This window comes from Heteronotia binoei, chromosome 14 (assembly GCF_032191835.1).
Source record: "Heteronotia binoei isolate CCM8104 ecotype False Entrance Well chromosome 14, APGP_CSIRO_Hbin_v1, whole genome shotgun sequence".
Classification (NCBI taxonomy): Eukaryota; Metazoa; Chordata; class Lepidosauria; order Squamata; family Gekkonidae; genus Heteronotia; species Heteronotia binoei.
The window spans coordinates 67,524,775-67,591,324 of record NC_083236.1 but is presented as its reverse complement, the minus strand read 5'-3'; the positions used below and the strand labels follow the sequence as shown (position 1 = coordinate 67,591,324).

General features: G+C 50.1%; 1 protein-coding gene and 1 non-coding gene across 2 annotated transcripts; both read left to right on the top strand.

Annotated features, from left to right (window-relative positions):
- Positions 1 to 22,354: 22,354 nt before the first annotated feature.
- KLHDC4 (kelch domain containing 4) lies at positions 22,355 to 66,176 on the top strand. The gene is given in 13 exon segments (XM_060254332.1): positions 22,355 to 22,488; positions 24,311 to 24,402; positions 24,643 to 24,721; positions 36,359 to 36,457; positions 37,551 to 37,687; positions 39,737 to 39,829; positions 43,234 to 43,319; positions 43,322 to 43,392; positions 46,295 to 46,364; positions 48,781 to 48,989; positions 50,898 to 51,312; positions 52,603 to 52,725; positions 65,208 to 66,176. Coding segments are annotated over 13 exon segments (1,749 nt in total). The 5' UTR covers positions 22,355 to 22,389; the 3' UTR covers positions 65,384 to 66,176.
- Positions 37,983 to 38,059, top strand: TRNAA-UGC (transfer RNA alanine (anticodon UGC)). Its single transcript has one exon. It is a non-coding gene; the product is annotated as a tRNA-Ala (tRNA).
- Positions 66,177 to 66,550: the final 374 nt, after the last annotated feature.

Below are 66,550 nucleotides of genomic sequence, written 5' to 3'. Positions count from 1 at the left end.
GAATCAGTGCTTGCTACGGTACTACCTACCTGCCTGTACAGGAAAACAGAAGAAGAAGAAGATCCTCTATTTAATGTATTATGTTTATGAGATTTTAAATCTGTTGTGTTTAATTGGATATGTTTTATCTATTGTTATTGCAGTGTTTTAATGTTGTAAGCCGCTCTGAGGCCGCCTAGCGGGATAGGGCAGGGAATAAGTCGCAAATTAAATTAAATGAAGTAGTAGTAGTAGTAGTAGTGATGTAGTAGTAGTGGTGGTAGTAGTAGTGGTGGAGGTGGTAGTGGTAGTAGTAGTAGTGGTGGTGGTAGTAGTAGTTGTGGTGTTGGTGGTAGTAGTGGTAGTAGTGGTAGTAGTGGTGGTGGTGGTAGTGGTGGTAGTAGTGGTAGTAGTAGTAGTAGTAGTAGTATAAGAGATTGGATTTATACCCTGCCCTTTGCTAACCAAAGGAGTCTCAGAGCGGCTCACAATCTCCTTTCCCTTCTCCTCCCCACAACAGGCACCCCGTGGGGCAGGTGGGGCTGAGAGAGCTCTGACAGAAACTGCTCTGAGCAGAACAGCCTTGAGAGAACAGGTGTCTGACCCAAGGTCATATCAGTAGGTGTATGTGGAGGAGTGGGGAATCCAACCCGGTTCTCCCAGTCTATGCACTTAACCACTACGCCAAACTGTACGATGTGATCTCATCCTGCGTCCCAGCAGAGTCTACTCTGGTTAGCTGTGGCTCTCTGGTTTTCTAGCAGAAAAGGCTCTTGCTTCACACTTGCAAACTGGAGAAACCACAGCAGGATCGGTAGACGGGCCCTTGCCGGGGGTCATTTGGTGCGGATGCCTTGGGACCAAAGACTCGGCCTTGGAAGAGTTCCATCCATGGGCTAGCAAAGAAAAGAAAAGCAGGTCTCTTGCAATGCCGGAACGACTAGCTAGATTTTATTCCAACATCCGCTCTTGTGAACTGCAGCCCACAACATTCGATGTATGCAATGGAATGCTCACTAGGCAAAATATATATCTGCATAAGAACATATGTGGAGACATGAAGCTGGCTTCTACTGAATGAGACCACCTAACATAAGAACATAAGAGAAGCCATGTTGGATCAGGCCAATGGCCCATCCAGTTCAATACCCTGTGTCACACAGTGGCCAATATATATGTGTGTGTGTATGTATATATATATACACACACACACACACACACACACACACACATATATATATATATGTGTGTGTGTATGTGTGTATGTGTTTGTATACATATATACTGTGGCTAAATAAGAACGTAAGAGAAGCCATGTTTGATCAGGCCAACGGCCCATCCAGTAAAAGTCAGTGCTCTCTGCTCAGATTGGCAGCCACTTTCCAGGGGTTCAGGGAGAGAAAGGCCTTTCACATCACCTGATCCAGAAAAGATGCGTCCCACACCCCACCCCACCCTATCTACACCCTCAACCAGACGCAAGTTCTCTCCTTTTGATGCAATGCAAGCTCTTTCAAGCCACGCTTCTTGCAAAACCAGCCCCCCAGTATGATGCAACCCTTCAGCATTCCTTGCACCATCCCAGCCGCAGAGGGAAGTGTGTGTCAGGTGTGTGTGTGTGTGTGTGTAGGAGTGCAGGGAGCTTCGATGCAGCGAAAGAGGTTTGGTCCTTCACTGAAGTGCTGACACCTGGCGTGAATCAACAGTTACTGCAAGAAACATCTCACTTCATCCGGGCCAAAGTTGCATCAACCACAAAGGCAGAGATGGCGCACATCTCCCCCACCCCGCACCCCCGGGGAATGGGGAGGCTTTGAGAAGTGCATAAGGCCAAGCCTGGGTCAAGCCAGAACAGTGGTGTAAGCCTTAGATCGGGGTCCCTAACCCCCGGTCCGCGGACTGGTACCGGTTCATGGCCTATTAGCAACCAGGCTGTGAGTTGCATAATTATTTCATTATATTTTACAATGTAGTAGTAATAATAAGAAGAAAAAGACATTGGATTTATATCCTGCCCTCCTCTCCGAATCTCAGAGTGAGTCACAATCTCCTTCTTCCTCCACAACAGACACCCTGTGAGGTAGGTAGGGCTGAGAGAGCACCCCCAGAAGCTGCCCTTTCAAGGACAGCTCTGTGAGAGCTATGGCTGACCCAAGGTCATTCCAGCAGCTGCAAGTGGAGGAGTCGGGAATCAAGCCCAGTTCTCCCAGATAAGAGTCCATGCACTTAACCACCACACCAAAATAAAGTGCACAATTGTATCATCCTGAAACCCACCCTCCTCCCCCTGGGTCTGTGGAAAAATTGCCTTCCACAAAACCGATCCCTGGTGCCAAAAAGGTTGGGGACCACTGCCTTAGATACAAGAGCTAGCAGGAACACACAAATTGTCATTCATGCCTCTTCCTTAAGAAAAGGAAAGGTCCCCTGTGCAAGCACCAGTCGTTTCCGACTCTGGGGTGATGTTGCTCTCACAACATTTTCACGGCAGACTTTTCACAGGGTGGTTTGCCATTGCCTTCCCCAGTCCTCTACACTTCCCCCCCCAGCAAGCTGGGTACTCATTTTATCGACTTCAGAAAGATGGAAGGCTGAGTCAACCTTGAGACGGCTACCTGAAAACCCAGCTTCCGCCGGGGATCGAACTCAGGTCGTGAGCAGAGCTTAGGACTGCAGTACTGCAGCTTTAACACTCTGCGCCACGGGGCAACCCTCTTCCTTAGACCGCTCCCTTAAAGATGAGGTCATTAATAAATCGGGACACAAGTTCCTTGGGTTACTTCCATGGGCTAACTTACCTGTTGTAAGTGGTACTTATTTAGATGTAACCAGCAGCTCCTTTATCTATCTATCAACCTTATGGGCCAGCACAACGGATTACTTTGCAATCTTGCCAGTATTATTGAACTTGGTGGGCAGGTTTGAGATCGTGGATAGCTCTTGAAGCGATCACTGTCCACGAAGTTTAATAATTAGTTTGAATAACAATATTTTCCCTGAAATCAATACCAGAATTTGCGGAAGATATATCTCCGCGTTACAGGAGACTCAAGTAGAAGATATTGGCGATATTAGATTTATATCCCGTCCTATACTTTGAATCTCAGAGTCTCAGAGCGGTCACAATCTCCTTTCCCTTCCTCCCCCTCAACAGACACTCTGTGAGGTAGAAGAAGATATTGGATTTATATCCTGCCCTCCACTTCGAAGAGTCTCAGAGCGGTCACAATCTCCTTTCCCTTCCTCCCCCACAACAGACACCCTGTGAGGTAGATGAAGATATTGGATTTATATCCTGCCCTCCACTCCGAAGAGTCTCAGAGCGGCTCACGATCACCTTTCCCTTCCTCCCCCACAACAGACACCCTGTGAGGTAGAAGAAGATATTGGATTTATATCCCGCCCTCCACTCCGAAGAGTCTCAGAGCGGCTCACAATCTCCTTTCCCTTCCTCCCCCACAACAGACACCCTGTGAGGTAGAAGAAGATATTGGATTTATATCCTGCCCTCCACTTCGAAGAGTCTCAGAGCGGTCACAATCTCCTTTACCTTTCCTCCTCCTACAACAGACACCCTGTGAGGTAGGTGGAACCGAGAGACCTCTTACAGCAGCTGCCTTTTCAAGACAGCTATGATTGACCCGAGGCCATTCCAGCAGCTGCAAGTGGAGGAGTGGGGAATTATCGGTTCTCCCAGATAAGAGTCGGCGCACTTAACCACCACACCAAACTGGCTCTGTAAGTCAGCGGTCCACAACCTTTTTGGCACCAGGGACCGGTTTTGTGGAAGACAATTTTTCCACGGAGGGGGAGGGGACAGTTTTGGGATGATACAATTGTGCACTTTATTTTTATTAGTTCGGTGTGGTGGTTAAGTGTGCGGACTCTTATCTGGGAGAACTGGGTTTGATTCCCCACTCCTCTACTTGCAGCTGCTGGAATGGCCTTGGGTCAGCCATAGCTCTGGCAGAGGTTGTCCTTGAAAGGGCAGCTTCTGAGGAGAGCTCTCTCAGCCCTATCCACCTCACAGGGTGTCTGTTGTGGGAGAAGAAGATAAAGGAGATTGTGAGCCTCTCTGAGACTCTGAAATTCAAAGTGGAGGGCAGGATATAAATCCAATGTCGTCTTCTTTTTATTACATTGTAATATATAATGAAATAATTATACAACTCACGCCCAATTGCTCACAGGCCATGGCCCGGGGGTTGGGGAACTCTGCTGTAAGTAGTGTAAGCAGCTGAAGATATTTCACCAAAAGCTTGGCCAGTGCCCTGCCAAACTATCCTGGTTCCATCTTGGGTTGCCAGGTCTGTGTTGGAAAATACTTCGAGATTCTGGGGGTGGGTCTGGGAGAGGGCGGGGTTTGAGGAGGGGAGGGGCCTCAGCATGGTCCCTCCCCTCTATGGACCTCACCATAGAGTCCACCCTTCCAAGCAGCCATTTTCTACAGGGGAGCTGATCTCTGCCAACTGGAGATCAATTGTAAAAGTGGGAGATCTCCAGGCCCCACCTGGAGGCTGGAAACACTATGAACTGGTAGCCCTATAGCCTCATTATCAATGTCTCTGGGGCCCAGATCTGAGCCAACTGGCCCTCAAAACACAGCGCCCCACGGGCCACCAGCAGCTCCCCAAGGCAAGCCCCCATCTAAAGTTGCCAGGTGGCGTGTAATAGTCCAAAGCAAAAGCTACCGTGAAGTCGGGCCTTCTTGGTAACGACGCCTTACTGGTGGAACCAGCTGCCGGAAGAGGTGAGGGCCCTGCGGGACCTTGGGCAGTTCCGCAGGGCCTGTAAGACAGCCCTCTTCCGGCTGGCTTACAACTAACCGACACTGGGAATTTTGGATGGTGGTAGGGTGCATTTTGATAGACCGCTGGTTTTATGTTTCATGTTTTATTAACTTACTGTTTAAACAGTTGCTAATTGATGTTTTAAATTGATGTTAGATTTTATATGCTGTAAGCCACCCTGAGCCACTTTGGTGGGAAGGGCGGGGTATAAATCGAAATACAAATAAATAAATAAGTAAATAAGCCTCTATACAAATAATACAAAATTAGTCCAAAATATAGAAACAATTTATCTATTGAAGAAGAAGAAGATATTGGATTTATATCCCGCCCTCCACTCCGAAGAGTCTCAGAGCGGCTCACAATCTCCTTTCCCTTCCTCCCCCACAACAGACACCCTGTGAGGTGGGTGGGGCTGGAGAGGGCTCTCACAGCAGCTGCCCTTTCAAGGACAACTTCTGCCAGCTATGGCTGACCCAAGGCCATTCCAGCAGCTGCAAGTGGAGGAGTGGGGAATCAAACCCGGTTCTCCCAGATAAGAGTCCGCACACTTAACCTGTACGCCAAACTGGCTCTTTCAACCACCCTTTCAAGGACAACTCTGCCAGAGCTATGGCTGACCCAAGGCCATCCCAGCAGCTGCAACTGGAGAAGTGGGGAATCAAACCCGGTTCTCCCAGATGAGAGTCCGCGCACTTAACCACTACACCAGACTGGCTCTTTCAACCACCCTTTCAAGGACAACCTCTGCCAGAGCTATGGCTGACCCCAGGCCATTCCAGCAGGTGCAAGTGGAGGAGTGGGGAATCAAACCCGGTTCTCCCAGATAAGAGTCCGCGCACTTAACCACTACACCAGACTGGCTCTTTCAACCACCCTTTCAAGGACAACCTCTGCCAGAGCTATGGCTGACCCCAGGCCATTCCAGCAGGTGCAAGTGGAGGAGTGGGGAATCAAACCCGGTTCTCCCAGATAAGAGTCCGCGCACTTAACCACTACACCAGACTGGCTCTTTCAACCACCCTTTCAAGGACAACCTCTGCCAGAGCTATGGCTGACCCCAGGCCATTCCAGCAGGTGCAAGTGGAGGAGTGGGGAATCAAACCCAGTTCTCCCAGATAAGACTCCGCACAATTAACCTCTACGCCAAACTGGCTCTCTACACCAAACTGGCTCTCTACACCAAACTGGCTCTCTACACCATTTATTGATTTTAGACAAGTATAAAACTTTTCATGCAAAATGTCACCCCAGAACACCAGCCCCTCCTCTTCTCACAACATGAAGTCGTAGCTCCCTTGGGAACGTTCCGGGGAAATTAATCAGTCTTCAGCCCATTTGGTCTTTTCACAAATCTGCAGCCTGTAATGAACAGCCTAGTGAATTACAGGGCTGCACATTTTTGAAAAGACCCAACGGGCTGAACACTGATTAAGTTCCCCAGAACGTTCCCAAGGGAGCTACGACTTCATGTTGTGAGAAGAGGAGGGACTGGTGTTCCGATGTGACCGTTCTTTATTCTGCACGAAACGTTTTATACTTGTCTAAAAGCAATATATGAATTATTTCTATATTTTGGAAGAATTTTGTATTATTTGTATAGAGGCTTGTCTTCACGGTAGCTTTTGCTTTGGACTATTGCACCTCAACTTGCTGTAACACAATCCCCAGATGGGGGCAGGGGATCCCCTGATTTGGAAGTCCGCCCCCTGCTTCAGGGTCATCAGAAAGCGGGGGGGGGGGGGGGGGAATGACTGCTGGGCACTTCATTATTCCCTATGGAGACCCATTCCCATAGGGAATAATGGAGAATTGATCCGTGGGTTTCTGGGGCTCTGGCAGGCTTTTTTTGAAGCAGAAGCACCACATCTTCAGCATCGCATCCAGTGCCTCTCCTCAAAACACCCTCCAAGTTTTAAAAAGATTGGACATGGGGGTTCAATTCTATAAGCCCCCAAAGAAGGGGCCCCTCTTTTTCATCATTTCCAGTGGATGGAAGACATTTAAAAGGTGTAGATAGATCCAAGCGGGCAGCCGTGTTGGTCTGAAGCAGTTGAACAAAGCAGGAGTCCAGTTGCACCTTTAAAACCAACCGATTTTTATTGAGAACGTCAGCTTTCGTGTGCTCTTCAGCACACTTCCTCAGACGAGGAATCCGGCACAGCGAGCAAAGCCGTACAGAGCTGAGCAGAGCCATACAGAGCTGGTAGGCAGTGGCCCAGAATGCAGCACGGTACAGATTTAAGAACCAATGACAGTGAAGTAAAATTATCTGGTAGGCAGCGGTTTAGAATGTAAAATGGTACAAAGATAGAACAGTACAATTAACAAACTGAGCAAACCTTTGATCTGAATAGCATGAGCATGCGAAAGCAACAAACAGCAGTATGCAGTAAAATTAACAAATGGAGCAAACCTTTGATCTGAGTAGCATGCTGCTGTTTTGTTGCTTTCGCATGCTCATGCTACTCAGACCAAAGGTTTGCTCCATTTGTTAACTTTACTGCATACTGCTGTTTTGTTGCTTTCGCATGCTCGTGCTACTCAGATCAAAGGTTTGCTCCATTTGTTAACTTTACTGCATACTGCTGTTTTGTTGCTTTCGCATGCTCGTGCTACTCAGATCCAAGGTTTGCTCCATTTGTTAACTTTACTGCATACTGCTGTTTTGTTGCTTTCGCATGCTCGTGCTACTCTGATGAGCACACGAAAGCTTACGTTCGAAATAAAAACTGGTTGGTCTTAAAGGTGCCACTTGACTCCTGCTTTATTTAAAAGGCGTGCGGTCCCTTCAAATGTGATAGCCAGCACTCCCTCTGGAATCCAATGATGCTTGTCACAACCTGGCTCCACCCCCAAAGTCTCCTGACTCCACCCCCAAAGTCCCCAGATATTTCTTGAATTGGACTTGGCAACCCTACCTCCATCCCGCCAGTAGTTTCCTGGTGAGTTCAAGAGCCCATCTGCCATACCCCCCACCAGCCGCCATCTGGGCCCTTCCCATTCTTCAGCTAAGAAGCACAACAGCTAATTCGATCAACCTTGCCATTTGTCTCCTGAGCTTAACATACAGGGGGGCGGGATTTAAAACCCCGTTAAGAAGCTTTCGGCAGCTTAATTCTCAGGCCTCATGTCTGGTTAATGAAGAGCTGGGCTGGGTTCCCAGGGAATCTTTGCAAGATGTGAGTGGGGTAATGCAGCTGACCTCCTTGAGGATTGGGAAGGGGTGCATCTAAGGTTACCATCTACAGCTGGGAAGCTTGATGTCTCCTAATAAACCAGGTGCTCATTTGGTTGCATCCCGAGGCAGATCATGGCATCCGGCCCCCTCACTCCTTGGCAAATAGAAGGGGAAGACCCGGAAGTAGTGACAGACCTCATATTCCTGGGATCCAAGATCACTGCAGATGGTGACTGCAGCCATGAAATTAAAAGATGTTTGCTCCTTGGGAGGACAGCTATGGCAAACCTGGGCAGTATAATAAAAAGTAGACACATCACCCTGCCAACAAAAGCTCGTATAGTCAAAGTGATGGTATTCCCAGTAGTAATGTATGGCTGTGAGATCTGGACCATAAGGAAGGCTGAGCGGAGAAGAATAGATGTTTTTCAGATGTGGTGCTGGAGAGGACTCTTGAGAGTCCCTTGGACTGCAAGAAGATCCAACCAGTCAGTCTAAAGGGAGATCAACCCAGACTGTTCCCTGGAAGGTCACATGCTGAAGCTGAAGTTCAAATATTTTGGCCACTAAATGAGAAGGGAGCACTCCCTGGAGAAAACTCTTGAGAGTCCCTTGGACTGCAAGAAGATCCAACCAGTCAGTCCAAAGGGAGATCAACCCTGACTGTTCCCCAGAAGGTCAGATGCTGAAGCTGAAGCTCAAATACTTTGGCCACCAAATGGGAAGGGAGCACTCTCTGGAAAAGGCCCTGATGCTGGGAAAGACATCACCCTGCCAACAAAAGTCCATATAGTCAAAGCGATGGTATTCCCAGTAGTAATGTATAGCTGTGAGAGCTGGACCATAAAGAAGGCTGAGCACAGAAGGACAGATGCTTTTGAGATGTGGTGCTGGAGAAGAAGAATCTCGAGAGTCCCTTGGACTGCAAGAAGATCAAATCAGTCAGTCCTGAGGGAAATCAACCTTGATTGTTCCCTGGAAGGTCAGATGCTGAAGCTCAAATACTTTGGCCACCAAATGGGAAGGGAGCACTCCCTGGGGAAGACCCTGATGCCCGGAAAGATAGAAGACAAAAGTTGAGATGGCTGGACAGCATTACTGATTTATTTGTTTTATTTATTTGTTTATTTAGTGAATTTATATTCTGCCCTTTCCCATAACGGGCTCAGGGCAGATTACAGCATAGACAATAAAAACCAACAAGTCAAATTTAAAACAATACAATAAAACCAAAACAGCAGAACGATGAAACTAAATAAGTTGCATCACCGGCGGAAAGGGCACATTTCACAGAGTACAGTTTTTGGCCCAAGAAAAGTGATGGTGTTAACATCAGATTCAGCACCTCAGCAAAGCTATAAAGCATGGTGTCACAGCAAGGGAGGCCGACTGAGAGAATAGTTGGTGGTATAGGACACCCACTGCCTCAACCAAAAGCCCGGTGGAACAGCTCCGTCTTACAGGCCCTACGATGTAACCAACATGAATTTGAGCGGACTTCGGAGGATGGTAGAAGACAGGAGGGCCTGGTGTGACTTGGTCCACGGGGTCGCAAAGAGTCGGACTCGACTGTGTGACTGAACAACAGCAACATGGGGCAGCATCCACCAGAAAGTTCACCCTTGTTCAAGGATTGTAGATGGTGTTCGGGGCTAATTTCCAGCAACTGTGTTCTCTTGTAAGAGTTTCACAGTAATAGTTCCATTGCAGTAGTTTCATTCAAGGCGTGATGAAGTCCAGCATCCAACAGGGGCCAGTGAGACGCACCTGGGATGCTCATGAGAAAGGAATGATGCTCTCTGGTGTTCCTTCTCACCATTCATAGAATCATAGAGTTGGAAGGGACCTCCAGGGTCATCTAGTCCAACATAAGAACATAAGAGAAGCCATGTTAGATCAGGCCAATGGCCCATCCAGTCCAACACTCCGTGTCACATAAGAACATGTTGGATCAGGCCAATGGCCCATCCAGTCCAACACTCTGTGTCTCAGAAGAACATAAGAGAAGCCATGTTGGGTCAGGCCAGTGGTCCATCCAGTCCAACACTCTGTGTCTCAGAAGAACATAAGAGAAGCCATGTTGGGTCAGGCCAGTGGTCCATCCAGTCCAACACTCTGTGTCTCAGAAGAACATAAGAGAAGCCATGTTGGGTCAGGCCAATGGCCCATCCAGTCCAACACTCTGTGTCACACAGTGGCCAAAATATACATACACACACACACACACTGTGGCTAATAGCCACTGATGGACCTCTGCTCCATATTTTTATCTAACCCCTTCTTGAAGGTGGCTATGCTTGTGGACGCCACCACCTCCTGTGGCAGTGAATTCCACATGTTAATCACCCTTTGGGTGAAGAAGTACTTCCTTTTATCTGTTTTAACCTGTCTGCTCAGCAATTTCATCGAATGCCCACGAGTTCTTGTATTGTGAGAAAGGGAGAAAAGTACTTCTTTCTCTACTTTCTCCATCCCATGCATTATCTTGTAAACTTCTATCATGTCACCCCTCAGTCGACGTTTCTCCAAGCTAAAGAGCCCTAAGCGTTTCAACCTTTCTTCATAGGGAAGGTGTTCCAGCCCTTTAATCATTTTAGTTGCCCTTTTCTGAACTTTCTCCAATGCTATAATATCCTTTTTGAGGTGCGGCGACCAGAACTGCACACAGTACTCCAAATGAGACCGCACCATCGATTTATACAGAGGCATTATGATACTGGCTGATTTGTTTTCAATTCCCTTCCTAATAATTCCCAGCATGGCGTTGGCCTTTTTTATTGCAAACGCACACTGTCTTGACATTTTCAGTGAATTATCTACCATGACCCCAAGATCTCTCTCTTGGTCTGTCTCTGCCAGTTCACACCCCATCAACTTGTATTTGTAGCTGGGATTCTTGGCCCCAATGTGCATTACTTTGCACTTGGCCACATTGAACCGCATCTGCCACGTTGACGCCCACTCACCCAGCCTCAACAGATCCCTTTGGAGTTCCTCACAATCCTCTCTGGTTCTCACCACCCTGAACAATTTAGTGTCATCCGCAAATTTGGCCACTTCACTGCTCACTCCCAACTCTAAATCATTTATGAACAAGTTAAAGAGCATGGGACCCAGTACCGAGCCCTGCGGCACCCCACTGCTTACCGTCCTCCACTGCGAAGACTGCCCATTTATACTCACTCTCTGCTTCCTATTACTCAGCCAGTTTTTGATCCACAAGAGGACCTGTCCTTTTACTCCATGACTCTCAAGCTTTCTAAGGAGCCTTTGATGAGGAACTTTATCAAAAGCTTTCTGGAAGTCAAGGTAAACAACATCTATCGGGTCTCCTTTGTCCACATGTTTGTTCACCCCCTCAAAGAAATGTAACAGGTTAGTGAGGCAAGATCTTCCCTTGCAGAACCCATGCTGAGTCTTCCTCAATAACCCGTGTTCATCAATGTGCCTACTCATTCTGTCCTTGATAATGGTTTCTACCAACTTTCCCGGTATTGAAGTCAGACTGACTGGCCTGTAATTTCCCGGATCTCCTCTGGAACCCTTTTTAAAGATGGGGGTGACATTTGCTACCTTCCAGTCCTCAGGAACAGAGGCAGATTTCAATGAAAGATTACAGATTTTTGTTAGAAGATCCACAAGTTCAACTTTGAGTTCTTTCAGAACTCTCGGATGTATGCCATCCGGACCCGGTGACTTATTAGTTTTTAATTTGTCTATTAGTTGTAGGACCTCCTCTTTTGTCACCTCAATCTGACTCAGGTCTTTCAACACCCCTTCCAAAATTAGTGGTTCTGGGGCGGGCAAACACTTCTCATCTTCCACGGTGAAGACGGAGGCAAAAAATGCATTCAGCTTCTCAGCCATTTCCCCATCCTCCTTCAGTAATCCTTTTACCCCATGGTCATCCAAGGGCCCCACTGCTTCCCTGGCTGGTTTCCTACTTCTAATATATTTGAAGACATTTTTATTGTTGGTCTTTATGTTTTTTGCAATATGCTCCTCATAGTCCCTTTTTGCCTGCCTGATCACAGTCTTGCATTTGATTTGCCACTGCCTGTGTTCCCTTTTATTAATCTCACTTGGACTGGTTTTCCACCGCTTAAAGGAGTCCTTCTTACCTTTTACAGCTTCCATTACTTTGTTTGTTCACCATGCTGGCCTCTTCTTATACCTGTTTGTGCCTTTCCTAACTTGTGGTATGTATTTTATCTGAGCTTCTAGGATTATAGTTTTAAATAGTCTCCAAGCTTCCCCAAGGGTTTTGACCGTATTTACCTTTCCTTTCAGTTTCCTCCTCACATGCCTCCTCATCTCAGAGAATTTACCCCTTTTAAAGTTAAATGTGGTTGTGGCGGTCTTTTTGGGCAACTCCCTATTTATACAAATGGTGAAATCAATAACATTATGGTCACTGTTCCCAAGCGGCGCAATATAGAGGGAAGGGGGGGTTAAACAGAGGGGCCGTGCCCCCCCCCCCCGCCGTGCCCCTAATGTAGCTACAGGCCTGGTCTCACCCTGATGGATTTTGCTAATAGACTTAAGCGGAGCCCTTGGTCGGCCTGCAGATGGATCAAAGCAGCAGACGTCCGAAGCCATTCCGGCTTTCTCTTTGAAGGGCTTTGAAACCCGCAAGATGCTGATTTCACACATCAGGAAGCACCAGGCAGCTGTGATGCGAGGCATTTGCAGGGGCCGATGGCAGGCACGATAAAGGAGGCAAAGCCTGGAACAATTCCAGTCTTGCATCTCGACACCACAGTTGGAGAAAGAGCTCCCTCTCCCGGACCCAGCAGGGTTTAAACCAGGGGTGGCCAAACTGCAGCTATTGTGTGACTCTCAAAGTCCCCACCGTCCTATTGGCCAGTTTTTGTCTTTAAATCACTTTTCCAATCCAAGACAGCCAGTGTCTTAGAGAATGCATTTAAAGTTAAAGTTGCTTTCTTTCCACCTCTACCTTCTTCCTTCCTTCCTTCCTTCCTTCCTTCCTTCCTTCCTTCCTTCCTTCCTTCCTTCCTTCCTTCCTTCCTTCCTTCCTTCCTTCCTTCCTTCCTTCCTTCCTTCCTTCCTTCTTGTGGCTTTCAAACATCTGACATTCAAGTCTTGTGGCTCTTACATTAAGCAGCTTTGGCCACCCCTGGTTTAAATAATGCCAATGGATCAGTTGTTTGTTCTCAAAAGAACCCCTTTCTCCAGGTTAACCGATCCTTACTGCTGACTTTCTGTTGCCAACCTTCAGGTGGGGCCTGGAGATCTCCTGGGGTTATAACAGATTTCCAGAACATAAGAGAAGTCATATTGGGTCAGGCCAGTGGCCCATCCAGTCCAACACTCTGTGTCACACGGTGGCCAAAAAACCCAAGTGCCATCTGGAGGTCCATCAGTGGGGCCAGGATGCTAGAAGCCCTCCCACTGTTGCCCACCCCAAGCACCAAGAATACATAGCATCACTGCCCCAAGCAGAGAGTCCAACACTCTGTGTCGCAGAAGAACATAAGAGAAGCCATGTTGGATCAGGCCAATGGCCCATCCAGTCCAACAGTGTGTCCCACAGTGGCCACAAAAACCAGGTGCCATCAGGATGTCCATCAGTGGGGCCAGGACGCTAGAAGCCTTCCCACTGTTGCACTCTCCCCACTTGCCCCAGACAGAGAGTTCCATCTATACCTTGTGGCTAATAGCCACCTCAGCTCCAGATGTTTATCCAATCCCCTCTTGAAGCTATCTATGCTTGCAGCCGCCACCACCTCCTGTGGCAGTGAATTCCATGTGACAATCACTCATTGGGTGAAGAAGGACTTCCTTTTATCCGTTTTAACCAGTTTGCTCAGCAATTTCATTGAGTGCCCATGAGTTCTTGTATTGTGAGAAAGGGAGAAAAGCACTTCTTTCTCTACTTTCTCCATCCCATGCATCATCTTGTAAACCTCTATCATGTCACTCCGCAGTCGACGTTTCTCCAAGCTAAAGAGCCCCAAGCATTTTAACCTTTCTTCATAGGGAAAGTGTTTCAAATCTTAAATCATTCTAGTTGCCCTTTTCTGCACTTTTTCCAATGCAATAATGGTTGCCACAAAAGGAAATGGAGCATCATCAGTCCACCAGTGGCTATCAGCCACAGCATATTGTTGAAACTCTCTGCTTGGGGCAGTGATGCTCTGTATTCCTGGTGCTTGGGGTGGGCAACAGTGGGAGGGCTTCTAGCATCCTGGCCCCACTGATGGACCTCCTGATGGCACTTGGGTTTTTTGGCCACCGTGTGACACAGAGTGTTGGACTGGATGGGCCACTGGCCTGACCCAACATGGCTTCTCTTCTGTTCTTATGAAATACTGGATATGTCCACATTATTAGGGAGCAAGAAAGACCTGAAACCTTTGCCGCCCTGACATCTTGTAGGAAAGGCATTATTTATTTGCGGAGGGACGGTGGCTCAGTGGTAGAGCATCTGCTTGGTAAGCAGAAGGTCCCAGGTTCAATCCCTGGAATCTCCAAAAAAGGGTCCAGGCAAATAGGTGTGAAAAACTTCAGCTTGAGACCCTGGAGAGCCACTGCCAGTCTGAGTAGACAAGACTGACTTTGATGGATCGAGAGTCTGATTCAGTATAAGGCAACTTCATATGTTCTGTTATTAGGGGAGGGACAGTGGCTCAGTGGTAGAGCATCTGCTTGATAAGCAGAAGGTCCCAGGTTCAATCCCCGGCATCTCCAACTAAAAAGGGACCAGGCAAGTAGGTGTGAAAAACCACAGCTTGAGACCCTGGAGAGCTGCTGCCAGTCTGAGTAGACAAGACTGACTTTGATGGACCAAGGGTCTGATTCAGTAGAAGGCAGCTTCATATGTTCATATTTATTTACTTGCTTTAGATTTATATGCCACCCACTCCGCGAGCAGACTCTGGGCGGCTCACAGTCATAATAAAACAATGTAAATACGATTATAAAAGAAGAAAACACATATGAACAATTTAAAACTGCAGGTGCTACAAAAAGATTTCGTAACAAAGGCAGCTTCTCCATATCTTGGTTCTCCGCTCCTTACATTTCTCTATTAGAGGTGTTGCAGATTATCTTGTTCAGCGACACAGCAATGGCAGCCTCCTCCCACGTCAGTTGTTGTAGGCCTGACGGAAAAGTTCGGTTTTACAAGCCCTGCGGAATTGGGAGAGGTCTCGCAGGGCTCTCGTGGCCTCTGGGAGAGCATTCCATACCACCGGTGCTGCCACTGAAAAGGCCCTGGCTCGGTAGAGTTTAGTCTGGCCTCCCTTGGTCCGGGGATGGATAACAGATTTTGCCCTCCTGAACGCAGCGCTCTCTGGGGTATGTGTGGGGAAAGGCAGTCCCTTAGATAGGCAGGTCCTCGACCATATAGGGCGTATCAAAAATGAGACAGACAGACTCCCTCCCTTCCCGGTGCCGTGGTCAAAACCAGGCTAGACATAAAAGGTCCCGGAGCGTTAATCTCCTTTTTTGATGCCGCCGTCCCGTTTCCCGGCCTGTTGAATGTGGCCTGACCTGAAATAACAAACATAAAGCTCAGCTTCTGAGACAGACTGCCAGCAAGGACAACACGGGAGTCGTTCACAGCAGAAGCTGCCATCTGCAAACGCTGGCAAAAAAATGGGCGTCTGGCCGATCGCCCTGCTCAGCAGATTCTCTCGACAGATATGCATTTGTGTCCACGAATGCAAAGGAAATCTCATATGTGTAGTTATGCATGGGGGGCATCTCCCTCCAAGCGTGCCGGCTGGGCCAGCTGAAAGCGAAGAGCGATAATTGCTTGGGGGAGCTGTAAGGATAAAGTGCTCTCTCTGCCGCAAATGCATTATGGGCCCCTCGCTCCAGGGAAAGGGGGTCTTTTTTCTGTTGCATGAAAGGAGGCACACATGAGCAAAACTTGCGGATCGACCATATTGAGGCGGGATTCACTTTTGTACACCTCAGTAACGCAAACAACCTACAGTTTTCAGAAGGCTCATACATACACACAAATAAGTTTCAAAACCTTACAGATAAACTTTATTAGACTTCAAGTTTCTTCTCCGGACAAAAGGCTTAAAATACAGATAGAAAAGCAGAGCGATTAGATAACATTAGTACAATTTCAGAATACAGTTATGCAGTGCTATAGTCAGGCATAATTCTACAGTTAAGCATAATTCCCTGCTCCGGAGACTACACCGTTAGTCTACATTTTCTAGGTTAGAGTCTAAGTCCCAAGTCCCAATCTTTTTGGCATGACCAGCATAGAGACAGTCTCCTGGGTTAACATGATGACACATTAAATGTTGCAAAATCCTATAGCGGGATCCTCTAGCACAAGGGTGTCAAACATGTGGCCCGGGGGCTAGATCAGCTTCCCCCCCCCCCCCAAGGGCTCCTATCAGGCCCTCAAGCAACTGGTTCTTGTCTGCTTCCTTCTCCCTCTCTCTTGCTTCCTTCTGCATTTCAACTTGCTTTGCAAGGCTTGCTCAAGACCCTACACGAGCCAGTTTGGTGTAGTGGTTAAGTGTGCGGACTCTTATCCGGGAGAACCGGGTTTGATTCCCCACTCCTCCACTTGGACCTGCTAGAACGGCCTTGGGTCAGCCATAGCTCTGGCAGAGGTTGTCCTTCAAAGGGCAGCTGCTGTGAGAGCCCTCTCAGCCCCACCCACCTCACAGGGTGTCTGTGGTGGGGGAGGAAGATAAAGGAGATTGTGAGCTGCTCTGAGACTCTGAGATTCGGAGTGGAGGGCAGGATATAAATCCAATGTCGTCGTCTTCTTCTACAGGAGCTACAGAACAAAGTCTCTGTTTTCTCCACTGGCTGAGGCTCCTCCCTTGGGGAGGAAGGGGGGAGGGAGAGCTTGCTTTGCCAGGTTCTCTCAATTGCACAGCTGAGCTACTAAGCCAAGCCTCTCTTCCTTCAATTGGCTGAGGCTCCCCCTCTCCTGGTGTCCTGAGGAAAGAAGGAAAGAGCCAGAGCTTCCTTTGCCCAGTTCCTTGGATCGCACGGGAGAGAGACAAAGAAAGCACCTTTGAGACCAATGAGTGCTAAGGTTTCAAGCATGTTTTATTTTAAGTTTTAAAATATTTGTGTTTGTCTGTGTCTTTTATAAAGTTTGTATTTACACTACCTGCCATTACATTTTACGACGCTCACGGCCCGGCCCTACAAGGTCTATGTTTATGTCAGATCCGGCCCTCATAGCACATGAGTTTGACACCCCTGCTCTAGTAGTTGCAGGAAGCAATAGAAGGAAAGGTCCCCTGTGCAAGCACCAGTCGTTTCCGACTCTGGGGTGACGTTGCTTTCACAACTTTTTCATGGCAGACTTTTCACGGGGTGGCTTGCCAATTGCCTTCCCCAGTCCTCTACCCTTTCCCCCCAGTGAGCTGGGCACTCCTTTGACCGACCTCGGAAGGATGGAAGGCTGAGTCAGCCTCAAGCCGGCTACCTGAAAACCCAGCTACCACCGGGGATCGAACTCAGGTCATGAGCGGAGCTTAAGACTGCAGTACTGCATCTTTAATAAGAGCCCCGTGTGGCAGAGTGGTAAAGCTGCAGTACTGCATTCGGAGCCCTTGGCTCACGACCTGAGTTCAATCCCAGTGGAAGCTGGTTCAGGTAGCCAGCTTGAGGTTGACTCAGCCTTCCATCTTTCCGAGATCGGTAAAATGAGTCCCCAGCTTGCTGGGGGGAAAGTGTAGATGACTGGGGAAGGCGATGGCAAACCACCCCGCAAAAAGTCTGCTGTGAAAACGCTGTGAAAGCAACGTCACCCCAGAGTCGAAAACGACTGGTGCTTGCACAGGGGACCACCTTTACCTTTTCTGCAGCTTTAACAAAATAGGAGTCAATTTCACCTTTAAGACCAACTTAGTTTTATTCAGAACGTAAGCTTTCGTGTGCATGCACACTTCTTCAGATGAGGAATGAGGTACAGTAATCAGAACCACATACAGCTGGTGAGATTTGGAATGCCAAGTGGTACAAAGTTAAAAACCAATAGCAGAATAGTAAAATTAACAAATTCAGAAAACCTTGATTTGGGTTGAATTAGCGTGGAAAACCATAAAACATGTCAGAATGTGAGAATGCCTGTTAATTAGTCTATTGCTAATAAACCTGGGTCAAAAAGGCGGCATTTCTTTCCCAGAAGATTTTCCTGTCCAACTAATTTACATTTTAACATGTAACATAAATATATACATCATTCTAGTTTGCCATTAGGAAAAAGTACGTTAAAATATAGTAGAAGATGGGTTTTATACATCTCTCTCTCTCTCTCGGCTTGGCTTCACGAACGAAGATTTAAGAAGGGTGCAATAGTCCACGTCTGCTGCAGGCTCACTGGTGGCTGACAACACCAATGCGGGACAGGCAGGTCCGGCCACAGTGGCTGCAGGGAAAAGTCTGATTTGGGGTCGGTGCTGTAGCAGTGCGATTCTTCCTCAATCTCCTTTTGTCCTCAAGACCAGCTATGCGTGCGTTCTCAAAGGAAGAGACAGCCTGGTGGATGGTGTGCCTCCATGCTTTGCGATCTGAGGCTAGGTCAGACCACTAGTGATGGTTGATGCGACAGGTGCCAAGGGATTTCTTCAAGGAGTCCTTGTACCTCTTCTTTGGTGCCCCTCTATTTCGATAGCCGGTGGAGAGTTCGCCATACAGGGCAATCTTGGGAAGGCGGTGGTTTTCCATCCTAGAAATATGCCCTGCCCATATAATGAGACAAACAGCCAATATCCCTAGTTTGAGTACGTCAATACAAAAGCATTATTCTGATACACTATCCTAAAAGAGAAATACATTGGAATACTGTGGATATATCGCCCTACTTGGTGAAAGTGGGTTTAGCATATGTAATGAGATAAAAAAAAACCAAAACAACATCTCTGTTCAGTCCTGGGGAGGCGTTTGTTCCAAGTTTCATAATAGTTTGCAATTCAGCAATTGCAAGGGAAACAGAACGAAAGCTGACGTTCTGAATAAAACTAAGTTGGTCTTAAATGTGCAATTGACTCCTATTTTGTTCTATTGCTTCAGACCAACACGGCTGTCTATTTGGATGCCGCTTTAACACTTGGCCCCATGGCACAGAGTAATAAAGCTGCAGTTCTGCGGTCTGAACTCTCTGCTCACAACCTGAGTTCGATTCCAGTGGAAGCTGGATTCAGGTAGCTGGCTCCAGGTTGACTCAGCCTTCCATCCTTCCGAGGTCAGTCAAATGAATCCCCAGCTTGCTGGGGGGAAAGTGTAAAAGACTGGGGAAGGCAACAGCAAACCACCTCGTAAAAAGTCTGCTGTGAAAACGTTGTGAAAGCAACGTCACCCCAGAGTCAGAAACGACTGGTGCTTGCACAGGGGACCTTTCCTTTCCTTTCCTTTCCTTTCCTTTCCTTTCCTTTCCTTTCCTTTCCTTTCCTTTCCTTTCCTTTCCTTTCCTTTCCAACACTGTGCCACAGGGCAAGCAATGCAGTGGAGTAAAAGAAGGATTCGGGTGGGTCGTCCTGTGAAGCAACAAGAAAACAGGGGCACCATCAGGCCCGTAGCCAGGATTTCAAATGTTGGGTGGCATTTAAATTTCTGAGGGGGCACTTTAATTAACTTAATTCTTGCTGGGGAGCTGTGTCCTGATGCTCTGTCTGTCTGACCTTTGCCAGGCTGCCTTTGGGCAGAAATTCGACAGGCGTGACCAACGGTAGCTCTCCAGATGTTTTTTGCCTACAACTCCCATCAGCCCCAGCCAGCATGGCCGATGGCTGGGGCTGATGGGAGTTATAGGCAAAAAAAAACACCTGGAGAGCTACCGTTGGCCACCCTTGGAGCAGCACACACATACAATATATATTCAATTGCTCATTATATTCAGTTGCTCATATCATAAACACAGTATACACAAAAATTTATTCACAAAGTCCCAGTCCCCAAATGTCCACGGTATTCCAAAGTCGACTTGAAATGCAATCTTCAATTCCTTGTGTGAAGTATTGGAGAAGAAAAGATGGGACGTAGTAACCAGCTGTGGAATTTGTGCGAGGCATTGCCTGTTAGCGAAGTAGGACTGAGTCCCAATTAGCGAATGATCATTTGTATAACTGGAGAAGGTGTACGCAGTGATTTGCGCTGTGAGTGATGATTGAGAAAGGTGTGGCTGAAACCGGTCTCCCATCTTTTCTCCACTACTTCACACAAAGAATTGAAGATTGCATTTCAAGTTGACTTTGGAATACAGTGAACAATTGTGGACTGGGACTTTGTGAATATATTTTTGTGTAGACTGTGTTTATGATATGAGCAACTGAATATAATGAGCAATTGAATATATATTGTATGCGTGTGCTACTCGCATTTCTGTGTTTTTGACATATCTCTTGTCGGGTATCCTCTGTCTTTACCAGGCTGTCTTTGGGAGCCAACACCATGCTGGGAATTATTAGGAAGGGAACTGAAAACAAATCAGCCATTATCACAATGCCTCTGTATAAATCGATGGTGCGGTCTCATTTGGAATACTGTGTACAATTCTGGTCACCGCACCTCAAAAAGGATATTGTAGCATTGGAAAAAAGTCCAGAAAAGGGCAACTAGAATGATTAAAGGGTTGGAACACTTTCCCTTTGAAGAAAGGTTAAAACGCTTGGTGCTCTTTAGCTTGGAGAAATGTCGACTGTGGGGTGACATGATAGAGGTTGACAAGATTATGCATGGGATGGAGAAAGCAGAGAAAGAAATCCTTTTCTCCCTTTCTCACAATACAAGAACTCGTGGGCATTCGATGAAATTTCTGAGCAGTCGAGTTAAAACGGATAAAAGGAAGTCCTTCTTCACCCAAAGGGTGATTAACGCGTGGAATTCACTGCCACAGGAGGTGGTGGCGGCTACAAGCATAGCCAGCTTTAAGAGGGGATTGGATAAAAATATGGAGAAGAGGTCCATCAGTGGCTATTAGCTACAGTGTGTATATATATGTGTGTATTTGTGTGTGTGTGTATACATGCACACATATATTGGCCACTGTGTGACACAGAGTGTTGGACTGGATGGGCCATTGGCCTGATCCAACACGGCTTCTCTTATGTTCTTCTGTGACACAGAGTGTTGGACTGGATGGGCCATTGGCCTGATCCAACATGGCTTCTCTTATGTTCTTCTGTGACACAGAGTGTTGGACTGGATGGGCCATTGGCCTGATCCAACAGGGCTTCTCTTTTGTTCTTCTGTGACACAGAGTGTTGGACTGGATGGGCCATTGGCCTGATCCAACATGGCTTCTCTTATGTTCTTATGTGACACAGAGTGTTGGACTGGATGGGCCATTGGCCTGATCCGACAGGGCTTCTCTTATGTTCTTATGAGCAGCAGGGCACAGGTGGGGCTTCCTTACTTTCCAAAGGGCCATCTCTGCAACCTACTCCCCGGTCTCTGAACAGGGAGGCCCCACCTCTCACAATCAACGGCCGCCAAGATGGAGAGGAAGGTCTCCAAGCGCGCCAGGAAAGAGGTGAGGCTGGCCGAGCGGGCAGCCGCAGGCAGGCATTTGGGGAGGGACGGTGGCTCAGTGGTAGAGCATCTGCTTGGGAAGCAGAAGGTCCCAGGTTCAATCCCCGGCATCTCCAACTAAAAAGGGTCCAGGCAAGTAGACATGAAAAACCTCAGCTTGAGGTCCTGGAGAGCCGCTGCCAATCAGGGGAGCTCTCTACTTTTCTTTCCAGGGCAACCCAAAGCAACTCCCTACTTGGGGAGGGACGGTGGCTCTGTGGTAGAGCATCTGCTTGGGAAGCAGAAGGTTCCAGGTTCAATCCCTGGCATCTCCAAAAAAAAAAAAAAGGGGGTCCAGGCAAATAGGTGTGAAAAACCTCAGCTTGAGACCCTGGAGAGCCATGAATGGGGCTGTGGCTCAGTGGTAGAGACTCTGCTTGGGAAGCAGAAGATCACAGGTTCAATCCCTGGCATCTCCAAAAAAGGGTCCAGGCAAAATAGGTGTGAAAAATCTCAGCTTGAGACCCTGGAGAGCCGCTGCCGGTCAGACAAGGGATGGCGGCTCAGTGGTAGAGCATCTGCTTGGTAAGCAGAAGGTCCCAGGTTCAATCCCCAGCATCTCCAACTAAAAAAGGGTGCAGGCAAATAGGTGTGAAAAACCTCAGCTTGAGACCCTGGAGAAAGAGCCGCTGCCAGTCTGAGAAGACAAGACTGACTTTGATGGACCAAAGGTCTGATTCAGTAGAAGGCAGAGATTGCCCACCTGCTTCCCAGGTGGAGCAGGAAGGGAAGGCTGTGGGGCCTCCCTTCCCTGCCTTCTCGCCGGGCTTTGTAAGGAGGCCTCCGCGCCAGCAGAGGGGGCGTCCCGGGCAGGGAAGGAGCCGCCTTCCCCGGGCTCTTGGGCGGCTCTCCGCGGCAGGAAGCGGCCTTTGCAGGGCAGCCTTGCGCGCCGCCACGTGGGCTCGGCCTGCCGCGATGGGGAAGAAGAGCAAGCGGGAGAAGAAGGGCAAAGGGGCCGAGAAGACGGCCGCCAAGATGGAGAGGAAGGTCTCCAAGCGCGCCAGGAAAGAGGAGGTGAGGCTGGCCAAGCGGGCAGCCGCAGGCAGGCATCCGTCCGGTGTTGCTGCTGCAGCCCTTGCGGCGCGGATCTCGGCTGCCTGGCCTGGGTGCATTCCTGGGTGCATTCCTGGGTGCCAGCTCTAGGCCGGGAGATGCCTGGAGAACCTTGGGGGGAATGCCTGGAGATTCTCGGGGTTGGGGAAGAGAGGGGATTCAGCGGGGGTCTCACGCCGCAGATCCCACCCTCCGAAAGCAGCTCCTTTCTCCAGAGGAGCTGATCAGTGCAGCTGGAGATCCGTTGTAATTCCGGGAGATCTCCAGGCCCCACCTGGAGGTTGACAGCCCTAGGTTAGAGTGTCAGCTCTGGAAGAGATCTGGGTTCCGGTCCTGGCTCAGCCGCAGAGCTCACGGCCAGGCATGTGCAGTCAGCCTGGCCCGCCTTGCAGGGGTGTTGTTTGGCTAAAAGAGAAGAAAGGGTGCCTTGAAGGAAGGGAGGGATGAAAAGGTGTGAAATGAACACTTCCTGGAACGCTTTGGTTTCTCTGCTGAAGTCAGAGCAGGGTTCCTGGTTCTTGCCTCCGTCGTTGTATCCTCACAGCAGCCTTGCAAGGTGGGTGAGGCTGAGGAAGAGTGACTGGGTCAGGCTCACCCAGTGATGCTATGGGGTGGGGGGGATTTGAACCTAAGTCTCTTGGCTTCTAGCCTGACATTCTAAGCCAGAGGTGACCAAACTTACTTAACGTAAGAGCCACACAGAATAAATGACAGATGGTTGAGAGCCTCAAGACATGAGCATCCGATGTTTGAGAGCCGGAAGGAAGGGAAAAGATGGGGAGGGAGAGAGGTGGAAAGAAAGCAACTTTAACTTTAAATAAATATATTACATTAAATGCATTCTCCAGCTGGCTTGGCTCGGAGATGTGGTTTAAAGAGAGAAACCCCTTCTCCAAGCCGGCTGACAGGGCAGTGGAGGCTTCAAGAGCCACACAATAAGAGCGAAAGAGTCACACGTGGCTCCCGAGCCACGGTTTGGCCACCCCTGCTCTAAGCGCTCTGCAGTACTGGCCACTGGTGATGCCTCCTAGAACAGGGGCGGCCGAACTGCAGCTCGGGAGCCAAGTGTGGCTCTTCAACACATATTAGCCAAGCAGCAGCTTGGAGAATGCATTTAAAGTTAAAGTTGCTTTCTTTCCACCTCTCCCTCCCCCATCTATTTTCCTTCCTTCCTTCCTTCCTTCCTTCCTTCCTTCCTTCCTTCCTTCCTTCCTTCCTTCCTTCCTTCCTTCCTTCCTTCCTTCCTTCCTTCCTTCCTTCCTTCCTTCCTTCCTTCCTTCCTTCCTTCCTTCCTTCCTTCCTTCCCTTCCTTCCTTCCTTCCCTCCCTCCCTCCCTCCCTCCCTCCCTCAAACATCTGACCTTCATGTCTTGCAGCTCTCAAACATTTGATGTTTATTTTACGTGACTCTTACATTAAGCAAGTTTGGCCACCGTTGTCCTACAAGGAGGAAAGGGAATGAATCTCCAAATCGTGCAGAAAGGAGGGGTCACTTTCCTGAAGCCACAACCTGACCTTGGGGGGGTGGGGGAATTCTTCTCTAAGTTGACATTGTATATTTTGCTGCATTTATATCCTGCTTTCTGTTGTGGAATTCAGGGTGCCTTGTGTAGAGTTTCCATCTCTTTCTCCCCCTGCCCATTGACCAGAATTTGACTTGCTCACCTTCTGAATGCTTTTTGAGCATTCCCTGGGACAAATGTGTACTTTGGGGCATCCTACCTTCTCACAGACCCTTGGTGGTGCTCAGAGAAACATGCAAACCGTTGGGCTTTCATTTTTAGGAGGATCTTGAAGCTCTCATTGCTGAGTTCCAAACCCTGGATGCTAAAAAGACGCAGGTGGTAGAGACCAGCTGCCCGCCACCTTCGCCCAGGTAAGAAGGGTCCTGCTGTTTTTATGGATTATCATCACACCCCCCAAAAAATGTTGGCTCTCAAGTCAAGAAAGATCTTTTCTAAAACCTGCTTCTTGATATCTTGTTCGAACTTGGGCCTTTCTGCATGCCAAGCTGATGCTCTACCACAGCCTCCCTCCCCTTCCGATGGTGTTCATAGCACATGTTCCCCCCACCCACTTGCTGATTCGTGCTCCTTTGTTCCCCTTTCTGCCTCAGACTCAACGCATCTTTGTCTGCACATCCCGAGAAAGATGAGCTAATTCTGTTTGGAGGTGAATATTTCAATGGCCAAAAAGTAAAGTATACCTTTTCATTTATTCTCCTGTTTCCTAACCCCTGTTCGGTTTCCCTAACAAGCTTTACTTCGGCTTCAGTTTTCTGGGGATTTTACGTGGAATTTTTAATGGGAAAAGCTGACCCCCCATAAAGAATACAGCTCAAGCCCAGAAGTGGTCATTGGCTATTGATAGCTCCTTGAACACACAAATGTGGACACAGGAAACAGCCTTAAGAACATAAGAGAAGCCATGTTGGATCAGGCCAATGACCCATCCAGTCCAACACTCTGTGTCACATAAGAGAAGCCATGTTGGATCAGGCCAATGACCCATCCAGTCCAACACTCTGTGTCACACAGTGGCCAAATATATATAGTGTGTGTGTGTGTGTATATATAGAGACTGTGCCTAATAGACACAGAGACTGTGCCTAATAGACACTGATGGACCTCTGCTCCATATTTTTATCCAATCCCCTATTGAAGCTGGCTATGCTTGTAGCCGCCACCACCTCCTGTGGCAGTGAATTCCACATGTTAATCACCCTTTGGGTGAAGAAGTACTTCCTTTTATCCGTTTTAACCCGACTGCTCAGCAATTGCATTGAATGCCCATGAGTTCTTATACTGTGAGAAAGGGAGAAAAGGACTTCTTTCTCTACTTTCTCCATCCCATGCATTATCTTGTAAACCTCTATCATGTCACCCCTCAGTCGACGTTTCTCCAAGCTAAAGAGCCCCAAGCGTTTTAACCTTTCTTCATAGGGAAAGTGTTCCAAACCTTTAATCATTCTATTGCCCTTTTCTGCACTTTTTCCAATGCTATAATATCCTTTTTTGAGGTGCAGTGACCAGAATTCTATTCCAAATGAGACCGCCCCATCGATTTATACAAGGGCATTATGATACTGGCTGATCTGTTTTCAATTCCCTTCCTAATAATTCCCAGCATGGCGTTGGCCTTTTTTATTGCAAACGCACACTGTCTTGACATTTTCAGTGAGTTACCTACCACGACCCCAAGATCTCTCTCTTGGTCAGTCTCTGCCAGTTCACACCCCATCAACTTGTATTTGTAGCTGGGATTCTTGGCCCCAATATGCGATACTTTGCACTTGGCAACATTGAACCTCATCTGCCATGTTGACGCCCACTCACACAGCCTCAACAGATCCCTTAGGAGTGCCTCACAATCCTCTCTGGTTCTCACCACCCTGAACAATTTAGTGTCATCTGCAAACTTGGCCACTTCACTGCTTACTCCCAATTCCAGATCATTAATGAACAAGTTAAAGAGCACGGGACCCAGTACTGAGCCCTGCGGCACCTCACTGCTTACTGTCCTCCACTGTGAAAATTGCCCATTTATACTCACTCTCTGCTTCCTATTTATTAGCCAGTTTTTGATCCACAAGAGGACCTGTCCTTTTACTCCATGACTCTTGAGCTTACTAAGGAGCCTTTGATGAGGAACTTTATAAAAAACTTTCTGGAAGTAAAGGTAAACAACATCTATTGGGTCCCCTTTGTCCACATGTTTGTTCACCCCCTCAAAGAACTGTAACAGGTTAGTGAGGCGAGATCTTCCCTTACAGAACCCTGAGTCTTCCTCAGTAACTTGTGTTCATCAATGTGCCTACTCATTCTGTCCTTAATAACGATTTCTACCAACTTTCCCGGTATTGAAGTCAGACTGACTGGCCTGTAATTTCCCGGATCTCCTCTGGAACCCTTTTTAAAGATGGGGGTGACATTTGCTACCTTCCAGTCCTCAGGAACGGAGGCAGATTTCAATGAAAGATTACAGATTTTTGTTAGAAGATCCACAAGTTCAGTGTCACGGCTGGGGCCGGGTCAGGCAAAGTCCAGAGGCAGTCCGAGGCCTGTAGCCAGTAAGCAGGAGGGTCTGAGGCGCCAAATCCAAATCAGTGTACAAGTATCGCAGGTCCGAGGTCCAGAAGCCGAGGTCAGGGAGTCCAGAAGTCAAAAGCCAAAGTCAGGGAGTCAGGAACCAAAGTCAAGCCGGAGTGGATGCTAGGATGTCAGGGAGATGACTAGTTGCTTCCACAAAGCCTCCTCCCAAAGCCCACAGCTATATAGCCCTCTGCTGGCTGTTGCCCGTTTGGGCTAATTGCTGGCTCAGGGAGGCAGCCAGGATCCTGTCATAACTCACGCATCCTTGCTCTTAGGAGGGCCAGAATCCTCTCAGAACTCAGGGCTCAGGGAGCGTCTTGCTTGTGAGCGTGCCGCCCTCCTCCGATCCCTGAGGTCCTGCCGGAGGCGGTCACGCACACGAGCCACCCGAGAGGGCGAGGCAGGGGGGCTGGGATCTTCTCCAGCAGGAGGCAGGGGCACTGGTGCAGGTGGCAGGGGCACAGTTTCTTCGTCAGACTCAACTTCCTCTGCAGGGTCCCCAGCACCCATGACACTATCCCCCCCCCCAGGGCCCCCCTCCGTCGAGGGACCTGGAAGGTCGGGGTGGTCGTTGTGGAACCGGTGCACCAAGTCCGGGGCATGAAGATTGTCCTCGGGCTCCCAAGACCGGTCTTCTGGGCCATATCCCTCCCAGTCCACCAGGTATTGGAGGCCTCCACGATGGTACCGGGAGTCCAGGATCTGGCGCACCTCATATTCTTCCTCGTCATCCACCAACACCGGTGGTGGCGGTGGTGGGCAAGGAGGCCGAGCTGGGTCAGGGGGTGCAGCTGGAACAAGGAGGGAGCGATGGAACACAGGGTGAATGCGGAGGTGGGGTGGCAACTGGAGCCTGAAGGCGACGGGGTTTATTTGGTCCGTGACGGGGTAGGGTCCAATGAACCGCGCATCCAGCTTGTGAGACCGACCAGGCCGGCGCAGGTAGCGAGTTGAGAGCCACACCTGATCCCCTGGCTGGATTGGGGGGCCTTCCCGCCTCTTCCGGTCCGCAGCCAGTTTATAGGCTTCCTTGGCCCGCTGTAGCTGCTCCCGGAGCAAGTCTTGGCTGGCGCGGAGTTCTTGCAGGTAGGCCTCGACGGCGGGGACATTCGTGGGTGGCAGGATCGCCGGGAAGAACCGAGGGTGGTACCCGTAGGTTGCAGCAAACGGGGTCATTTGGGTGGACGAGTGGACCGCGTTGTTGTATGCAAACTCCGCTAGAGGCAACAGACTGGTCCAGTCGTCCTGCTGGTAGCAGGTGTAACAGCGGAGATATTGCTCTAGCGTGGCATTGGTGCGCTCTGTCTGACCATCAGTCTGTGGGTGGTAGGCTGAGGACAGGTGCACTCGAGTACCCAGGCTGGAATGGAGGGCTTGCCAGAACCGAGAGGAGAACTGGGGGCCCCGGTCTGAGATCAGGTGGGCTGGGAGTCCGTGCAGACGAAAGATGTGTTGCAGGTAGAGCTGGGCTGTCTCCTGAGCTGTGGGAAGTTTCGGACACGGAATGAAGTGGGCCATCTTGGTAAATAGGTCGACGACCACCAAGATGCAAGTCTGACCTTTGGATCGTGGGAGTTCTGTAATGAAGTCCATCGAGATGGTGTCCCAGGGTCCTGAGGGTGCGGGCAAGGGCTGTAACAACCCCGAGGGTTTGGCCGGGACGTCTTTGGCCCGCCGACAGACATCACAGGAGCTGACATAGCGGGCAACATCGGAGCGCACTCGTGGCCACCAGAATTCTCGCGTCAGCAAGTGAGTGGTCTTATGCTGTCCAAAGTGCCCGGCGGGTAACGAGTCATGAGTCAGGCGTAGCACTTCTGCCCGCAAGGGCCCGGGCGGCACATAGAGGCGTTCGCGGTGTAGCAAGAGACCGCCTCGAGTCGTGAACTCGCCTGCTGAGTCGTCTTGGAGTGCCTGGAGGTGTTGCTGGACCCAGGGATCGTTGGCCTGGCTAGCACGAATGTCCTCCACGAGTGTGGGTGAAGTGGAGGTGGCTGCAAATACTGAGGGCGGCAGGATGGGAGCAGCGGGCGCGGCCTCAGTTGAAGCAGGGGCGTATTCCGGTTTCCGGGACAGCGCGTCTGCTTTCCGGTTCTGGGTATGGGGGATGTAGGAGATCCGGAAGTCAAAGCGAGAGAAGAATAGGGACCACCGGATCTGGCGCTGGTTGAGACGGCGGGTGGTCTGGAGGTGCTCTAGGTTCCGGTGGTCAGTGAGCACTTGAACAGGGTGGCGAGCCCCTTCGAGGTAGTGCCTCCAAACCTCAAAAGCCGCCTTGATTGCGAGCAACTCCCTCTCCCAGATGGTATAGTTCCTTTCCGCAGCCGTGAGCTGGCGCGAGTAATAGGCGCAGGGCTGGAGTGGCTGAGACGGCTCCTCACGCTGGGACAGCACTGCTCCCAGGGCCACGTTGGAGGCATCAGCTTCCACCGTAAAGGGAAGCTGGGGGTCAGGGTATCTCAGGAGTGGCCCGGTGGCAAAACGGGTCTTCAGGGTGGAGAAGGCGTTATCGGCCTCTGGGGACCAGCAGAAGGGTTCTTTGGGGCGGAGTAGTTGAGTCAGGGGTGTTGTCAGGGAGGCATAGGCCGGGATGAATTGCCGATAGTAGTTGGCAAAACCAAGGAATCGCTGCAGGTCTTTGCGATTCTGAGGAGCCTGCCAGGTCAGGACCGCTTCTACTTTTTTCGGGTCCATGAGGATCCCTTGCGGGGACACAATGTGACCGAGGAACTCGACAGAGCGCAGGTCGAAGTCGCACTTCTCCAGCTTGGCGTAGAGGCCATGGGTTCGTAGGCGCTGCAGGACCTGGCGGACGTGCTCGGCGTGCTGGGCAGGATTGCGGGAGTAAATTAGAATGTCATCTAGATATATGATTGCGAAGCGGTCGAGCAGGTCCCGGAATATGTCGTTCATGAACCTCTGGAAGACAGCGGGGGCGTTGGTCAATCCGAAGGGCATCACCAGGTGCTCGTACTGCCCGTACCGGGTCCCAAATGCGGTCTTCCATTCGTCTCCAGGTCGTATGCGCACCAAATTGTACGCTCCACGGAGGTCCAGCTTGGTATAGATTTGGGCCCCCTTTAAGCGATCCAAGAGTTCAGGGATCAGTGGTAGAGGGTACCGGTCGCGGATGGTGATCTTGTTCAGGGCCCGGTAATCATTGCACAGCCGGAGCTCCCCACTTTTCTTCTTCACGAAGAGGACTGGAGCAGACAGGGGAGAGGTTGAGGGTCGGATGAAGCCGCGTTTCAGGTTCTTATCTAGGAAGTCTCGCAGAGCGGCCAACTCAGGCTCCGACATTGGGTACAGACGCCCCACCGGGAGTGGTGCCCCAGGTACCAAGTCAATGGCACAGTCATAGGGCCGGTGAGGGGGAAGCTGATCCGCTCCCGTCTCTTCGAAGACATCGGCGAAATCCGCATACTTCTGAGGGAGCTGAGGACCACCACTCGGGATGCCAGCTGCCAGAGTGGTGGGAGGAGTCAGATGGGGGCATGGGTCTTGGAAACGTAGTTCCTGCTGGGCCCAGTCCACGATGGGGTTGTGCAGCTTCAGCCAGGAAAGGCCCAGAATCAGTGGGAAGCGAGGCATGCGGGCGACATTAAACTGCAGCTGTTCTTGGTGCTGCTGGATGTGGAAGGTGATGGGACAGGTCTCCTGGGTGACAGGCCCAGAACGGAGGAGGCGCCCGTCAATAGCCTCTACCAGCGACGGAGTCTCTTTTGTCTGCACCGGGATCTGGTGCTGTTTTACAAAGGCGGCATCTATAAAACAGTGGGCTGCTCCCGAGTCCAGCATGGCATACACGAACAGCCAGCGTTCGTCAGGCAGACGGAGTTTGACTGGTAGCAGGAACGGGCCCGGGGTATCAGCCCGCTGTTCGGAGGACCCAGCTAGTCGCCCCAGGCTGGGGGGTCCACTTACGCCTGGGGCTGCCCTTTTGGCGGCGGTGGCGGTGAAGGCCCGGGTATCTGATGCTTAGCAGGGCAGCCAGAGGCATAGTGGCCTGCCGTGCCGCAGTAGAGGCACAGATTCTGTGTGCGGCGTCTGGCCTTTTCCTCTGGGGTCAGGCAGGGTCGAGCAGCTCCAAGCCGCATAGGCTCGTCCTCGGCGCTGGTACGAGCTGAGGATGGGCGAGGAGCCAAGTGGCACGGCGCAGGGAGCTGGCGCCCTCTGGTCTTGGCTTGGCGGCGACTTTCCAGGCGGCCATCGATGCGGAGGCAGAGGGTGATAAGTTGTTGAAGCGTGGGTGGTGGCTCCACCCTGGCCAGTTCATCCAGGACCTCCTCTGCCAACCCCTCAGTAAACTGGTCCATCTGGGCAGCCTCATTCCACGCCAAGTCTTGGGCCAGGAGCTTGAATTCGGTGGCATACTGAGCCACCGAGGATTTGCCTTGTTTCAGTGCCCTGATCTTCCGGTTGGCTGTGGCTGCTTGGACTGGGTTAGAGAAAACAGCAGACAGGTGGGCCTCAAACCCTTGGTAATTAGTTAGTAGGGGAGAGGATGCGACCAGCAAGGGTGTGGCCCATTTGGCCGCCTGCCCCTTTAACAGACTGATGATGAAACACACCTTTGTCTTGTCATTGAGGAAGTCCCGTGCTCTCAGTTCAAAGTACAGCCGACACTGTGCTAGGAAGGCAGGAAATTCTTCTACGGCACCCCCAAACCTGTCAGGTGGGGAAACTGGGCACTTGGCTGGAGCACTGGCCGCAGGTTGTTGCTGCAAGTGCACTACTGCCTGTGTTAGCTGCTGTACCTGGGCTTGGAGCGCAGCCAGTAGTTCTGTGGTTTCACTTGCTTCAGCATCCATCCTGTGGAGTGGGTGTTTGTCTGGTGGAAGCAATCTGTCACGGCTGGGGCCGGGTCAGGCAAAGTCCAGAGGCAGTCCGAGGCCTGTAGCCAGTAAGCAGGAGGGTCTGAGGCGCCAAATCCAAATCAGTGTACAAGTATCGCAGGTCCGAGGTCCAGAAGCCGAGGTCAGGGAGTCCAGAAGTCAAAAGCCAAAGTCAGGGAGTCAGGAACCAAAGTCAAGCCGGAGTGGATGCTAGGATGTCAGGGAGATGACTAGTTGCTTCCACAAAGCCTCCTCCCAAAGCCCACAGCTATATAGCCCTCTGCTGGCTGTTGCCCGTTTGGGCTAATTGCTGGCTCAGGGAGGCAGCCAGGATCCTGTCATAACTCACGCATCCTTGCTCTTAGGAGGGCCAGAATCCTCTCAGAACTCAGGGCTCAGGGAGCGTCTTGCTTGTGAGCGTGCCGCCCTCCTCCGATCCCTGAGGTCCTGCCGGAGGCGGTCACGCACACGAGCCACCCGAGAGGGCGAGGCAGGGGGGCTGGGATCTTCTCCAGCAGGAGGCAGGGGCACTGGTGCAGGTGGCAGGGGCACAGTTTCTTCGTCAGACTCAACTTCCTCTGCAGGGTCCCCAGCACCCATGACATTCAGCTTTGAGTTCTTTCAGAACTCTCGGATGTATGCCATCTGAACCTGGTGATTTATTAGTTTTTAATTCGTCTATCAGTTGTAGGACCTCCTCTCTTGTCACCTCAACCTGACTCAGGTCTTTCAACACCCCTTCCAAAATTAGTGGTTCTGGGGCGGGCAAACACTTCTCATCTTCTACAGTGAAGACGGAGGCAAAAAATTCATTCAGCTTCTCAGCCATTTCCCTATTCTCCTTCAGTAATCCTTTTATCCCTTGGTCATCCAAGGGCCCCACTGCCTCCCTGGCTGGTTTCCTGCTTCTAATATATTTGAAGAAATTTTTATTGTTGGTCTTTATGTTTTTTGCAATATGCTCCTCATAGTCCCTTTTTGCCTGCCTGATCACAGTCTTGCATTTGATTTGCCACAGCCTGTGTTCCCTTTTATTAATCTCACTTGGACTAGCTTTCCACCGCTTAAAGGAGTCCTTCTTACCTTTTACAGCTTCCATTACTTTGTTTGTTAACCATGCAGGCCTTTTCTTATACCTGTTTGTGCCTTTCCTAACTTGTGGTATATATTTTATCTGAGCTTCTAGGATTGTAGTTTTAAATAGCCTCCAAGGTTCCCCAAGGGTTTTGACTGTATTTACCTTTCCTTTCAGTTTCCTCTTCACATACCTCCTCATCTCAGAGAATTTACTCCTTTTAAAGTTAAATGTGGTTGTGCTGGTCTTTTGGGGCAATTCCCAATTTATACAAATGGTGAAATCAATAACCTTTCGGTCACTGCTCCCAAGCGGTGCGATCACTTTTACGTCTCTCACCAAGTCTTGGGCATTACTTAGGATCAAATCCAGGATTGCCCCACCCCTGGTAGGTTTTGTGACCATCTGCTCCATAGCACAGTCAATGAGGGTGTCTAGAAATTCAATCTTTTTCTCTCGACCTGAGCACATATTGACCCAATCAATCTGCGGGTAGTTAAAATCACCTATGATGACACAGTTTTTACGTTTAGCCGCTATCTTTAATCCTTCCATTATATTATAATCGTCCTCTATCTTTTGATTTGGTGGGCGATAACAAACTCCCATAGTTAAATTTCCTTTTGGGCCCTCTATTTCAACCCAAAGCATTTCTAGAAGGGAATGAATTCTCTGACCTCAGTCTTACTGGACTGTATACCTTTTCTGACATACAGAGCCACCCCACCTCCAACGCTTCGCCCCCTATCCTTCCTATATAACTTATATCCAGGAATCACCGTGTCCCACTGGATCTCCTCATTCCACCAAGTTTCTGAAATTCCCACAATGTCTATGTTTTCCCTCAACACTAAACATTCCAACTCACCAATTTTACTTTGAACACTTCTAGCATTTTTTCTGAACCAGACCTTTGGTCCATCAACGTCAGTATTGACTGCTTAGACTGGCATCTGCTTTCCAGGGTCTCAGGCAGAGGCCTTTCCCATCACCTGGTCCCTGGTCTTATAACTGGAGGTGCCGGGGATTGAACCTGGGACCTTCTACATGCCAAGCAGAGGCTCTGCCACTGAGCTGTGGCCCCTCTCCGTGACTCTCCAGGGTCTCAGGCTGAGGTCTTTCCCATCACCTACTCCCTGGTCTTATAACTGGAGATGCCGGGGATTGAACCTGGGACCTTCTACATGCCAAGCAGAGGCTCTACCACTGAGCTGTGCCCCCTCTCCATGACTCTCCAGGGTCTCAGGCTGAGGTCCTTCCCATCACCTACTCCCTGGTCTTATAACTGGAGATGCCGGGGATTGAACCTGGGACCTTCTACATGCCAAGCAGAGGCTCTGCCACTGAGCTGTGGCCCCTCTCCGTGACTCTCCAGGGTCTCAGGCTGAGGTCTTTCCCATCACCTACTTCCTGGTCTTATAACTGGAGATGCCGGGGATTGAACCTGGGACCTTCTACATGCCAAGCAGAGGCTCTGCCACTGAGCTGTGGCCCCTCTCCGTGACTCTCCAGGGTCTCAGGCTGAGGTCTTTCCCATCACCTACTCCCTGGTCTTATAACTGGAGATGCCGGGAATTGAACCTGGGACCTTCTACATGCCAAACAGAGGCTCTACCACTGAGCTGTGGCCCCTCTCCGTGACTCTCCAGGGTCTCAGGCTGAGGTCTTTCCCATCACCTACTCCCTGGTCTTATAACTGGAGGTGCCGGGGATTGAACCTGGGACCTTCTACATGCCAAGCAGAGGCTCTGCCACTGAGCTGTGGCCCCTCTCCGTGACTCTCCAGGGTCTCAGGCTGAGGTCTTTCCCATCACCTACTCCCTGGTCTTATAACTGGAGATGCCGGGATTGAACCTGGGACCTTCTACATGCCAAGCAGAGGCTCTGCCACTGAGCTGTGGCCCCTCTCCGTGACTCTCCAGGGTCTCAGGCTGAGGTCTTTCCCATCACCTACTCCCTGGTCTTATAACTGGAGCTTCCGGGGATTGAACCTGGGACCCAAGCAGAAGCACTTCCACTGAGCTATGGACTCTCCCTAATGTGAATGCATGAAGCGGCCTTATACAGAGCCAGTGAGGTCAGAATTGTCTACACAGACTGGCAGTGGCCCTTCGGGGTCTCAGGCAGAGATCTTTCACATCACCCACTCTTTTTTTGGTTTTGCCTCCATGGCACAGCCGACTTTTGACAACCCCCTGGGGGTTTTCAAGGTAAGAGAGGTTCAGAGGTGGTTGGCCCTTGCCTGCCTCTGCGTAGCAACCCTGGACTTTCTTGGTGGTCTCCCATCCCAAGTACTAACTAAGGCTGACCCGGCTTAGCTTCCGAGATCTGACAAGATTGGGCTAGCCTGGGTTATCCAGGTGAGGGCCTGTCGTCTATGGCATGGTCCTTTTTAACAGGAAATGCCAGGGATTGAACTTGGGACCTTCTACTTGCCAGGCAAACGCTCTGCCACTGAGCCACGGCACCTCCACTTCTTGTATAAGAGGCCCCCGTCTGGTAAAGATATTCTAGCACTGGTGTCCTGGCCCCACTGGTGGACCTCCTGATGCCACCTGGGTTTTTTGGCCACTGTGTGACACAGAGTGCTGGACTGGATGGGCCATTGGCCTGATCCAATATGGCTTCCCTTATGTTCTTATGTCTGGGGCAGTGATGCTCTGTATTCTTGGTGCTTGGGGGGGGGGTGGGCACAGTGGGAGGGCTTCTAGTGTCCTAACTCCACTGATGGACTTCCTGATGGCCACTGTGTAACACAGAGTGTTGGACTGGGTGGGCCATTGGCCTGATCCAGCATGGCTTCTCTTATGTTCTTATGAGCTGGGGTGCACTAGAAGGGGTCAGTGTGACCACCTGACCCGCTGCCTGTGCTTTGGGAGTTTGTAACTTCTAGGGACAGGAGCAAACGGTCTTTGTTAAGGATTTCACGCTTAGCGTAGGCACCCATTCATCTTTCAAAGCCTGCTCACCTGCCTTCTGTCCAAGGTGAACAGGTCTTGTCTGAATGTTGTAAGTGATGATATTTGTTACAAACATTTGAGAGAAACCTGTCACGATCCCCGATTGGTAAACTGTGAATCAAATCTATTCCCCTCTTTTTTCAATCCTCATTTTATATAAAATCTTCCAAGCTGGGGGAGGGGGAAACGAGGGGACTTACCACTGCTCCTGTTACACTATCATTTAGATCTCATTCTCACTTATTGTGTGCATTTGTATCTATCCCTTCCGCTGAGGACCTTGCGGGGGGGGGGGGGATAGCATGCATACTTCTCTTCAGTTTTATCCTCAAACATCCCTGTGAGGTAAGTTAGGCTGCTGGAGACCCCCCGAGTCACCCAGTAAGTTTCGTAGCAAGTAGGGATTCGAACTCGGCCCTCCTTGGTCTCAAGCCAGCACTACACCGCACTGGCTCTCAGAGTACCTCAAGAGAGGCCATTAGATTCTGGAAAATGCCCTCCTTGGGTGCCCCTTTCGGCCATATTGACTGTTCCTTCCTTGGAAGCTTTTCGCCGTCAGGCAGCTGTTCAGTTTTGGAAAAGGTGGGCCTTGGGTTTTTCTTTAATTTTAAAAGTTTGTAATTCGCTAATCAGACTGTGGTCACGAACTTCGGTTTAATATCGGCAGCGCAGACGGCATTTTGCAGCACCGGTGTTGCATTGGTGTTGGTACCCAGAGAGTCGGACAGGCTGTAGGAATATGCCCAGCATGAGTGTGTGGGCATGTAAAGCTTTGAGAGTGGGGTGGGCTATAAAAGAAGAGAATAAATTAAACGCGCCCTGTGTGCGGAAGCTTCTCTTAATGGCCGCCGGCCTTGATTTCTCCCGACAGACCTTCATCTACAACGAGCTCTTCGTTTACAACATTCGGAAGAACGGCTGGGCAAAAATCGACATCCCGAACCCGCCTCCTCGGCGCTGTGGGCATCAGGTAAAACCTCTGAAGGCTAGCAGGTGCCTGTTGACTCCGCCCTTCGATCCCCCCATCTCCCCTCTCTTTTTATAAGACACCTTTGCTTGCAGGGCTGGACTCCTTTTATAAGACACCTTTGCTTGCATTTCACCTGTAACATACCGCCTGTTGTAAATGGCAGTGCCCAGAAGGTGGCGCTCTGCCGGTTTTTCCAAATGCAAAATATCCTCTGGAATTGGAGTTGACTTACCCCTTCGATTCAGGCAGAGAGCCGTGTTGGTTTATGAAGCAGCAGAACAGCGTGAGAGGGCTGGTGGCAGCTTTAAGACCAACAAAGTTTAGTTCTGGATATAAGCTTTTGTGTGCAAGCACACATCTACAGATACGTACATGCATGCCCACAAAAGGTTATAGCAGAGCTGAACTTTGTTGGTCTTAAAGGCACCACTGGACTCAAACTTTGCCCTATTACTCCTTTATTGTTTTTCGTTTCTTTTCAGCTAGACACACTGAGCTCCGGAGCAAATTGATATATGCTTTCTCTCCCCCACCCCACTCTGCGCACCTCTTTCTTTTCTGTTTCCAAACACCCACCTATGTTTGGTTTGAATCCATAGTCTTCTTGTCCACTCCAGTGCATGTCTTCCTCCCCTTCAGCTTTGGTCCTCCTGTCTATAAAATGGGAAGAAAAGCAAACTTCCCATTCTCGGGAATTCACTGCCACAGGAGGTGGCTGCAGCTACAAGCATAGACAGCTTCAAGAGGGGATTGGATCAACATCTGGAGCAGAGGTCCATTAGTGGCTATTAGCCACAGTGTATTGTTGGAACTCTGTCTGAGGCAGTGATGCTCTGTATTCTTGGTGCTTTGGGGGAGCAACAGTGGGAGGGCTTCTAGTGTCCTGGCCCCATTGATGGACCTTCTGATGGCACCTGGGGTTGTCTTTTTTGGCCACTTCATGACACAGAGTGTTGGACTGGATGGGCCATTGGTCTGATCCAACATGGCTTCTCTTATGTTCGTAATCCCTGGTTGTTGGATTGAGGCAATGGAAAGAGACTGTGATAAGCTTGGCATATGATAAGATGAACTTTCTCTTTTTCTCCGGCAGGCTGTGATGGTCGCTCAGGGAGGTGGGCAACTCTGGGTGTTTGGTGGTGAGTTCGCTTCCCCGGATGGGGAGCAGTTCTACCACTACAAAGACCTTTGGGTCCTCCATTTGGCCAGCAAGACGTGGGAACAGATCAAGTAAGTGATGTGTTCTCTTGGGTGTCTGATAATTCCCTTCCCCTCCAACCCCTACTTTTTGGCTTAACAGTACCTTTCATATATTGAGGAGGGGCCATGGCTTAGCGGAAAGAGTATTTGCTTGGCATGCAGAAGGTCTCAGGTTCAATCCCTGGCATCTCCAGTTAAAAGGACCAGGCAGGAGGTGATGGGAAAGACCTCTGAGACCCCAGAGAGCCCCTGCCAGCTTGAGTGGACAATACTGACTTTGATGGATGATGGAGCTGATTCAATAGAAAGCAGCTTCATGTGTTCTGGAGATGGGCCATGGCTCAGTGGTAGAGCATCAGCTTTGCATGCAGAAGGTCCCAGGTTCAATCCCCGGTATCTCCAGCCAAAAGGACCAGGCAGGAGGTGATGGGAAAGACCTCTGCCTGAGACCCTGGAGAGCTGCTGCCAGTCTGAGTAGACAATTCTGACCTGGATGGACTGAGGGTCTGATTCAGTATAAGGCAGATTGATCTGTTCATGTGCCTGCCTTCCTTGTCTGGGAGGGTCTAGTTAACTTTTCTCCAAGTTAGCCAGCGGGTCCCTCTAGGTCAGCATTGTTTCTTCATTGGTGTCTTGCAGGGCGGTGTTCTTCCAGTTTGGCATAGTGGTTAAGTGTGCGGACTCTTATCTGGGAGAACCGGGTTTGATTCCCCACTCCTCCACTTGCAGCTGCTGGGATGGCCTTGGGTCAGCCAGAGCTCTCTTATCTGGGAGAACTGGGTTTTATTCCCCCCTCCTCCACTTGCAGCTGCTGGAATGGCCTTGGGTCAGCCAGAGCTCTCTTATCTGGGAGAACCAGGTTTGATTCCCCCCTCCTCCACTTGCAGCTGATGGAATGGCCTTGGGTCAGCCGTAGCTCTCTTATCTGGGAGAACCGGGTTTGATTCCCCACTCCTCCACGTGCAGCTGCTGGAATGGCCTTGGGTCAGCCAGAGCTCTCTTATCTGGGAGAACCAGGTTTGATTCCCCCCTCCTCCACTTGCAACTGCTGGAATGGCCTTGGGTCAGCCAGAGTTCTCTTATCTGGGAGAACCAGGTGTGATTCCCCACTCCTCCACTTGCAGCTACTGGGATGGCCTTGGGTCAGCCGTAGCTCGCACAGAGCTGCCCTTGAAAGGGCAGCTGCTGGGAGAGTCCTCTCAGCCCCACCTACCTCACAGAGTGTCTGTTGTTGGGGAAGAAAATAAAGGAGATTGTGAGCCCCTCTGAGACTTGGAATGGAGTCTACAGTCTTCTTCTTAGAATCATAGAGTTGGAAGGGACTTCTAGGGTCATCTAGTCCAATTCCCTGTACAATGCAGGAAATCTCTAGCTTCTGGGAGAGCTCTCTCAGCCCCACCTACCTCACAGAGTGTCTGTTGTGGGGGAAGAACAGCCGCCTGAGCCTGCCTTTGGCGGGGGAGGGCAGAATACAAAAACAAATTTATTATTATTATTAAAGGAGATTGTGAGCCCCTCTGAGACCTGGAGTGGAGGGTTGGGGTATAAATCTACCGTCTTCTTCTTTGTCTTCTTCTTCTGACACCTGAGATCTTTTGCCTGGAGATGCCTGCCTGCCGAGCATCTGCTGTGCTCCTCTAGCAGTTGCTCAGTGCCTCAAGTTTGCCGGGCCTTTCCTCTTTTCGCTTCCCCCCTGTAATCAAAATGCCACTGGGAGGGAGTAGCAGAAAACTTATCCCTCCCCCCACTCTTGTCAGGATTGCATTGAAACAAAGGAAGGCCTCCACCCCCGCAGCACAAATGTTGGAACCTTTCCCAAGGAGGGGGCAGAAATGCATTTTGTTTCTGATAAGTAAAACAGACCTAGAAGACTGGGGGCGGGGAGGGGAGCCGTTTGCCTGCTGCGAAGGCAAGTTTGGCGCTGAAAGAAAGAAGGGCTGAAGGGATAGACAGACAGGCAAGGATGCTGTCCTGACAACACGGGGGAGGGACATCCGTTTCCAAAGGAGCTCAGAGGAGGCATTGGTCAGAGGTGGGCCGTGGGTTTGTCGCAGCTCAGCACGCTTGCCTCTCTTTCAGGGCCACCGGGGGACCTTCTGGCCGCAGCGGACATCGCATGGCGGTGTGCAAGAGGCAGCTGATGGTGTTTGGAGGGTTCCACGAAAGCGCCAGGTTGGTTGGCTCTCTGTTCACGCCAGGGGTGGCCAAACTTGCTTAACGTAAGAGCCACGTAGAATAAATGTCAGACGTTTGGGAGCTGCAAGACAGGGAGGGAGGGAAGGAAGGCAGGCAAACAGATGGGGTGAGGTGGAAAGAAAACAACTTTAACGTTAAATGCATTCTCCAAGCCATCGGCTCCAGGCATTCTCCAAGCCAGAGTCCAGCAGCACCTTAAAGACTAACAAAATTTGTGGCAGGGGAGGAGCTTTTGGGAGTCCCTGCTCACTTCTTTAGATACAGCTAGAGTGTGAGTCCCTCTGTTGTTATATCTTGGAGAGTGGAGAGATTTCAAGGGACAACAGCGGGCGGGAGTGGCTTAGGTGTAATAGGTAGAGGGGTAGGAGGCGTGGACAAATCGATCGTGAAACCTAGGTCTTGATTCAGTCCAGGAGAATGTATCGTCTTGAGCGTCATTATCAGTTGCAATTCAGCAGTCTGTCTTTCTTGAAATTCCTTTGTGAAAGAACTGCCACTCTCAGGTCAGCTACTGAATGGAAGGTTAAAATGTTCCTTAGGGCTTACCTCAGCATCACAGAGGCTTCAGAAGAGTACAAGAAGGTTTTCTGATTTCTTTGCTACCCCACCAGAGAATCCAGTGTCATCCCCTAGCGAGGAAGGCATCTGTGCTTCTGTCTCTTGTCCCGGAGGTGCCTCTGGAGCCTAGTTGGAGCGTGTTTTGAACTCAGTGCGAGCTGAACTGACACCTTTTTTTCTTTTGGTGTGGTGGTGAAGTGTGCAGACTCTTATCTGGGAGAACGGAGTTTGATTCCCCGCTCCTCCACTTGCAGCTGCTGGAATGGCCTTGGGTCAGCCATAGTTCTTGCAGAGCTGTCCTTGAAAGCGCAGCTGCTGTGAGAGCCCTCTCAGCCCCACCCACCTCACAGGGTGTCTGTTGTGGGGGGAGGAAGGCAAAGGAGATTGTGAGCCGCTCTGAGACTCTGAAATTCGGAGTGGAGGGCGGGATATAAATCCAATATTGTCTTCTTTTGTTGGCACCGCTGTAGAATCAGCTGCCTAAATCCTGTTTTGGCATGGATCTGGGTGTTGCTGAGTCTATAAACCATGGCATAGCCAGGGGAAGGGCCACAGCTCAGAGGCAGAACATCTGCTGAGCATACCGAAGGTCCAAGTTCAGCCTCCAGCATCTCCTGTTGACGGGATGAAATAGCAGGTGATGTGGAGGACCTCCAACTGAGACCCTGGAGAGCTGCTGCCAGTCTTAAGTAGACAATATGGACCTTGAAGGACGAAGGATCTGATTCGATATGAGGCAGCTTCATGTGATTTGATTTATTAGATTTATATCCCGCCCTCCCCGCTGAAGCAGGCTCAGGGTGCCTCACGGAAATAAAATTGCAATAGAACATGAATTATACATTTAAAATAATCCAACATTAAGTAATATAACAATGTGTGCTGGAGGGGTCTCTGTAGCATTTCAGAACCAAGGCCAGCAACCTCTGGAACGGACAGAATCGAGACTGATTTTGATGTAATGTATTTGTGATGCTTTTCCCCCCGACTTCCAGACAACCATTTCTACATCCACAGGGCTTTGGGAGTGGCAATAAAATGGGCCCGTTTCCAGGTGGACACTGCAAGCAAAATGCAAGAAGTTTCTGTTTGTTTTCAAAATGCCCCGCTTGAACGTGTAACTTCTTTTGAAGAGCCGGTTTGGCGTAGTGGTTAAGTGTGCGGACTCTTATCTGGGAGAACCGGGTTTGATTCCCCACTCCTCCACCTGCAGCTGCTGGAATGGCCTTGGGTTAGCCACAGCTCTCGTAAGAGTTGTCCTTGAAAGGGCAGCTGCTGTAAGAGCTCTCTCGGCCCCATCCACCTCACAGGGTGTCTGTTGTGGGGGAGGGCAGAATATAAATCCAATGTCGTCATTCGGCTGTGGTTTGCCATTGCCTGCCTCTGCGTCACATCCCTGGTATTCCTTGGAGGTCACTCATCCAAATACCAGCAAGGGTCGACCGGGTTTGATTCCTTGAAAGGGCAGCTGCTGTGAGAGCCCTCTCAGCCCCACCTACCTCACAGGGTGTCTGTTGTGGGGGAGGAAGGGAAAGGAGATTGTGAGCCGCTCTGAGACTCTTCGGAGTGGAGGGCGGGATATAAATCCAATATCTTCATCTACCTCACAGGGTGTCTGTTGTGGGGGAGGAAGGGAAAGGAGATTGTGAGCCGCTCTGAGACTCTTCGGAGTGGAGGGCGGGATATAAATCCAGTATCTTCATCTACCTCACAGGGTGTCTGTTGTGGAGGGGGAGAAGATAAAGGAGATTGTGAGCCGCTCTGAGACTCTTCGGAGTGGAGGGCGGGATATAAATCCAATATCTTCATCTACCTCACAGGGTGTCTGTTGTGGGGGAGGAAGGGAAAGGAGATTGTGAGCCGCTCTGAGACTCTTCGGAGTGGATGGCGGGATATAAATCCAGTATCTTCATCTACCTCACAGGGTGTCTGTTGTGGGGGAGGAAGGGAAAGGAGATTGTGAGCCGCTCTGAGACTCTTCGGAGTGGATGGCGGGATATAAATCCAGTATCTTCATCTACCTCACAGGGTGTCTGTTGTGGAGGGGGAGAAGATAAAGGAGATTGTGAGCCGCTCTGAGACTCTTCGGAGTGGAGGGCGGGATATAAATCCAATATCTTCATCTACCTCACAGGGTGTCTGTTGTGGGGGAGGAAGGTAAAGGAGGATCTTCGGAGTGGAGGGCGGGATATAAGTCCAATGTTGTCTTCTTCTTTTTTAAAGAAGGGTTTAACTATACATCCGTCCCAAGCAATGCGAGCTTCCACATTCAGAAGTAGAATACCTTTCATTAATGGCCACATGCTTACGTTAGCTCAGGAAGAACGGCCCCAGAGCAAGCTCATTTATGCAGTAGCCAAGTGGCTCGCTCGCAACTTTAATGCCAGTAGCTCACAAAGAAGAATTTTTGCTCACAAGACTTCACAGCTTAGAGGGACCATTGAAGTTGCTGCCAAAGGTGTTCCTTGCTGTCCCTCCCTTTGTCATCCACCAATTTCTCCTCTTCTGAAAACGTCAAGACAGAGTGTGATTGCAATAAAAAAGGTCAATGCCATGCTGGGTATTATTAGGAAGGGAACTGAAAACAAATCAGCCAGTATCAATGCCCCATAATCGATGGTGCGGTCTCATTTGGAATACTGTGTGCAGTTCTGGTCAACATGGTTTCTCTTATGTTCTTATGAGACACAGAGTGTTGGACTGGATGGGCCATTGGCCTGACCCAACATGGCTTCTCTTATGTTCTTCTGTGACACAGAGTGTTGGACTGGATGGGCCCTTGGCCTGATCCAACATGGCTTCTCTTATGTTCTTCCCACCAGAGATTACATCTACTACAATGACGCTTATACCTTTAATCTGGACACCTTCACGTGGGTCAAGCTGGCTCCTTCGGGGATGGCACCGTCTCACGGTCCGGCTGCCAGCTGGCCGCCACTCCTGAAGGCAACGTTCTCCTCTACGGAGGCTACTCCAAACAGGTGAGCGATTCCCAGTTTTCTTTGCAGGAGTGGTTGTCAGTAGATGCCCTGAGCGGCCATTTCCTGTCCGCAGTGGACCTGCTAAAAGTGACTTCTGAGATTTCCTTGTTCACGCAGGTCTTTTATGCAAATGCCTACAGAATTTAAGGTCTTCCTTTGTGTGGCTGATGCATGGTTCACACATCCAAGAGACTGAGGTGATAGCATGGATCTGCCCAATTTCAGGCCGTTATCGCCAGCCTGGAATGCCCGCCTAAAACCTCCATGCAAGCAAGAAGCTAGCACAGGGAGCAAAGGAAATGCTAGCTTTCTACTTTCAAGGAGCTTTTGTCTGCTCACCTTGCTGCTTGCGGCTTGGTGTGAATCAGGTGCCGCAGCGTCTTTTTATATTGTTCGCACTACGCTGTTTTATTAGGTGTTAACTTTTTAACTGCTGTGTTAATCTGCTGGTTTTATCGCCCGTTGCTTTTACGGCTGTCTTATCGTCCCTTGCTGATCTTGCTGATGACTTTTTAAAAAAAAATAGATCTTTGTACTTTCTCTGGGCTGGATGCCATCTCACGAGCCTTTGAGAAAGTGGAGAGTTGCAGTGGAGTCCTTTTCTTAAACAAGATCAGGTCTGTTTTTATTTATTTATTGTCAGCCAGGCCACGTATCAGGGTGGTTAAAACCTCATAAAAGGAGGATTTTCTTTCTTGGCTCCTGAGCTGTAATTGCACCCTGTTTCAGCCAAGATGAGAAAACCGCAGTCAAGGAGACGCAAAACCCTTCTCTGTAGTGGGCAGAAGCAGAGCTCATTAGGCGCTGATTCACTGGATCCACCAAGCGGTGACCGGGGGCCATGCTGTGTTGTCGCCGCTGCTCCCTTCTGCTTCATTAGCCGAGGTTTTGGAACGGATCCGCAGCCCTTTTCTTAATGGATAATGAGACAATGATGGAGATCAGAGCCAGGGCCTCATCCTGCCCCTTTCCAAGGGTCTCCACGGAAGCCAGCCTTAGGAACAGCCCTTCGCTGAAAGACAACGATTAGAAGAAGAAGATATTGGATTTATACCCTGCCTCCACTCTGAATCTCAGAGCGGCTTACAATCTCCTTTATCTTCCTCCCCTACAACAGACACCTTGTGGGGTAGGAGGGGCTGAGGGAGCTCTAACAGAAGCTGCTCTTTCAAGGACAACTCTACCAGAGCTCTGGCTGACCCAAGGCCATTCCAGCAGCTACAAGTGGAGGAGTGGGGAATCAAACCCAGTTCTCCCAGATAAGAGTCCGTGCACTTCACCGCTACACCGAACTGGCGAAGGAAGGAAGGAAGAAGACTGCAGATTTATACCCCGCCCTTCTCTCTGAATCAGAGACTCAGAGCGGCTCACAATCTCCTTTTCCTTCCTCCCCCAACAACAGACACCCTGTGAGGTAGGTGGGGCTGAGGGAGCTCTGACAGAAATTGCCCTTTCAAGGACAGCTCTGCGAGAGCTGTGGCTGACCCAAGGCCATTCCAGCAGCTGCGAGTGGAGGAGTGGGGGAATCAAACCCGGTTCTCCCAGACAAGAGTCCGCGCACTTAACCACTACACCAAACTGGTGAAGGAAGGAAGGAGAAGACTGCAGATTTATACCCCGCCCTTCTCTCTGAATCAGAGACTCAGAGCGGCTCACAATCTCCTTTTCCTTCCTCCCCAACAACAGACACCCTGTGAGGTAAGTGGGGCTGAGGGAGCTCTGACAGAAACTGCCCTTTCAAGGACAGCTCTGCGAGAGCTTTGGCTGATCCAAGGCCGTTCCAGCAGCTGCGAGTGGAGGAGTGGGGAATCAAACCCGGTTCTCCCAGATAAGAGTCCGCGCACTTAACCACTGCACCGAGTTTGCTTGAGATCGCCCAGCAAGATTTGCGGGGTTGAGCTGATGTTTAGGGTGCCCCAATCTGTCGACTCTCTCAGGTTTTCTGTCGCAACATGGACTTCTGCTGAGCATTGTCCTGCCCACAGGGAAAATGCCAGGGGCTGCTGCAAGAGGTTACCTGAGCTGGAAACTAGACTTTTGAGATCTCTGTCCTGTGGATGGGAAATTCAGGACCAAAAGGGCAACATTCAAATCCAGGAATGCCTTAGAAACCAACAAGATTTTAATGTGATGAGTTTTTGAGAGTCCAAGGTCCCTGCATTGGATACCTGACTCTGGAATGCTCATACCCCAAAAATCTCATTGGTTTCTAAGGTGCTCTGGACTCGAACCCAGCTCTTCTACTGCAGAGCAACACAATTATTCTTTGCAACTCCCTTCCGTCTTCCAGGAGTGGAAGAAGCATGGGTGTTCATCTCTTTGAGGGAGGATCTTTCTCTTGTTAACTGATACGTGTTGCAGAATGCTATTTGTTCTGTTTCTAGCTTGCGTTAAAGGCGCTGTTTCTAGCAGTACGTTAAAGGCGGACATCTCAAGGGCACTTTTCTGTGGTGGCAGCTCAGTTTCCATGGGTGGACCCTTGAAGCTTTTGTGGGGTTTTTAGGCTCTTGCTGGGTTTGAGGGCCAGTTTGGTGTAGTGGTTAAGTGCGCAGACTCTTATCTGGGAGAACTGGGTTTGATTCACCACTCCTCCACTTGCACCTGCTGGAATGGCCTTGGGTCAGCCAGAGCTTTCGTAGGAGTTGTCCTTGAAAAAAGCAGCTTCTGTAAGAGCTCTCTCAGCCCCACCTACCTCACAGGGTGTCTGTTGTTGGGGGGGAGAAGGTAAAGAAGATTGTGAGCCACTCTGAGATTCAGAGTGGAGGGTGGGATATAAATCCAGTATTTTCTTCTTCTTCCTTTTGCAATACAAATTCCAGGCATTTTGCTGTTCTGCTGACTGCCCCGCGCTCAGGGAGGGAAACCGTTTGTAGCGTTGCCCTCTTTCTTCTCTTTCTCCTAGAGAATTAAAAAAGATGTCGACAAAGGCACTCTCCATACGGACACGTTCCTGTTGAAGGCCGAAGGCTCAGGTGAGCGGAAGGTCTTGAGGCCGCCTGGTACCTGTAAATGAGAACTTAGAACTGTGTCGTGTTTTAGTTTTAGGTGTGAAGGTTCAGTTGTGAGAGACAGCCTGAAATGTCTTCTCTCTATCTACCCTTGGATAGATGGGGTGATTGGGAGAGGTAGATGGAGAAAGGATGTGATTTTTGGTTTTGGGGCCGATGGTGGGACCAGATATATTTCTTGTTCTGAACACACCAAGCTGTCTTATACCGAATCAGACCATCAGTCCATCAAAACCAGTCTTGTCTACTCAGGCAGGCAGTAGCTCTCTAAGGTCTCAGGTAAAGGTCTTTCCCATCATCTCCTGCCTGGTCCTTTTAACTGGAGATGCTGGGGATTGAACCTGGGACCTTCTGCATGCCAAGCCACTGCCACTGAGCCAGGGGCTCAGGTCAAAGTCTTTCTTATCACCTCCTGCCTCATCCTTTTAACTGGAGATGCTGGGGATTGAACATGGGACCTTCTGCATGCCAAGCAGAGGCTCTGCCACTCAGCCAGGGGCTCAGGTCAAGGTCTTTCCCATCACCTCCTGCCTGGTCCTTCTAAATGGAGATGTCAGGGATTGAACCTGGGAGCTTCTGCATGCCAAGCAGAGGCTCTACCACTGAGCTATGGCCCCTCTCCATGGCTCTCCAGTGTCTCAGACAGAGGTCTTTTCCATCATCTCCTGCCTGGTCGTTTTAACTGGCGATGCTGAGGATTGAACCTGAGACCTTCTGCATGCCGAACAGAGGCTCTACTACTGAGCCATGATCAGTTTAAGAGGGAGGTGCCGTAGCTCAGGAGTTAGAAGGTGATTGTTAGCTTGTGATTCAATGACAAAATGCAGGCTCTATGTACTGAAGATCCCTGTTTCAATCCTTGGTATATCCAGTTAAAAAACAAACTAACAGTAGCTCATGCTGGGACACATATTCTTTGACATGAGGTCTCAGGGAACTGTCAGCGACAACACAGAGGCAGGTAGGCCAGACCAGAAGACTGGAAACTTCTTTCCTAATACTGTTTATTCACAAAAAATACAAATTGCTCTTGAGAAATACTAGTGCATAGTCCAGGGGTGACCAAATCTGCTTAACGTAAGAGCCACATAGAATAAACATTGCAGAAGGAAGGAAGGAGGGAGGAAGGGAAGGAGGGAAGGAAGGAGGGAAGGAAGGAAGGAAGGAAGGAAGGAAGGAAGGAAGGAAGGAAGGAAGGAAGGAAGGAAGGAAGGAAGGAAGGAAGGAAGGAAGGAAGGAAGGAAGGAAGGAAGGAAGGAAAATAGATGGAGAGGGAGGTGGAAAGAAAGCAACTTTAACTTTAAATGTATTCTCCAAGCTGCTGGCTAGCTTGGCTTGAAGAAGTGATTTAAACAGAGAAATACCTTCTCCAAACCAGTTGACGGAGTGGTGGGGGCTTCAAGAGCCACACAATATTTGTGAAAGAGCCACAGTTTGGCCACCCCCGGTGTAGTCTGTGACATGCTCCTTTTGGGGGAGGGAGGAGCATGTCTTCAGTATAGATGGCAGGCCAAATTCAGCTGGGATCAGTGGTTGGACTTGGAGGATCTTCAAAGGGCAGTGGGGCTTAGACTTCAGACCTCTGCTTGAAGATGAAAATACATATTCTTTCCCACTGGCCATTCGTGCTTCTTCCTACCCCACCCGCTCATAAAACATAAGAGAAGCCATGTTGGAACAGACCAATGGCCCATCCAGTCCAACACTCTGTTTCACACAGTGGCCAAAAAACCCAGGTGCCATCAGGAGGTCCACCGGCAGGGGCCAAAACTCCAGAATCCCTCCCACTGTGGCCCCCCAAGCACCAGGAAGACAGAGCGTCGCTGCCTCAGATGTAAGAACATAAGAGAAGCCCTGTTGGATCAGGCCAATGGCCCATCCAGTCCAACACTCTGTGTCATAAGAACATAAGAGAAGCCATGTTGGGTCAGCCAATGGCCCATCCAGTCCAACACTCTGTGTCATAAGAACATAAGAGAAGCCATGTTGGATCAGGCCAATGGCCCATCCAGTCCAACACTCTGTGTCAGATAAGAACATAAGAGAAGCCATTTTGGATCAGGCCAATGGCCCCTCCAGTCCAACACTCTGTGTCACACAGCGGCCAAGAAAACCAGGTGCCATCAGAAGGTCCATCAGTGAGGCCAGAACTCATGAAGCCCTCCCAGTGTTGCCCACCCAAGCACCAAGAATATAGAACATCACTGCCCCCGACAGAGAGTTCCAACAATACACTGTGGCTAATAGCCGCTCATGGACCTCTGCTCCGGATGTTCATCCAGTCTCCTCTTGAAGCCACCTTTGTTTGTAGCCACCACCGCTTCCTGTGGCAGTGAATCCCACATCTTAATCACGCTTTCATTCCTTTTGCATTTCTCAGACAAATGGACGTGGACTCGACTTACCCCTTGTGGCGTGAAGCCTCCACCCCGGTCTGGCTTCTCGGTGGCTCTGGGCCCCAACAACCGTTCCCTTCTCTTCGGTGGCGTCCACGATGAGGAAGAGGAGGAGCGTCTCGAGGGCGATTTCTTCAACGATATGTATTTCTACGACCTGACGAAGAACCGCTGGTTCCCCGGACAGCTGAAGGTCTGGGAAACGGGCACAGTTAACTTCCTTCCCCCCCCGCCCAAAAAAAATTGAATTAGCTGGTCTCGTGCAAGCCATTTCGCAGTACCCCCCCCCCCCAACTTTAATAATAGAGCGACTCTTCTGTTGGCCTGCTTTTATGGGTGATGATACAATAACCTATGTGAACCCCCTTGGGCTTTTTAAAGTACTGTAGAAGCGATAAGTGCCATGACTGGCGTGTCACTAATTGGTATTATAGGTCATGACATTTTGCTGAGAAAATGAGATGTTTGGGGCTTTCTCAAACAAAGAAGAGAGCAGAAATTTTCGACGTGATGGAAAAGCAAAAAACCCCCCAAACCCATCAATGAAAAACCATCCGGGAAATATAAAGCTGTTCCAGAACAAGCCTGCTTCCTTCAGCTGTCCAAAGAGTCTCGTAGTGGAGAGAATAGAGAGATGCTTGCTCACAGGCGTGGGCTGTTCTTTGCATTCAGGAAAGGCATGTGGTATAGCCCTCCCAAGGGAGAATCGTGCTGAGGATTGCGTGTTTGAATATTCCCCACGACCAAAGCTCTTTGCAAGTGGCATTCTAAGGTGTCAGGAGGATAGCTTCCAGTGTAAACGCAGTATTCTTGTATTGTTAGCACAGGGAGATGTTCTTGTGTTGAAAAATGGTAGCGCAGAGGTAACAAACTTATTTGTTATGAGGGCCGGATCTGACATAAATGAGACCTTTATGCGACATAAAAAGTAATGCCAGGGAGCAGAGATATTAACTTTATAAAGCATTCAAAACACAAAAGATTTTTTAAAAATTTAAAATCAAACATGATTAAACATTAGCACGTTGGTCTTAAAGGAGCTTGCTTTGTACCTCTCCCATGCGATCCAGGGAACTAGGCAAAGGAAGCTCTGGCTCTTTCCTTCCTTCCCCAAGGGACCAGGAGGGGGAGGAGCCTCAGCCAGTAGAAGGAAGGGAGGCTCAGCTCAGTAGCTCTGCCGTGTGATTGAGAGAGCCTGGCAAAGCAAGCTGTCCCTCCTCCCCTTCCTCCCATGAGCGGAGCCTCAGCCAGTGGAGAAAATAGAGGCTTTGCTCTGTAGCTCCTGGGCGATAGAGCAAGCCTGGCAAAGTGAGCTGTGCTGCAGAAGGAAGCAAGAGAGAAGGAAGCAGATGACAGCCAGTTGCTTGGGGGCCTGATAGGAGTTTTCTGGGGGGCCTGGTTCAGCCCCTGGGCTACATGTTTGACACCCCTGTGGAGTCTGTGGATCAGTTCACGACAGAAAGAATCACTTCTGACCCTCCCCTCCCCTAAATGGTAATGCTATACTTCCACCAGCATTTGTTCTGGCAGAGCTTTTGTGGCTTGTCGGTTTTCAAGAGGGAAGCAGGAGTCCAGTTGCACCTTTAAGACCAACAAAGTTTTATTCAGAATGTCAGCTTTCGTGTGCTAGAAGCACACTTCATCAGACAATAGGATGGAATGGTAAACAGTCCTACGTATAGAGAAAGTGGGCAGTGAGTTAGTTTGCAGAGTCATGGAAATGTTTGTTCGCTGATTAAAAGAATCATAATTTGGGGTCTGGTGATTGTTTGTCTATGTTAACTGGGCTGCCTCAACAAGGGGGCAATATAAGTCAGAATCGCAGTTTGATGTCTATGTCATTAGGTGCGAAGTGCCATAAATAAGAGTCAGTTGTGATGTTAGCTCTGGGTTTAAAATGAGGGCATTAGTTTCTCAGAGGTTTGATTTAAACATGCAACACGCATATAAACATCATTCTAGTTTGCCGCTAGAAAAAAAAATACATTAAAATATAGTGGAAGATCAGCTAGTACGTGTAATGAGATAAACAGCCAATATCCCTTATTTGAGTATGCCAATTAAAAAAACTTTTCAAGAGGGTTTCCTTTGTTGTGAGCAGGGACCAAAGTCCGAGAAGAAGAAAAGGAGGCGAGGGCAGGGGGCAGAACACTCCCCCGCAACTTCGCCCGAGGGATCTGGAGAAACCCTTCCTGGCCCTGTGGAGATCGTAAAGGAGGTGGTGGCGGAAGACGGGACCGTCATGACCATTAAGGAGACAATCTCATGCCCCGCGGTGGAGCGGCAGAGCTCCGAATCGGAAGGGGAAGAAGGGGACGCAACGGGAGACGAGGCCTCCGGCCCACAAGTGGAGCCGTGCCCCCGCTCAAACGCCATGCTGGCGGTGAAGCACGGGGTGCTGTACGTCTACGGGGGGATGTTTGAGGTGGGAGACCGCCAGTTCACGCTGAACGACCTCTACGCCCTCGACCTTCACAAGATGGAAGAATGGAAGGTGCTGGTGGAGATGGACCCCAGTAAGCAGCCTGGGTTTCTTTTGCGGGTGGGGATATGACCAGGGACCTGCATACCTTAGGGACAGCCTTTCCCCACATGTTCCCCAGAGAGCACTTCAGTCAGGGTCACAAAACCTGCCAGTTTGGTGTAGTGGTTAAGTGCATGGACTCTTATCTGGGAGAACCGGGTTTGATTCCCCACTCCTCCATTTGCACCTGCTGGAATGGCCTTGGGTCAGTCATAGCTCTTGCAGAGTTGTCCTTGAAAGGGCAGCTGCTGTTAGAGTCCTCTCAGCCCCACCCACCTCACAGGGTGTCTGTTGTGGGGGAGGAAGGCAAAGGAGATCGTGAGCGGCTCTGAGACTCTTGAGTGGAGGGAAGGATATAAATCCGATATCTTCATCTTCTTCTCAATCCCTCGCCTTAAAGAGGCCAGGCTTATGACAACCAGTCCCAGGGCCTTATCTGTTGTAGCCCCGTGCTGGTGGAACAAGTTCCCTGAGGAAGTTAGGGCCCCGCAAGAGCTTGCACAGTTCCGCAGGGCCTGTAAGATGGTGCTCTTCCACCAGGCATTCATTAGTTAAGATTACAAGCACATAGATTACAGACCTGAACTGAGAGGGGTTAAGAGTGTGGACTGTAAACTGGGAGAACCGGGTTTGAGTCCTCATTCCTCCACACTCAGCTGCTGGTGTGACTTTGGGTCAGTCGCAAGTTTCCTCAGAACTGTTCTCTCACAAGCAGTTCTCTCAGCCCACCTACCTCACAGGGTGTCTGTTGTGGGGAGGAGAAGGGAAGGAGATTGTAAGCCACTCTGGGACTCCCAAGTGAAGGGTGGCATATAAATCTAATCTCCTCCTTTTTCTTCTTCTGCCTGTGGGCACTTTTGGGCTTCTGACACAGTATGGAGGGCACAGACTCAAAATGGCTGTTCTAAAAAGTTTGCTTCAGGAAGTGGAGCGAGCTACAAAATGGCCGCCACCGCTTACCTACAATCACAAAGCAGAGATCCTTGGGCTGTGCTGGTGGTGTCTGCTGAAGCAACATTTTTTTAAAAAAATCTCACAGCCAATAAGAAGCCTTGCCTCACCTGGCCCCTCCCACTCCATGGTACACGTGGACACCATATTGGCAACCCCAGATCTTGCTGATTGTCTGCCCAGGTGGACCTGGATTTCTAAACGGAAAGAGAGCGGGGTGCCTGAACGTTGATGTCTTTGCCCTAGAAAACCCAGCGAGTGGGAACGTTTCTTCCCGTAGCTAAGTTTGTGTCCCCTTTTAAAGCGTTTTTTCCTCCCATGATTGTGGCAGAAACACAAGAGTGGCTTGAAGAATCGGAGTCTGAGGAGGGAGAAGACGCGGAGGGTGCTGAGGGAGGAGAGGAGGAGGAAGACGACAGCGAGGAGGAGGAGGGGAGTGACGAGGAAGACGAAGGTGAGGTGGACGCAATGAGGCTGGGGACAGCATCTATGACTCTGGGCATGCTGGGAAGGCATGGGAGGATGCGGGTCTGGACCATGAAGCACATTTGGAGCGAAGCGTGCAAACTTAATGTCTCTTTTAATGGCGGTGCTCTTGTGGCTGTCTGGTATTATTTTAGTCGTAAACTGTCTTGTGCAGGCCTCTGGGAAGAATGCCATGTAAATCTAAATAAGTAAACTAAATCTCACCTGTGAGAGCCAGCGTGGCTGAGTGGTTAAGAGCAGTGGACTCTTCATCTGGGAGAACTGGGTTTGATTCCCCACTCCTCCTCCACATGCACCTGCTGGTGTGACCTTGGGTCAGTCATAGTTCTCTCCAAACAAAATAACCAATGGCAACACAGTATATCTAGAATTCTAAAAAACAACTGTGTGGAAAATACAAAATACAATTTACAAATTTTACAAAAATTTATATAATATATTGTGCAATAGCATCCAGAATTCATTCCAAAAACACGAATCACGTAGAGAGCATCAAGTCCCAAACACAAATACACTTCTTCAAGGATGACTCCAGAAATTTCCAAAAAAGTCTATAGGGAGTATTGCTACTCAGAAGTAAATTTCAAATGGAGTCCTTCCACTGACGTCGGCTTAAATCACGTTCCGCTGCATTTGCAGCTTCTTCACGAAGCTGTCAATTGAAATATACAATATGGCCATTTAAGAGAAGCCGGTCTGAGGACCTTTGTCAGTTGGCTTGTGAAGAAGCTGCAAATGCAGCAGAACACGATTTAAGCCGGTGATTGCGTGAAGGAGCAGAGGTCCATCAGTGCCTATTAGTCACAGTATATATATATATATATGTGTGTGTGTGTGTGTGTGTGTATACACACACATATATTGGCCACTGTGGACTGGATGGGCCATTGGCCTGATCCAACATGGCTTCTCTTATGTTCTAAGGCAAGTTTTCTCCTTCGGAAGCCGACATCAGTGGAAGGACTCCGTTTGGAATTTACTTCTGAGTAGCAATACTCCCTATAGACTTCTTGGAAATTTGAACATATGAAGCTGCCTTATACTGAATCAGACCTTTGGTCTATCAAAGTCAATATTGTCTTCTCAGATGGGCAGCGGCTCTCCAGTGTCTCAAGCTGAGGTTTTTCACACCTATTTGCCTGGACCCTCTTTTGGAGATTCCAGGGATTGAACCTGGGACCTTCTGCTTCCCAAGCAGATGCTCTACCACTGAGCCACCGTCCCTCCCCATTTCTGGAGTCATCCTTGAAGAATTGTATTTGTGTTTGGAACTTTATGCTCTCTATGTGATTCATGTTTTTGGAATGAATTTTGGATGCTTTTGTACAATATGTTATATAAATTTTTGTAAAATTTGTAAATTGTATTTTGTATTTTTGACACAGTTGTTTTTTAGAATTATAGTTCTCTCCAAGGCTTTTTTTTTGTAGCAGGAGCTTCTTTGCATATTAGGCCCCACCCCCCTGATGTAGCCAATCCTCCTGGAGCTTACAGTAGGCCCTGCACGAAGAGCCCTGTAAGCTCTTGGGGGATTGGCTGCATCAGGGGTGTGTGGCCTAATATGCAAAGGAGTTCCTGCTACAAAAAAAGCCCTGGTTCTCTCAGAGCTCTCTCAGCCTCACCTACCTCACGGGGTGTCTGGTGTAGGGAGAGGAAGGGAAGGAGACTGGAAGCTCCTCTTGAGACTCCTTTGGACGGACCAAAGCAGGGTATAAAAGCCAACCCTTTTTCTTCAGCTGCCCAGCAATCTGGTTTTCCCGAACCACTGTCTTTTTCTTGGCCCTTCAAAGAATCATAGAGTTGGAAGGGACCTCCAGAGTCGTTTAGTCCAACCCCCTGCACAATGCAGGAAACTCACAAATACCTCCCCCTACATTCACAGGATCCTCATTGCTGTCAGATGGCCATCGAGCCTCTGTTTAAAAACCTCCAAGGAAGGAGAGCCCACCACCTCCCGACAAAGCCTGTTCCACTGAGGAACCGCTCTAACGGTCAGGAAGTTCTTCCTAATATTGAGCCAGAAACTACTTTGATTGAATTTCAACCCATTGGTTCTGGTCCTACCTTCCGGGGCCACAGAAAATGATTCCACCCCATCCTCTAGAGGACAGCCCTTCAAGTACTTGAAGATGGTGATCCTATCACCTCTCAGCCGCCTCCTCTCCAGGCTAAACATGCCCAGCTCCTTCAGCCTTTCCTCATAGGACTTGGTCTCCAGACCCCTCACCATCTTTGTCGCCCTCCTCTGGACCTGTTCCAGCTTGTCTAGATCCTTCTTAAAATGTGGTGCCCAAAACTGAACACAATACTCCAGGTGAGGTCTTACCATAGCAGAGGAAATCGATAGCATCACATCATGTGATCTGGACACTAGACTTCTGTTACAGCCCAAAATTGCATTTTGTCTGGACTCTGAAGCCCCTCCCAGGAAGCCTCCCCTTCCTTCAGATCCTGTCCCTAAGTTTTATCGTTTCAGTGAAGACTTCCAACACCCCCTTCTGAAACAAAGCCTTAAACGTGTCAAATTGGAGTTAACCTGTCCCATGGCGCAGAGTGTTAAAGCTGCAGTACTGCAGTCCTAAGCTCTGCTCACGACCTGAGTTCGATCCCCAGCGGAAGCTGGGTTTTCAGATAGCCGGCTCCAGGTTGACTCAGCTTCCATCCTTCGGAGGTCGGTAAAATGAGTCCCCAGCTTGCTGGGGGGGGAAGCGTAGATGACTGAGGAAGGCAATGGCAAACCACCCCCGTAAAAAGCCTGCCGTGAAAACGTTATGAAAGTAACGTCACTCCAGAGTCGGAAACGACTGGTGCTTGCACAGGGGACTTTTCCTTTCCTTTCCTTTCCTTTCCTTTCCTTTCCTTTCCTTTCCTTTCCTTTCCTTTCCTTTCCTTTCCTTTCCTTTCCTTTCCCCTGGACTCAAACTTGGTTCTTCTCGTTCTTGGTCTCCTCCTTGTCTAAGTTTTGGGATTAGAAGCTCCTCATGCATCGAGCGGTCTTTCTGTACTCTGCAAAGCCACCATGTGCGGGGAGGGGCCAGGGCTCAGTGCAGGGCCTTGTTTTGTAGTCGGAACTCCTCCGCATCTTCTTAGGCCACGCCCCGCCCAATGTAGCCAATCCTCCAAGGGCTTACAGTAGGCCCCGTACTAAGAGCTCTGTAAGCTCTTGGAGAATTGGCTACATCGGGTGTGTGGCCTAAGATGCAAAGGAAAAAAGCCCTGGCTCAGTGGTAGAGTATCTTGCTGGCATGCAGAAGGTCCCAGGTTCAGTCCCCCACCTCTCCAGTTGAAAGGACCAGGCAGGAAGTGATGTGAAAGACCTCTGCCTGAGACCCTGGAGAGCGGCTGCCAGTCTCTGTAGAGCAGGGGAGGCCAAACTGTGGCTTGGGAGCCAAGTGTAGCTCTTTCACACATACTGTGTGGAAGGAGAGCCAGTTTGGTTAGTGGTGAAGTGTGCGGACTCTTATCTGGGAGAACCAGGTTTGATTCCCCACTCCTCCACTTGCACCTGCTGGAATGGCCTTGGGTCAGCCAGAGCTCTGGCAGAGGTTGTCCTTGAAAGGGTGGTTGAAAGAGCCAGTCTGGTGTAGTGGTTAAATGTGCGGACTCTTATCTGGGAGAACCGGGTTTGATTCCCCACTCCTCCACTTGCACCTGCTGGGATGGCCTTGGGTCAGCCATAGCTCTGGCAGAGGTTGTCCTTGAAAGGGCAGCTGCTGTGAGAGCCCTCTCCTGCCCCACCCACCTCACATGGTATCTGTTGTGGGGGGGGGGGAAGGTAAAGGAGATTGTGAGCTGCTCTGAGACTCTTCGGAGTGGAGGGCGGGATATAAATCCAATATCTTCATCTACCTCACGGGGTGTCTGTTGTGGGGGGGGGGGACAAGGTAAAGGAGATTGTGAGCCGCTCTGAGACTCTTCGGAGTGGAGGGCGGGATATAAACCCAATATCTTCATCTACCTCACCAGGTGTCTGTTGTGGGGGAGGAAGGTAAAGGAGATCATGAACCGCTCTGAGACTCTTCAGAGTAGAGGGTGGGATATAAATCCAATATCTTCATCTACCTCACAGGGTGTCTGTTGAGGGGGAGGAAGGTAAAGGAGATTGTGAGGCGCTCTGAGACTCTTCGGAGTGCAGGGTGGGATATAAATCCAATATCTTTATCTACCTCACAGGGTGTCTGTTGAGGGGGAGGAAGGTAAAGGAGATTGTGAGGCGCTCTGAGACTCTTCGGAGTGGAGGGTGGGATATAAATCCAATATCTTTATCTACCTCACAGGGTGTCTGTTGAGGGGGAGGAAGGTAAAGGAGATTGTGAGCCGCTCTGAGACTCTTCAGAGTAGAGGGTGGGATATAAATCCAATATCTTCATCTACCTCACAGGGTGTCTGTTGAGGGGGAGGAAGGTAAAGGAGATTGTGAGGCGCTCTGAGACTCTTTGGAGTGGAGGGTGGGATATAAATCCAATATCTTTATCTACCTCACAGGGTGTCTGTTGTGGGGGTGGGGAAGGGAAAGGAGATTGTGAGCTGCTCTGAGACTCTTCGGAGTGGAGGGCGGGATATAAATCCAATATCTTCATCTACCTCACAGGGTGTCTGTTGTGGGGGGGGGGACAAGGTAAAGGAGATTGTGAGCCGCTCTGAGACTCTTCGGAGTGGAGGGCGGGATATAAACCCAATATCTTCATCTACCTCACCAGGTGTCTGTTGTGGGGGAGGAAGGTAAAGGAGATCATGAACCGCTCTGAGACTCTTCAGAGTAGAGGGTGGGATATAAATCCAATATCTTCATCTACCTCACAGGGTGTCTGTTGAGGGGGAGGAAGGTAAAGGAGATTGTGAGGCGCTCTGAGACTCTTCGGAGTGCAGGGTGGGATATAAATCCAATATCTTTATCTACCTCACAGGGTGTCTGTTGAGGGGGAGGAAGGTAAAGGAGATTGTGAGGCGCTCTGAGACTCTTCGGAGTGGAGGGTGGGATATAAATCCAATATCTTTATCTACCTCACAGGGTGTCTGTTGAGGGCGAGGAAGGTAAAGGAGATTGTGAGCCGCTCTGAGACTCTTCAGAGTAGAGGGTGGGATATAAATCCAATATCTTCATCTACCTCACAGAGTGTCTGTTGAGGGGGAGGAAGGTAAAGGAGATTGTGAGGCGCTCTGAGACTCTTTGGAGTGGAGGGTGGGATATAAATCCAATATCTTTATCTACCTCACAGGGTGTCTGTTGTGGGGGTAGGAAGGGAAAGGAGATTGTGAGCCGCTCTGAGACTCTTTGGAGTAGAGGGTGGGATATAAATCCAATATCTTCATCTACCTCACAGGGGGTCTGTTGTGGGGAAGGAAGGGAAAGGAGATTGTGAGCCGCTCTGAGACTCTTCGGAGTGGAGGGCGGGATATAAATCCAATATCTTCATCTACCTCACAGGGTGTCTGTTGTGGGGGAGGAAGGGAAAGGAGATTGTGAGCCGCTCTGAGACTCTTTGGAGTGGAGGGCGGGATATAAATCCAATATCTTCTTCATCTTCTTCTTGCTGGCTGGCTTGGAGAAGGCATTTCTCTCTTTAAATCCCAAGCCAGCCGGTAGCTTGGAGAAGGCATTTAAAGTTGCTTTTTTTCCACTTCTCCCTCCCCCCCATCTATTTGCCTTCCTGCCTTCCTGCCTTCCTTCCTGTCTTGTGGCTCTCAAACATCTGACATTCATGTCTTGAGGCTCTCAAACATCTGATGCTTATTCTATGTGGCTCTTCCGTTAAGCAGTTTTGGCCACCCCTGGAGTAGACAGTTCTGACCTTGGTGGGCTGATGGTCTGGTGCAGTAGACGGCAGCTTCGTGCTGGCATTTTGTCGGGTCATAATGTCGACCTCGGATAACTTGGAGCTGATAAGGTTGATTGGCCAAGACCTCCAATCAGAACCCAGAATTTAAATGGAGAGGTCAAGTGAGGTTTCCCTTGAGTAGTGGTGTGAGAAGGTCAGTTTTGGGCTCAGGACGGGGGTTCGTGGGGAGGTGGGTCTGTACCCAGGCACCATCAGAACGTCACATATCAAAACTCTGATTTATCAAATATAATTTCTCAGCTTCAGGGACCAATATCTCCTGGTGCATTCTCCTATGCAGGAGCTGCATACATATTTCCACTGCCAGCTGTGGCACTATTAATTATTTTTGTTGCTGCGTTATAAATTGCCTTGAACTACAAAGAAAGGCCATGCGTAAATATTGCGATAAATTAAAATAATGCCGAACGGGCTGGGTGGAACTTGTGCGAGACGCAGTCCTGCCGAGGTTGAACGCTGGCAAAAGAGGGAAAGAGCACATTGTATTGTTGGAACTCTCTGTCTAGGGCAGTGATGCTCTGTCTTCTTGGTCTGGGGGTGGGGCAATAGTGGGAGGGCTTCTAGTGTCCTGGCCCCACTGATGGACCTCCTGGTGGCACCTGGGTTTTTTGGCCCCTTGTGTGACACAGAGTATTGGACTGGATGGGCCACTGGTCTGATCCAACATGGCTTCTCTTATGTTCTTATGTCTGGGGCAGTGATGCTCTGTATTCTTGGTGCTTGGGCAGGGCAACAATGAGAGGGCTTCTAGCATCCTGGCTCCACTGATGGACCTCCTGATGGTGCCTGATATTTTTGGCCACTGTGTGACACAGTGTTGGACTAGATGGGCCGTTGGCCTGATCCTACATGGCTTCTCTTATGTTCTTACGTCTGGGGCAGTAATGCTCTGTATTCTTGGTCCGGGGGGGGGGGGGGGCAACAGTGGGAGGACGTCTAGTGTCTTGGCCCCACTGATGGACCTCCTGATGATGCCTGATTTTTTTGGCCATTGTATGACACAGAGTGTTGGACTGGATGGGGCATTGGCCTGATCCAGCATGGCTTCTCTTATGTTCTTATGTGACCCAGAGTGTTTGGACTGGAGGGGCCATTGGCCTGATCCAACATGGCTTCTCTTATGTGACACAGAGTGCTGGACTGGAGGGGCCATTGGCCTGATCCCGCATGGCTTCTCTTATGTTCTTATGTGACACAGAGTGTTGGACTGGAGGGGCCATTGGCCTGATCCCGCATGGCTTCTCTTATGTTCTTATGTGACACAGAGTGTTGGACTGGAGGGGCCATTGGCCTGATCCAGCATGGCTTCTCTTATGTTCTTATGTGACACAGATTGTTGGACTGGAGGGGCCATTGGCCTGATCCAACAGGGCTTCTCTTATGTTCTTGTGTGACACAGAGTGTTGGACTGGAGGGGCCATTGGCCTGATCCCGCATGGCTTCTCTTATGTTCTTATGTGACACAGAGTGTTGGACTGGAGGGGCCATTGGCCTGATCCAACAGGGCTTCTCTTATGTTCTTAGCTCTCTCCCAGATGACCCCCCCCCCCGGGTTACTCGGCTTTCACCAATCACGGAATAGCTGGTGGGGGGGGGGAGGGGTGGCGTTGTTCATACGAGAGGGTTACTCCTTTCGGGCTCTCCCAGCCCCAAAGATCGATGGTATCGAATGTGCCGGTCTAGCGTGGGATGTTGGAGGGGGGTTGGCGGTCTGGCTGGTGTACCGTCCGCCCAACGCACCAGCCAGCGCCTTACCATCACTATTGGAGGCAGTGGCGGGCTGGGCGTTGGAGTACCCAGGGCTTATGGTCCTGGGCGACTTCAACGTCCATGCCGACGACACGGCCTCCACTCAGGTGATGGACCTGGTGTCTTCCATGGCGACACTGGGACTCTCTCAATTTGTTACAACTCCCACGCATCAGGCCGGGCACACATTAGACCTGATCTTTGTGTCTGGGATTTTGGTAACCGATATCGCGGTAGAAGCGGTTCCATCGTCGGATCACCTAGCCCTTAAGGCCCGTATGGAGACACCGCCCCAACCCTGTATGGGCGGAGAGCCTATTTTGGCTCGCCCCCGGGGCCTGATGGACCCGGAACGGTTCCAAACGGCCCTGAGGGACCCCTGGCCCACTGGCAGTTCCCTCGATGACCTGGTGGAAGCCTGGCAAGGCTGGCTATCCAGGGCTATCGATGAAATTGCACCTCGGCGCCCTGTGCGCCCTCGTGTGAGGCTGGCTCCATGGTACACCTTGGAGTTGCGCCAGCTGAAACAAGGGCTCAGACGGCTAGAGAGGCAGTGGAGGCATACTCGGGACGAAGCGGTGAGAACATCCTATAGAACGTTTATGAAGTCTTATGAGATGGCAGTTAAGGCTGCAAAGAAAGACTGCTTTGCAACCAAGATTGCATCTGCAAACTCGCGCCCAGCACAATTGTTTAGAATAATTGGAGATCTTACAACATTGCCACAAGGCAAACCAAATGTTAGAGAATTAGAGCTAGGCTGCGAGGCATTTGCGAAATATTTTGCAGATAAAATCTCGTCGCTCCGCCAAGACCTGCCTATATCATTAGATACAGTAAGTGAAATTGAGGCTCCGTGCCTGTCTTCGGGCTTAGTGCTGGGTCACTTCGACCCACTCAGCCTGGAGGAAGTCGACGGAATCTTCTCTGCTGTATGCACAACAACATGCGATTTGGACCCTTGCCCCTCTTGGCTGATTAAATCTTGCCAGAGGGAGCTTAGATGTCCTTTACGGGACATCATAAATAGATCCCTCGCAGAGGGGCGTTTTCCAACACCTCTGAAAGAGGCCTTGGTCCGCCCCCTCCTGAAAAAATGTACAGCAGACCCGGCCGAATTGGCAAATTACCGACCGGTGTCTAATTTACCGTTTCTAGGTAAAATTATTGAGAGGGCAGTGGCGTTGCAGCTACAGAGGTTTCTGGATGATGCTTCCATCCTAGACCCGTGCCAGTCTGCTTTCCGGCCAGGCCATGGGACGGAGACGGTCCTGGTCGCCTTGGTAGATGACCTTCAGCGGCAACTGGATCGAGGCGGCGTTGCGGTGCTGATGCTACTAGACCTGTCAGCGGCATTTGATACAGTCGACCATCAGCTGCTGACCCGCCGCCTCGCCGACATAGGGGTTAGGGGGCTGGCCTTACAATGGCTTTCCTCCTTCCTCATGGGTCGTGGACAAAGGGTGGCGATTGGGGGGGAGCGGTCCCAGAGGCGCACACTAGATTGTGGGGTGCCTCAGGGAGCAGTTCTCTCCCCGATGTTATTTAACATCTACATGCGCCCCCTTGCCCAGATTGCCCAGAGGTTTGGGCTGGGTTGTCATCAATATGCAGATGACACCCAGCTCTATCTGCTAATGGACGACCGGCCCGACTCCGTCCCAGGGAATCTGGATCAGGCTTTACAGGCTGTTGCAACGTGGCTCAGGCTGAGTGGGCTGAAGCTGAACTCGACGAAGACAGAGGTCCTTTGTGTGGGTCGCAGCGCTCTAGGGAAGGAAATATCTCTCCCGGCCTTCAACGGTGCGCCATTGAGACCAGCGCACCAGGTAAAGAGCTTGGGTGTTTTACTGGAGCCTTCATTATCAATGGAGGCCCAGATAGCAGCCACTGCCAAGTCAGCATTCTTCCATCTGAGGCGGGCAAGGCAGTTGGCCCCTTTCCTGGGACCTAGCAACAGTGTCGGGACCTAGCAACAGTGATCCATGCGACGGTCACCTCAAGATTGGACTACTGTAATGCCCTCTACATGGGGCTGCCTTTGTGCCGAACCCGGAGGTTGCAGCTAGTGCAGAACGCGGCGGCCAGGCTGTTGCTAGGTCACCCGAAGCGGGAGCATATACTTCACTGGCTGCCAATTACGTACCGGGTCCAGTACAAAGTGCTGGTCATCACCTTTAAAGCCCTATATGGCCGAGGACCGGCCTACCTGAGGGACCGTCTCTCCCCGTATAAGCCCCAGAGTGCGCTGAGGTCAGCAGGGAAAAACAAACTGACCATCCCTGGGCAAAAGAGGTTAAACTTCAGAACACCCGTGCCCGGGCCTTTTCCATCGCGGCCCCATGCCTATGGAACCAGCTCCCGGAGGAGGTGCGGGCCCTGCGGAGCCTTGACCAGTTCTGCAGGGCCTGCAAGACCACCCTCTTCAAGCTGGCGTTCACAGACTGCTGATGTATGGTTGTTCAATAAAGAAAACCGCCAATATGGTTCTGTTTAGGGACCCCTGTTATTATGTAAACTGACAGCGATAGCGTCAGGAACATCATTGCTACTGTCAGATTAAGTTAAGTTTAATTAAGCATCGACTGGTTTTTAAATAATGTTAATTTAAAGTTTTATATCTATTGCATTGTGTGCCTATGAATGCTGTTAGCCGCCCTGAGCCTGCCCTGGCGGGGGAGGGCGGGATATAAATAAAATGTTGTTGTTGTTGTTGTTGTTATTATTATTATTATGTGACACAGAGTGTTGGACTGGATGGGCCATTGGCCTGATCCAACATGGCTTCTCTTATGTTCTTATGTGACACAGAGTGTTGCACTGGATGGGCCATTGGCCTGATCCAACACGGCTTCTCTTATGTTCTTATGTGACACAGAGTGTTGGACTGGAGGGGCCACTGGCCTGATCCAACAGGGCTTCTCTTATGTTCTTATGTGACACAGAGTGTTGGACTGGAGGGGCCACTGGCCTGATCCAACAGGGCTTCTCTTATGTTCTTATGTGACACAGAGTGTTGGACTGGAGGGGCCACTGGCCTGATCCAACATGGCTTCTCTTATGTTCTTATGTGACACAGAGTGTTGGACTGGATGGGCCACTGGCATGATCCAACATGGCTTCTCTTATGTTCTTCTGTGACACAGAGTGTTGGACTGGATGGGCCACTGGCGTGATCCAACATGGCTTCTCTTATGTTCTTCTGTGACACAGAGTATTGGACTGGATGGGCCACTGGCCTGATCCAACATGGCTTCTCTTATGTTCTTATGTGACACAGAGTGTTGGACTGGATGGGCCATTGGCCTGATCCAACATTGCTTCTCTTATGTTCTTATGTGACACAGAGTGTTGGACTGGATGGGCCACTGGCCTGATCCAACATGGCTTCTCTTATGTTCTTATGTGACACAGAGTGTTGGACTGGAGGGGCCATTGGCCTGATCCAACATGGCTTCTCTTATGTTCTTATGTGACACAGAGTGTTGGACTGGAGGGGCCATTGGCCTGATCCTACATGGCTTCTCTTATGTTCTTATGTGACACAGAGTGTTGGACTGGATGGGCCACTGGCCTGATCCAACATGGCTTCTCTTATGTTCTTCTGTGACACAGAGTGTTGGACTGGATGGGCCACGGGCCTGATCCAACATGGCTTCTCTTATGTTCTTATGTGACACAGAGTGTTGGACTGGATGGGCCATTGGCCTGATCCAACATGGCTTCTCTTATGTTCTTATGTGACACAGAGTGTTGGACTGGAGGGGCCATTGGCCTGATCCAACAAGGCTTTTCTTATGTTCTTATGTGACACAGAGTGTTGGACTGGATGGGCCATTGGCCTGATCCAACATGGCTTCTCTTATGTTCTTATGTGAAACAGAGTGTTGGACTGGATGGGCCACTGGCCTGATCCAGCATGGCTTTTCTTATGTTCTTATGTGACACAGAGTGTTGGACTGGAGGGGCCATTGGCCTGATCTAACATGGCTTCTCTTATGTTCTTATGTGATACAGAGTGTTGGACTGGATGGGCCACTGGCCTGATCCAACAGGGCTTCTCTTATGTTCTTATGTGACACAGAGTGTTGGACTGGATGGGCCATTGGCCTGATCCTACATGGCTTCTCTTATGTTCTTATGTGACAGAGTGTTGGACTGGATGGGCCACTGGCCTGATCCAACATTGCTTCTCTTATGTTCATATGTGACACAGAGTGTTGGACTGGATGGGCCAGTGGCCTGATCCAACATGGCTTCTCTTATGTTCTTATGTGACACAGAGTGTTGGACTGGATGGGCCACTGGCCTGATCCAACATGGCTTCTCTTATGTTCTTCTGTGACACAGAGTGTTGGACTGGATAGGCCACTGGCCTGATCCAACATGGCTTCTCTTATGTTCTTATGTGACCCAGAGTGTTTGGACTGGATGGGCCATTGTCCTGATCCAGCATGGCTTCTCTTATGTTCTTATGTGACACAGAGTGTTGGACTGGAGGGGCCATTGGCCTGATCCAGCATGGCTTCTCTTATGTTCTTATGTGACACAGAGTGTTGGACTGGAGGGGCCATTGGCCTGATCCAGCATGGCTTCTCTTATGTTCTTATGTGACACAGAGTTTTGGACTGGATGGGCCATTGGCCTGATCCAACATGGCTTCTCTTATGTTCTTATGTGACACAGAGTGTTGGACTGGATGGGCCATTGGCCTGATCCAACATGGCTTCTCTTATGTGACCCAGAGTGTTTGGACTGGAGGGGTCATTGGCCTGATCCAACATGGCTTCCTTGTGTTCTTATCTCTGCTTGGAGTCTGCCTGACCCCCCGCTTTTTCTCCCCTTCTGTCCTCCACTACAGAAGACGAGGAGCATCCGCCTCTCCAACAAGATGAAAAGTATGAAGACTATCTCTCCAGGACGGAGCAGTACTGGGTGAAACTGGCCCGCCGGCACCTGGGGCCTGATGCCAAAGAGAAGAAGGTGGTAAAAGTGGGCCACGCCATGGCAAAGACTTTCTTTGAAGGGTCTGCATAGAGGAGGACGGTGGGAACTGGGCATGCGCTCAGATCTGTGCATGCATCCAGGACCCAAGGCCAGCACTGTGCTTTCCTTCCCCTTTCACACAGCGGAAGACAGAAATACGGAAGGGGGGGGGTGCCCTGGTCCTTGCGTGCCTGATAACCGCCAGCATGTCATAGTTTGGAAGGCCTCTGAAGGGTGTGGTGGCCGTCCCAGAGCTGGTTTTCACAAATGGCAAAACTGGATGGTAAAAGTTTCTTTTTACTAGACTGCTGTTGCGGAGCATGGTGCGTTTGAATGCTTCTTTGGGTATGTGTGTGGGGTGGCTCCACAGAAAACTAGTTTGCTAACTTTCTAAGTGCGGGGAAGAGTTGTTTCCCCCTCCCTGTGAAAAGATCTTTGCAATGCACGATTTGGCACCCACAATCCAAAGGGCACACTCCAAAGAAAACAGGAGCGTTAATACGATTCAGTTGCAGAGCGGGCTTTCGAGTCTGCAACAGCTTCATTTGTGGGGCTTACACACACCACACCACACACACACACACCAGCTGGGCTTTCCCAGGACAGTGAGCAAGTATGTGTGGGGAGAGCGTCTTCCTTAGTCTGGTGGGAAGTGGGGCAGAGATGTGGGAGACAACTTGGATGGAACTGGTGACTTTGAGGAACCGGGCCTTGAAGTCTGTGGTGATTCTAGTGGGAAGCCATTCGGATAGCCCAGGTTTTAAATGCATGAGAACTTCTGGTGTTTTCTGCTTCCTCGGCCCAGGAGTCAAAGGATTTCACAAATAAAAGTTCCTTGCCTTCATTAGGTTGCTCTGTCGTTCTTTCTCTTGTGAACGTTCTCTTTAGTTGTCGGGGGCGGGGGGAGGCGTTTGAGGCAGCCGATGGTGAGCTCTCTTCTGCCTCGCATCTGGGTTGGGACTAAAAGGGGGGCAGTTGAATCCCTGGCTCTAGCATGTCGCTTCCTGTTGCCAAATTCGTGGTGTTTATTCGAAGCTCCACACCGAGCAGCTTCCTTGCAGCTTGAAGGAGGGAAGCTGGTGCGTTTGACACCGGAACTTCAGAAGATCAGAGAAGCCCTGTTGGATCAGGTCAGTGGCCCATCCAGTCCAACACTGTCACATAGTGGGCAAAAAAAAACAGGTGCCTTCAGGAGGTCCACCAGTGGGGCCAGGACAC